This window comes from Mytilus edulis, chromosome 12 (assembly GCF_963676685.1).
Source record: "Mytilus edulis chromosome 12, xbMytEdul2.2, whole genome shotgun sequence".
Taxonomy (NCBI): domain Eukaryota; kingdom Metazoa; phylum Mollusca; class Bivalvia; order Mytilida; family Mytilidae; genus Mytilus; species Mytilus edulis.
The window spans coordinates 14,862,133-14,934,221 of NC_092355.1; the positions used below are offsets into that span (position 1 = coordinate 14,862,133).

General features: G+C 32.3%; 2 protein-coding genes across 2 annotated transcripts; both read right to left on the reverse strand.

The window, feature by feature from the left end:
- Positions 1-12,267: 12,267 nt before the first annotated feature.
- LOC139497278 (uncharacterized) lies at positions 12,268-38,768 on the reverse strand. Its single transcript, XM_071285460.1, has 11 exons — positions 38,649-38,768; positions 33,279-33,473; positions 32,604-32,701; positions 32,082-32,193; positions 28,218-28,349; positions 25,650-25,832; positions 24,268-24,390; positions 23,405-23,461; positions 15,386-15,442; positions 13,372-13,447; positions 12,268-12,866 (listed from the first exon to the last, which is right to left on the reverse strand). Exons 1-11 carry the CDS (start codon positions 38,707-38,709, stop codon positions 12,386-12,388), a joined length of 1,575 nt encoding a protein of 524 aa, XP_071141561.1. The 5' UTR covers positions 38,710-38,768; the 3' UTR covers positions 12,268-12,385.
- Positions 38,769-47,342: 8,574 nt separating this feature from the next.
- On the reverse strand, positions 47,343-54,910 carry LOC139497272 (uncharacterized). Its single transcript, XM_071285453.1, has 3 exons — positions 54,447-54,910; positions 49,542-49,966; positions 47,343-47,957 (listed from the first exon to the last, which is right to left on the reverse strand). The coding sequence occupies exons 2-3, from the start codon at positions 49,964-49,966 to the stop codon at positions 47,501-47,503; spliced, it is 882 nt and encodes a 293-aa protein (XP_071141554.1). The 5' UTR covers positions 54,447-54,910; the 3' UTR covers positions 47,343-47,500.
- Positions 54,911-72,089: the final 17,179 nt, after the last annotated feature.

Below are 72,089 nucleotides of genomic sequence, written 5' to 3' on the forward strand. Positions count from 1 at the left end.
CCATTTTCCTGTCCATGTACATCATAAATAGTTGCATCATCACCGCTTATATCAGGCAACGAGTCGTCCGGAAGAAGTATACTTTCTTCTATATGTTTGACCATATTGGAGAGAAATTACCAGACTGAACTGTCCGAAGTCAAACGTCGAATGCCATATATTTAGATATATATAGATATAACGTTTACAGTCTATCTGCCTGTTTTTGCTCGTGAAATACTCGGTAATTCATAACAAAAAACCATTATAACTAGTCTAGTACATGTTAGGTTCATAATAACAGTAATAAAGACATTAAATGTAATGTTACTAAGCGACTTCACCTAGAGGGTCTGTGATTTCATGTCGTTGTTCTCTTGTCAGTTTTGAGATCGGATCCTTTAAAAACTTTTTTCTATCTCTTTTGTTTAGAAATTGTAACATTTAGACCCTTAACGAAAAGCGTTTGTTGTTATTTACGTTGAAAAAATTTACTCCTAAATGTTCGCTTTTAGTATTGTGTCTTATTTTAATTTTCTCAAATCTGTTGTCTATGTAAACGGATGAAATTTTAAAGTTCTCGTCATGTCTATTCTAATGTTAATTCATGAATATGTGTCGGATAATTTTTTTTGTCGATCTCGTTAGTACAGGTGAGCAGCAAAATCAAATGTCAAATTATCTGTAGGTTTTTTAAAGACTTCGGCAAAACCACGAAATCAAATATCCACGAATATATTTTGTTTTCTAAATCCACGATAATTTGTTCCAACGAAAATAGATGAATCTAAATTATGTAGCTCTTACAATGTTTGTCCTTGTGGGTAAAATGAAATTTCTTTTAAAATTTGTACGTAAGAAGATATTCCGGGAAAATGTGTAATAATTGCTACGTCTTCTTAACCAACTTCAGTATATTTCTGTAAAGGTTCTCTGTGTGTAGTTAAGAGTAAGCGTCCGCTTTTTATTATGCTTTTAATCAATGATCTTGTTATTTTTTTTATATATTCCGAACATGGTATAACAAAATACTTCCAGGTAATACATCGTGAAGGTTTGCAGCACATTATAAACCTGTTCTGATGTTCCACCTGTTGACGTTTGTTCAGCCCGAGTCCTAAGTAGTGGGACAGATAATCGACATGCAGTTGTTGGTTGTGTGAAGCTTGGTGATGGAATAGAAACAGGCAGTTGTTGACAATTCTTACTGGCAGAAGAATAATCATAATTCAGGATTTGTTTAAAATCTGTATTGTATTCTTCATGTCTATCAGAACAAATACCCTGAACATAAGAATTTTTTTTTAGACGCTGCTTTTCTTCAATACGGTTTAATAAATTTGCTAATATACATGTTACAAAAGGTATATACTCGACGCTGAGGTTGACAAATTACACTTTAAATGCGGGTATCGTATCAAAACACAAACGTTATTTAAAGATTTAAATTATCTGTGTATCAAATAATGATGTCCGCGTATATATATTTATTTCTTAGAACAAATGTCCAGTCGAAATCTTAATCATGATAGATAATTTCATTATAAATATTCGTTGTTAAACCAATATTTCATAAAATTTATTTCGTGAAGAATAAAAAAGAATAGTACCCATAATATTTTGTCCTATTAATATTTTGGAACACTCATAGGGGGCGAGGGTATAACAGAAAAGATATGAAACCCATAGGGAAAGCCAAGAGAGCAAAAGGAGTAATAAGAGAAAAAAGCTCTCGTCAACCAACTACACATTAAAGCAACTTGTTTTTTTTTTGTGTTCTGTTCGAACTCAATAGTGAAGTACATATAATTATACCCCTGCTTGAAAAAGTGGGGTATACTGTTTAACCTCTGGCTGTCCACCCACCAGTCCGTCGGTCAGTTCGTCCGAATATTTTTCGCTTCATCTTTCTCATGAACTACCTTACAAGGATTTCTGAAATTTGGGTTCAGGGTTTATGTAAGTCAGTTTTACCGTGTGATGCGTTTTCAGAGTCATCACTCTGATTACAACTTCCTGATTACCATCAGGTATTTAGGTGGGGGCATCATCAGTGAGCAGTATCTCGCAGGTTCACTTGTTTAAGGTGTGTTTATTCGTGGTCAAAACTTAAGGCCCGGTTGAAATCAATGCAGAACCGACTGATCAAACAATAACAATACAAAATTCAGGTTGCGGGCATGAAGAAGAACAGGGTACCCATTTTGAGCTTAAAGGCAAGAAGGATAAGAGGGTATCAATTTTGAGTAATAAACTCTTTATTTTCGTGTCTCACTAGTCCTTACTAGACTTGGTAAATGATTTTATATATAATTATCTGATAATACCTTATCTTGGAAAGATATGTTTCCCTTATATTATTTTCATGTAAAAATGTGACTGGTTCGACCCAACGAAATAACTTAGAGGATCTTTGGGAAAAGACATCTAAAGGTGTAATACCACCAAATCATGGTACGTAACATCCGGTTGTATACGAAAATAGGTCGAAAAGAAATATTCCCTTGAATTTGACAGTTGTAGGTAATTAAGCCTACATTTTATTGCAGTAAAAGATTTCTGTGTCATAAACATATGTCTTGGGTATTTCAAAGCACCACTATTTTTTATTTTGGGATTTCTATAGAATATTATATAATCTTGAGGTTACATGGTGACTAAACCTTGTACATAGATAAAATAAGGGGAGACATTTGATTGGTTAACTTCCAGTGTTGGTTATTTTCTTATATGCAATGAAATGTGAAATTTTTTTTTATAGTACTGGACAGGATAAAACTTTACTCATGCCAAGTATTTCTTTATTTGAAACAAAGATAAATTCTATAGATTTTTTTTAAAAGTGCAAATTTAACAAAGACTAATAGGGGGAAATCAATGGTGGTATGACATCTAATATGGGAAGCTGTACATTCACCTTTGACCTTGTGAGTAATCTAATGTGTTAATTTTTTTTGTTTTTTAAATGAAATATTACAAAAAATGAAATATTCTGAGTGGATTGAGTCTCCAAAACACATTTTATGAGAATTTTTACTTGAAATAGGACATGTAGGACTATTCCATGAATATTAAGTTTTTTTGTTTTTTTTTTTTTGGGGGGGGGGCTTTTTCTCCTTATTTCTTATATTCTGCTATGATAGAACCTTTTCCTAGGAAATACACAAATAGATATATATTTATAAGTTAATGAAATTATTTTTAATGCTGTAACGACAAATTATTCACTAAAAGAGAAGCCTTTTGTGTCCCTCTCTGGAACGCGGCGTAAATTTAATTTTGACGTAAGGACTTATTGAAACTTCCTAGGAGACAGTAAACTTATATATGGATTGTTCATTCTGCTAAAATACTTCAATTACTCATTTCTGAAAACATTCTATCATAAATTAGTGAAAGTTACCCCGTTGTTTTTACTTATTGGCCTGAAAAGTTGAAATTTTGAGGAAATGAGAGGTACAAATTGACCAAAACAAAAGAGACCTTATAAAGAAGACAAAGAGGTTCATAAGTTGTTTTTATCTTTCTAAAATCATCTAGAGTATCATATTCAACTGTTGTGAGGCAGATAAGATAAATATTAGATCATTTATTGGTCCACACTATATTCTATCTTGATGCGGCTTGGTTTGGATTTGGCGAAGAAATTTTGCTCGAATCGCTGTAGATGTCGTCTTTCATTATACTAGATTTTTCTCAAACTTTTGAACTGATTATGACAAAACTTGACAGTAATGCTTGAAATAACCAGTATTACAAAGGAAAAAAGTCACAATCAGTTTATTAAACAATAATGTCTTCTCTAGGTGTAATACAACCAAATCATGGTACGTAACATCCGGTTGTATACGAAAATAGGTAGAAAAGAAATATTCCCTTGAATTTGACAGTTGTAGGTAACTAAGCCTACATTTTATTGCAGTAAAATATTTCTGTGTCATAAACATATGTCTTGGGTATTTCAAAGCACCACTATTTTTTTATTTGGGATTTCTATAGAATATTATATAATCTTGAGGTTACATGGTGACTAAACCTTGTACACAGATAAAATAAGGGGAGACATTTGATTTGTTAATTTCCAGTGATGGTTATTTTCTTATATGCAATGAAATGTTATGTGAATTTTTTTTATAGTACTGGACAGGATAAAACTTTACTCATACCAAGTATTTCTTTATTTGAAACAATGATAAATTCTACAGATTTTTTTGAAAAGTACAAATTTAACAAAGACTTATACGGGAAAATCAATGGTGATATGACACCTAAAACATATCCATGCTAATTTCCAAAACATGTCGCACTGAAATTTCTGAGGTCTTTAATCATTTTTTAATTGTCTTGCGTTGTACTCATTTAACTGCCTTTCAAACATTCCAAACAGTACTCGATGTGTACGTGTAGAACACATTTATAAAGATTTAATGTAAAAATAATCGTTCGGATATCAGATTTATATGGAACATGCTATAGGGCGCATAAAAAAAGTCAGTGGAAGCAAAAGTTTATGGAGACAACTAACAAACAAGAATGTGTTCATAGTACTTGGTAGCACCACTCACACTATCATTTTCTATGTTCAGTGGACCTTTGAATTGGGGTTGAAAACTCTAATATGGCATTCAAATCCTTAAGATCTTATCATAGGGAACCAACTAATTTAATTTAAAGTTGATTGTACTTCAACGTCATCAAATACTGACTTGACCAACATGTTTAACCTGATTCGGGACAGACAGACAGACTGACGAACGGACGCGCACACCGAAAAACATAATGCCCATCTAATATCGTAGGTGGGGTTTAAAAAACAACAAAACTGAAGAGCTGTGTGTGGATTTGTAGAGATTGACTGAATGTTGTTTGTTTTTCGTCCAGTGACAAATATTTAAGACATTTTCAAGACGAGGTTCAGTTATAGAGTGATAAGATTGATATCGTAATTAATAAAGTAAAAAATAAAACTGCTTATTAATTGATGTTGTACAAATCTAGAAGTTCATACTAAATAGAAGCATCGTCCCCTTCTTCTACAAACAAATATAACTTTCCCATCCGATGCATTGCTATCAGAAAATAGTTACTCCAAATTTGTGTATAGTTTTTAATGAACGAATTATTGTGTATGCTACCTGGTTAACATCACTCAAATTTAATTACCTTTTGCAATCGATAATTATTATTTTGACACAATCCCGACGTTTAAAGTATAATTTGCCAACCTCAGCGTCGAGTATATACCTTTTCGTAACATATCTATTGAACATAGACAATTTACAATAATCATTAATTTATCAATCTCTCTTGTTACAGTGTAAAAAAATGTACTTAGAATTAATGCCTCTGTAAACTCTCCTCAGTATTTTTGTTTAATTGTTAAATATATTGTGATTCAAGATGTGAAATTATTCTTTTTTAGCAAAATAGCATGTATCATTGCCGAGAAAAATGTTATTGTATGATCTTTACCATGGGATCGATGCCTCACTGGTCATTCATATCAAAATCAGACCTACAATAGTCATCTTTTATTTGTTTTGCCGGAAATGTACTTCACAATTATATTTTAAAGCACTGCAATTTCTGAGATTTATTTCAGCATCTTTGGCATCAATCCTCTTATGAAAAGGATAAAATCTTGTTAAATGTGGAATTGTAACCTCCGTGTGATTTTTTAAAAGACCTTAAATTTTGAGAGTGTTAGCAAGAGTCTACATCAATCATTGAACCATTCATTGACGAGCTGATATGTGTCCTGTCTCTCAATCATTGTAAATGAATGTTTTAATTCATTTTGTTGCCAAATGCGTGTATTTTAACTGCCATTACTTTTTTACTTTTCAGAATTTTCTTTAAATAAGAGTCACACAGTTGTCATATTATGTTCATTGTTTTCATCTGTAAAAAGAATATTACAGCTTACTGTTTTTATCTTCTCGAAAACGGTACACAAAAGGTTAGACAGCTTCAATTTTCTGACTAGAAGATAAACCTCAATTATTATTGTCGGTGTTAAAAGTCATGAATTAGGTTCTATGTATATCACACATAAGTGTTAATACAGTTTAATAGTTATTAAAAACAGGAAAATAATTTAAACGATCAGCAGCACGACAGTTAAAGGTATGTAAATATCATGAATATAGCTTGATTTAATTTCAGGTCATTTACAGAGAAACTTTAACGTGTTCATAAAACTTGTCTTAGATATTCTAAGTGGTTCAAAAATCAATATATATATACAACTCGTCTAAACATCAACCCAACAATGTTAGATCTGTTAATTTGCTTTCGCAAATTGTTGGTTCTTCCCTCGCCGGGATTCGAACCCATGCTACTGTGATATCCTGACACCAAATCGCCTGCACTGCAGTCGTCCCGCTAGACCACACGACCACCTGGGCTCTCAAAAAAAGAGCTTTCGCTGGCCGTGTGTTACCTTTCCACGTCAGTTTTAATCTAGCGGCGTACTGCAGTACATGATATATAAGGCATGAAGATGTTATTGTTACAGATCAGCTAAATTATCTATAGTAAAGGATCCTACAAATTAATTTAAGATACAGTCACAGAAAATAATTATATTCATAAGTACGTCTGAGTCAGTGACAACCCTACAACAGATGTATCCATCGGATCGCCATCAATGATGGTGATACATGGCTGTGTACATAATGTATATACAACTCGCCAAAACATCAACCCAACAATGTTAGATCTGTAAATTTGCTTTCGCAAATTTTTGGTTCTTCCCTCGCCGGGATTCGAACCCATGCTACTGTGATATCGTGACACCAAATCGCCTGCACTGCAGCTGTCCCGCTAGACCACACGACCACCTGGGCTCTCATAAAAAGAGCTTTCGCTGGTCGTGTGTTACCTTTCCACGTCAGTTTTAATCTAGCGGCGTACTGCAGTACATGATATATAAGGCATGAAGATGTTATTGTTACAGATCAGCTAAATTATCTATAGTAAAGGATCCTACAAACTAATTTAAGATACAGTCACAGAAAATAATTATATTCATAAGTACGTCTGAGTCAGTGACAACCCTACAACAGATGTATCCATCGGATCGCCATCAATGATGGTGATACATGGCTGTGTACATAATGTATATACAACTCGTCTAAACATCAACCCAACAATGTTAGATCTGTAAATTTGCTTTCGCAAATTTTTGGTTCTTCCCTCGCCGGGATTCGAACCCATGCTACTGTGATATCGTGACACCAAATCGCCTGCACTGCAGCTGTCCCGCTAGACCACACGACCACCTGGGCTCTCATAAAAAGAGCTTTCGCTGGTCGTGTGTTACCTTTCCACGTCAGTTTTAATCTAGCGGCGTACTGCAGTACATGATGTATAAGGCATGAAGATGTTATTGTTACAGATCAGCTAAATTATCTATAGTAAAGGATCCTACAAATTAATGTAAGATACAGTCACAGAAAATAATTATATTTATAAGTACGTCTGAGTCAGTGACAACCCTACAACAGATGTATCCATCGGATTGCCATCAATGATGGTGATACATGGCTGTGTATATAATGTATATACAACTCGTCTAAACATCAACCCAACAATGTTAGATCTGTAAATTTGCTTTCGCAAATGTTTGGTTCTTCCCTCGCCGGGATTCGAACCCATGCTATTGTGATATCGTGACACCAAATCTCCTGCACTGCAGCCGTCCCGCTAGACCACACGACCACCTGGGCTCTTATAGAAAGAGCTTTCGCTGGCCGTGTGTTACCTTTCCACGTCAGTTTTAATCTAGCGGCGTACTGCAGTACATGATATATAAGGCATGAAGATGTTATTGTTACAGATCAGCTAAATTATCTATAGTAAAGGATCCTACAAATTAATGTAAGATACAGTCACAGAAAATAATTATATTTATAAGTACGTCTGAGTCAGTATATATGTATATATAACTCGTCTAAACATCAACCAAACAATGTTAGATCTGTAAATTTGCTTTCGCAATTTTTTGGTTCTTCCCTCGCCGGGATTCGAACCAATGCTACTGAGATATCGTGACACCTAATCGCCTGCGCTATAGCCGTCCCGCTAGACCACCTGGGCTTCACTATATATATTTTTTTTCTTATCATTATTAGACTGCTATTCGTTTGGGAGGCTTAAATATGTTGTTTCTGTTGCAATTGCCCTACCGTTGTCAAATTTGAAATATTATACCAACTTGGATCGGTTAGGACATTTTTGATTTTAAGTTTTCGTTTAAGGACTGCCCTCAATGCAGTTATAACATCTAAACTGTTACAACCTTTGGAAATTTAGAGTTGTACCAGTTAACATCGATAATAACTATTTTCATTTGGCATATCTTTGTAATCTTTGCGCCGTGTTTGAAAATTTTAAAATTGTATCAGCGTCTGGTGTTCGCTTAAATTGTATAAATTCAAGATTTTGAAAAAGTTTCTCAGTTTGAATATATTGACATGAATCATTTATCATCGTGCTATTATTGAAGAAGGATATCTGTTATCCGAAATATCTAATATTTGTTCATTTTATAGTTATTTAATGATGATGTTGTACCCTTTTTGACTTGTTATATATTATATTTTGTAGTGTACAGAATCATATTACATGATCCATCGCCCAGTAAGATTGATCGTTGACTATTTATTCAGTTATTTTATATATATATATATATATACGAGACTAAATTGAAAACTACGTTCAAACCTATGATTGCGTTGGATACAAACCTTAATTTTTATACGTGTGCATGTAAAACAAATGTCGTTGTAGAAGGGTCTAAATACAGCACAAACAACATTTTCCAAAAGACCAAAAAAGTGAAAAAGTATATTTAAACAAAACGCATTTGACTAACAGGTAGAACAACTGATGTTCTTAAACCCTGCTGAATGCCGTTGGCGATTGCCAAATAAAATTGATCACGAGATGTTACAAAATGGATATTAATATAAATTTAATACTAAACAGAAAACGATAAACTTGTGGCCAAGATGTTATGCCACAAACACAAGGTGTCAATATTTTTTTTGTACACCAGATCTAGATTTCGACAATATATATCTCTTCAGTGATGTTAAGGATCGAAACGGTATTTGGAAGGCCATATAATTTACCCTCAATTTCAGATAGACTCTTGAATTTTAAGAGTCAATGTAGGATGAACGGATCATATAAACCGGAGGGAAAATATGATACAAGCCCAAGCGAAAAAATATAAACGAGTCCAAATTGCAAAATTACGTTCAAACCTAAGATTGCGTTGGATAAAAACCGCAATTTTTATACGTGTGCATGTAAAACAAATTTCGTTGTAGAAGGGTCTAAATACAGCACAAACAACATTTTCCAAAAGACCAAAAAAGTGAAAAAGTATATTTAAACAAAACGCATTGACTAACAGGTCGAACAACTGATGTTCTTAAACTCATGTTCGGTCTAACTGTTATCTTTCAATTTTATCTCTTCCGATAAATACAGTATTGATAAGAAAAATTAATTGCAACCAATTTAGATCTGTTAAGTTGACCTTTGGTGTCAGCCTTATATGTCTACCGGCATGAAAAAAGGTTAGTTAATTCGACGTTTAGACTGTCCTGTTGTTAATATTTACTTGACAGAAATATCAAAATACAAAATATTGAATGTATTAAAACTATGTGTAAGTAGCATAATGTCAGAAAAAAAATATCGGAAAAAAACTTTAAGCTTTAATAAGACGTGACGTGACGTTAAAGGTTCAGTATTTATAGATGTTCTTCAGACCAAAATGACGTTTACGGCTAAACACGATTATTATAAGTCATAAAGTTACAAAACACAGAATATGAGTTTATTATGTAACATGTGCATGGTGTGTGACTGCGTGGTAGCCTACACATTATTTCGGCAATCCTTATGGTTTAAAAGAGTGACGAAATAAATCAGAGGGAGAGCCAAACTCGTAGATCGAGCTTAAACTGACAACACCATGGATAACACAGAAATAGACAAACAGACACATACTAGCACATAAGACACAAAACTAAAGACTAAGCAGCACGAACCCCACCAAAAACTGGGATGATATTTCTTATGTGCTCCGCGAGGAGAAGCAGATCATGCTCCACATGTGGCGATATTCGTGTTGCTCATGTTATTACAAACCCGGTAACAGTGTACTTCAGTAGGTCAAATTCGTAAAAATTGAAGGGATTGAAGTTACGATATAACGAACATATCCGATATTATCGTGATGGCGTCCGTTAATGTAATCAATGTTGAAATATATTTCAACATTAACTTTTTCCTTCTAACACATATCAAAGAGGGACAAAAACACCAGTGGGACCGCCAAACTCATAAATCGAAAATAAAATGACAACGCCTGGCCAAAAATGAAAGAAGACAAACAGAAAACCAATAGAACACACGACACAACATAGAAAACTAAAGAATAAGCAACACGAACCCCACCAAAACTAGGGGTGATCTGAGATGTTCCGGATGTGAGGCAAATCCTGCTCCACATGTAGCACCAGTCGTGTTGCTTATGTTACATGTATACCAAATCCTATAAATAGTATTATATGGTAGGTCACATTCATAAAAGGGAAGAGGATTGTAGTTACGACGTAAGGAATATATCCGATATCATTTGTGAAACGGTTATTTCATAACTGTCAACCATCTCGTGATGGTTTCCATAAAATTCACCATTTGAGACATTTGGTTATTTAGCTTCCTTGTAAGCAGCAACTCTTTATCAAGAAAATGATAGGAAATGCAAGCACGGGAATATCGTATCATTTGGAAAATATACACCCCGTACGCGGGTGCTGATAGAATGTTGCTACTGAAAAATGGAAAGTCTCAATTGGAAAGCTGAAATCATTTCTTTTGTAATCATACATTGCTTTTATCAAGTCGCTATACTAGATACGCCTTTAAGTCACTTTAATTTACAAATTCGTGTGTTTCTACCAATGTCTGACGCTTATTGCCCTGCCCTATACCTTCACCCATAAGCATTACACATATACACACAAAAATAAATTAAGGTAGTGTACATGTATCAGACTGAAAGGTACATATAACAGTACCCGTTTAGACATGATTCATTACAAAGGAGACATTTTTTTAATTTATCAAGGATGCAGGAAATCAAAAATGTCTAAGACACTAGCTGCAATAGACTTTTAATTGCTTCTGTAACATCAAAACCACCTGTTCAATATTCTAAAAACACGTACATGTATGTGTTAATTAACGATAGTTCAAACTGTTGTCGGTTATTTTTGCGATTCCGACTTTATTTCTTTAGATTAAAAACAACTGTATGTGGTACTTTTAACACCTTGATAACTGACAACAGAATTTTAAAAAAAGTCCGATATGTAGAAGAAAGACAATCACAAACAGATCGAACGACAGGACACAACAGTAAACTAAAATCGACACAGAAGGCTTAGTCAGTTCAATTTCATCCTTTTTTCCCCGGAATGTAGCCTATGAAATTGGACTTATCATCCTGATTTGTACTTATACGCCTGTTATCTGATTAACATTCCGAGTGCCTCATATTGAACAGAATCTGCTAAAATTTTAAAGAATCTGATAAACCCCAGTTGCTGGTGTTGCTCAGTATTTAGTTTTCTATTTTGTTTTTATGTTACGTTGGTTTTTTTTGTGGTCTGTTCTTTTGAGCCATCGCAACTGCATTGAATACACTCTGCTTGCCTGGAATACATAATAAATAGCTGTCAGTTAATGTTCGACTGATGAGCCTTTGGATTATATATATATCTTAAATGTCTTCATATGAAAGGTTTTTCCATTCTTCTTTTCTGAAACGAACATTCGTTGTGAAGTCCTGTCAAAATACTCTAAAGGTGACTCTGAGACAAGACATCAAATAATGATATGATTACTCTGTTTGAGGTCATAGTTCTAACAAAATCACCAAACATGAAGAGTAATCTATTAACATAAAGTAGAAAAAAATGGGAGTTTGAAGTAAATTAAAAATAGGTTTCGAAAGAGAAAAAAACTATTGTGAACAAACCTAGACAAAACACACAACTATAAAGTATTAAGAAATTCAATTCTGAACTTAATACCACATAACTAAATTCGAAATATATATTTAGACTCAAGTAATCTAAAAGGGAAAACAGCTTGTATTCCACTTATTGGAAATATAACGTTTTGTTATTTACAAACACATAAATGTAGATAGGTAGCACTCAGTGAGGTAACAAGACGAAGAAAATTTCTTTATATTATAAATGGAAATTTACATTGTCATTTATTTATTTTATTGCGAATGTTTATGTACGTATTTATAGACATGAAACTAAAATAAGATTTTCATGGTTTCTGGTGAATATTACTGGTCCAAATCTTGTTAACAAGCCTGATCATATACGTCATGGTCTGTTCTATCGATGTGCAAACCTGAACCTGAAACGTCATATTCAGAGTATGTTTTCATATTTGGAAAGGAATGATCATACGTAGTATCCATATCTACTCCAGTAGAACTTGTAGCAGTATCATAGGTGGGATCATTAAGATTGCGAACTCTTTCATTGCTGTCGTAGGTATTTTCACCAGCTTTTGGTCTTCGTCCATCAATTGTATGTAAATGATCATACTCTCCATTTGAACTCGCTATATAAGTATCCTCTACACGTTTGACCTTCTGCACTTGTGCATATGCATTGTTTGTTTTGATACCGTTTTCTTTCCCTTGATATGCCAAACCATAACCTTGATTGTCGTGTTGTTGAGTATGTACTTCAAGACTGGTGTTTTCACCACTCGATTTCGTAAATGCTACATTTGTCGATGTCGTTGAATCAATATTCTTGAAAACTCCGACTCGCCTACAAAACAATATATAGTATCTCTGTATTTAAAACACAACAAAATTTAATTTTGAACTTAAATAAATTAACTAAGAGTCTGACAAATATTTGTAAAACCTGTGTTACTTATCCATAACGTAAATTTGTTTTTTGAAAGATTTTTATTTACAACAAAGAACAGTTTTTTCTTCTATTTCAGCATGTTGGGGAAATCACCAGGTTACTTTCACCCCTAGTTTTTGGTGGGGTTCGTGTTGCTTATTCTTTAGTTTTCTATGTGTTGTCATGTGTTCTAATATTTGTCTGTTTGTCTATTTTATTTTTATCCAGGCGTTGTTAGTTTATTTTCGATTTATGAGTTTGACTGTCCCTTTGGTATCGTTCGTCCCTCTTTTACTAGTGAGGACAACAACATTGATATGATATATCCGATTTAATTTATTCGAAATATTTGTAATAAAATAATTCTTCCGCATCGAGGGCTACATAATTTACATTAGTATCTATATCGTGTAGATTGTACCTGATTTTGCACAGAAAAACAGTGACACCGGTCATTAAAACAAGGACAACAACAATAAATCCACCTACTATAGCTCCTGGAACAAATAAGTAATAGTTATGCATATTTAAATGGAAAAAAATGTTGAATATACTAAACATAAATGATAATTAGACACAAACTGTCTTAAGCTTTCAGGAAAAGAAAAAAACATAAGTTTGTTAAATTGCCTTATGTGAAGTTTGACATTATAATCTGTGGAGCAAACAAGTTTCATCAAAAGTCGTTTGAATATATATCTATTGACACAATTAACAAAGAAATATTTTGATACGAGGCGTCTACAAACAAATTTCATCGGAACACATGCTGTGTATGCGCATCTCAAGTCAGGAGTCTGTTATTCAGCAGTGTTAGTTGCTGAATATCATACATGTACTTCAGTGGTTATCGTTGCTGTATATTATACTACAGTGGTATAGCATACTTGTTTCTTTCTTGTTGATTTGTACACAAATCAGGTCGTTTGTTTTTCCTGTTACATTTTTTTTTATTTCATCATGTCTGAGCCTTTTATAGACCGCTTTCAAACTTTGGTTTTATGTCGAGTGACCTGATATACAGCGACACTGATGAGTCTTTTGTAGACGAAACGCGCGTCTGGCATAAACATAACTTTTTTAATCCTGGTATCTATGATGACTTTATTTACAACCACTGGGTCGATGCCACTGCTGGTGGATATTTATTTCCCCGAGGGTATCACTAGCCCAGTAGTCGGCACTTCTGTGTTGATCTGAGTTATTATTGATATGTTCATAATAATAAATTAACTGTTAACAAAACTTTTGAAATACTAAGCCTTTTCTACCTCAGGAATAGATTACCTAAGCTTTATTTGGCAAAACTTTCAGGTTCAGGTCAATGCTCTTCAACTTCGTTCTTTATTTGGCCTTTTTAACATATTTTGATACGAGCGTCTCTGATGAGTATTTTGTAGACGAAACGCGCGTCTGACGTAAACATTTTTTTGTAATCCTGGTATCTATGATCAGTTTATCTACAGTTGTTATATTGTTTGTTTTTATACCAGGTTGTTAGTTTTCTAGTTTGAATGGTTTTACCTTTGTCATTTGGTACCTTTGACACCCTTATATGCCGTATTGCTTTTCTTATTGTTTAATGCAGGACGATAAACAAGGTGTATTTTCTTTTTAGCCACCTCTTTCGACATAACAATATATGACTTGCCACTTTCATTTTTTTATCGCTAACTAACATGAACATTATTTTTCGACAAAATTTGTCCTTTTTTCGAACAAAATAAAACAACAATTTGCTGCATTTTTTAATTCTTCGTATCAATTTTGAATCTAAGCTGTAGGAAATAAACACACAATAATAAAAAAAAATAATAATAGTTTTTAAAAGACACTGCGAATTGAATATTTATAAAAATAGCATCGTGTTTTACTTCTGGGAACGCAGGACTCATCTTAAATTAAATGTTTAGATACTACCTATTGATTCAAAGAACAAAACCTACAGTCAGAGGTTTTTCTCACTTTTGAATATATTCCTCTTAGTAACATTATACTTTCCTGAGCATCGTTTAAATGAAAGTGTAGAGACTTTAAACATGTACGTCACTAAAAAGTTTTTATAGTACCCATTTCAGAACAAAAACAAACATAACCTTCAAATTTAACGAATAAAGTTTAGTGTCGGAGATTTTCCACTTTAAATGTATTCGTCAATGCTGATTTTCAAGTCAAACGTTAGAAGAAAAAGTTGACACCTAAAACTATTCTGTAAAAATGCAAAAGGGGTGACCGCTAGTGTTTATAATATAAATCTGTTTGAGAAGAACTAAAAAAATAAAATTATAAAACGCGAATTTGGATACATAATGCGTAATTGATCTCTAATAGTTCTATTGCACGCATACTAACAAACGAATTTAAACTGGGCTTTATAATTTATAAAGATCCTTTAGATAATATAAAACTACGTTTACATAAAATAAAGTATTTACCATAATTTGAATGTTTTTCTGCATCTATGCGGTAATTGCTTTTAACTGAAGTCAAATCTGAAAGAAATAACGATATATATTCTATCACAAAGATATCTTAATTAAAAGAAAGAAATACTGGGTAATTGTTTCCGTTTTTTCAATTCAATAAGGTTAAATTGTATGAAAAATAAAGCTTTATTCCTGTAGAGATTGTTCTGGGCATTAAGCAAATTTGTACTGATTATGACTTAGCTGTGTTATCTTTTGTATAAAGAAAATTAAAGGCAATTAGAGTGTAGGAGAACATTACTTTTCAATTCTGTTTCAGTAGATGCGAAGATATACATAAGGTTCAATATGATTAATGTTCTAATAGTATTTACATATCCTTGTCTTTCAACTGTTGCATTTGCACGTTTCTTGTAAATTCATATCAAGAAAAGCACTTCGAACACAAGGAATGTTTAACACTATAATTTTATGTACTAGCACTAGGTCGGTATAACTGATACTCATTTGTAAGTCCCAATTTTAGTATCATGTTTGTTTTCGTCAGGTAATTGATGTTTGACTAACTATCTTGAGCATTGAATACTTTTAGAAGATAGCAGAACAGTTTTTGATTATTTTCGGGAAATGAACATAGTTCAACAAATGGTACAGTACCACGTGTTTGTATTTAATGCAAAATAAGAAATTTTACTGTAGGATATCACTTAAATGCGTTTAACAATTAAGAGAAAACTATATCTAATTAACGAACACGAGCTCGAGGTCAAATTTATTTAATGCCAAAAAGTGTTGTTCTTATTTAAGTTATATATGTAGTAATTTATAAAAGTATTAGCGATCATTTTAAAATAATACACCAGTTGAAATTTTGACATGGATGTTTTATGTATGTTCATACTCTTGAACTACATAAAGACCAAGTTTTATTAGTAACATCAACATTACATTTATCTGGAGCTAAAAAAAAGGAAATAACTCTTCAAGTAGCTTGATCACTTTGGTTCAAACTGAGTAAATTGTGCTGAGAAAGTGATAGTCCAGAGGATATCAGAATAATTGATCACTTTAGGGTAAAAGCATGAAACTTGGCATAGTGAAAGATTAAGGGGTATAGACAAAATTCAGATATGAAGCCACGAAAAAAAAATCCAATATGGCCGCCAAATTCAAGATGGCCGACATAAGTATAACATCATTCATTTGATGAAGACTTCCAATTTAATGAGTTCAGAAGATGTCACAAACTTAATGAAATACAAATAAGATATGTCTGTTAATTTTTTTGTAAACCTTATAATAAAGAAATCATCAAAATGGCGTCCAAATTCAAAACGGCGCGTCAAAATGTCTAAGTTTGACAGTATTCGTATGTGTACACCATCATTGTGTGATAGAAAGTTACCAAATCCGTGAAACTGATCATTTGATATAAATAAAGGCCTACAGTGTATCAACAATACATAGGTGCATAGATTATATTTCCATATTGGCGACAATATTCAAAATGGCGTCGCTTAACATGTCAACATATTACGTTTCTTTTTAAATATGGTTTAAAAATGATTAAAAAATAATGAATTATTTTTTTCAATACAAGCACGTATATATACAAACATATTATTATGTAATGTAACAAGTGACATTACATATGAAATAAAAATGGTCGATTCAACTCAAAATGGCGTCTTTGACGAGTTTTTTTTCCACAGTTACAGGTAATAACCTTAGAAAATTTAACAATTTTCCTGAAATGAAAAAAAATCAACATATGCAGTATTTAATTCTACAAAGAGAATTTATTTTTTTAGAAATGAGATAAGAAATAAAAAAAAACTCCCAAGTAGCTATTTGACATAAACATAGATTAAAATTATAATGACAATATGATCAAAATGCAGGAAAATCAAAATAAAGCACAGTGACTCAATCAGTTTCTCTTTCACAGTCCGTTGGGCAGTTGCATAATGCTGTGCATTTTAATGCTGCTTTCAAGCATTTACATGCTCCTCGACATCTTTTCTCAGCGGATGAGATCTTGGCATGACATTGAATCGTCAGCAAGCACAGACAAGAATGCTACCCAAGTACCATCAAGTTTTTGCCAACCAAATAAATCTGGTGATGGCATACTTGGATTTGCACCTAAACAATTGCCCAAATAACACTACCTTGGTAAGCTGTACGTTTCGTATGTTGAAGAAGTTCAGTGGACGTTTCGTCCCCGAGGGTATCACCAGCCCAGTAGCATGAATATCAATTATATGGTCATTTTTATAAATTTTCTGTTTACAAAACTTTGAATTCTCCGAAAAACAAAGGATTTTTTTACCCCAGGAGTAGATAACCTTCGCCGTATTTGGCACAATTTTTTGGAATTTTGGGTCCTCAATGCTCTTCAACTTTGTATTTGTTTGGCTTTTTAACTATTTTGATCTGAGCGTCACTGATGAGTCTTATGTAGTCGAAACGCGCGTCTGGCGTATGAAATTATAATCCTGGTACCTTTGATAACTATTTACATCACTGGGTCGATGCCACTGCTGGTGGACGTTTCGTCCCCGAGGGTATCACCAGCTCAGTAGTCAGTACTTCGGTGTTGACATGAATATCAATTATATGGTCATTTTTATAAATTTTCTGTTTACAAAACTTTGAATTCTTCGAAAAACTAAGGATTTTCTTACCCCAGGAGTAGATTACCTTAGCCGTATTTGGCACATTTTTTTGGAATTTTGGGTCCTCAATGCTCTTCAACTTTGTATTTGTTTGGCTTTTTAACTATTTGGATCTGAGCGTCACTGATGAGTGTTATGTAGACGAAACGCGCGTCTGGCGTATGAAATTATAATCCTGGTACCTTTGATAACTATCATCACGTGTTGGAGGGAAATTGTCGATTGTTCTTGTCTTCTGTGTGAATAACTATTTTCTTAACTCATTCATCGTATAATTTGTACTAGATCGATCATACAAAAGCACAACATACCGTTCTATTACTGTTAACACTTTTAAAATTTCCACTGCATTTGGATTCTCAATAACCTGCAGAAATGCTTCTGAAAACTCCTCATATACGGACCATGTGTCCCAATCTGATTTCTTACCTTTCCCAGAAAAAGCTGAGACTGCGTCACAACCGGTAAAGGCATGGCACAGTGGAAAGACTTTCGATTCAATGGTTCTAGGGCAAGGAACAATCCATGAACTGATATATCGGAAGTTCAGCCTAGTGCCAAAACCTATCTATAGCTATTCAATCTGCAGTCAGTTTGGAATGATTCTTGGAAGGATAATATTTGTTCAAGATGAGGTTTATTAGATTCGTTAGTGTATACAAAGCATTCAGTTACATTTTCAAATTCATTTACCAAACTAGCCATTTCAGGCCCAGCACCCATCCATCTATGAAGCGCTCCCGGATTTTCCGTCAATCTTACAGCACCACCATCTGCTTTAACATGCGCATTATTTTGTTCGTCGGCTTGATTAAAAGCCATACAGGACATTTTTTTCTCGGTCTTGGTGGCAAAAAGGGTTGCCGATAAGGATTGCTCTGTGGGTTTCTGGATTCTTTTTTGGCAACTGAAGCATATCACGCAGACGAATTGGCAGCCATCGTGACTAGTTAGTGTGATCCAAGGCAAAGAACCAAAGAATGATCTTTGAGAGAGCTTCGATATATAATAAAAAGTTAGCCTCACGTATAGACCTTATACATATTAATAATGTCAATTCCTAACACCACTCTTCAAATTCTAAGACAACCTCATCATACCTCAAACCATCTTTGTACTGGCAGTACGCGTTTGACAATAGACGGTAAAGTGTGCATGCTGTAACTTGGTGTGTTCTACGTGTTGTTGTAACAGGAGAACCCTCTAGGAATGAATCAGCTGTACCTGGTGATGTAACCTGTGCATTTACTAAAACACTTGTCCATTCACTATCTTCAAGCCAACTACCAAATGCTTTGAACGCAGCCATTTCTATGTGTAGGCCGCCGAACATCATTACAAAGTGATCCTCGCTATACATTTGAGGCCAGTTCCATTATATTTGTTTTGCTATTGTGAAAAGAGGTTGGTCAAAAGCAACAACTGGAGTTTGGCCTGGATTTAGCTTTCTTACAGCGTTACGAATAATGTTCAATGAGTGTCGTATCAATGCAACAGATTTTGCTTGCTCATGAAACAGAGGTAGAAGGGAAGACACTGCTGATAATTTATTCGCATCTGGCAGTACTACAGCATGATAGGCGGACCATCAAATATATTTACCCACTTTAGCCTTAACACTTGAATTTTCTGCAACATGTTTCAGCCATTTGAGTTTCCCTTTTAATGCAGCTTGAAATGAGGACATATCAATTGAAAGTTCTCCTTCAACTAATGGGATATCTGGTTCGTTGAATCTTAGTACAGCTGGTGGAAGATTTGAATGACTCTCTGGTAATGGTAAAAGAGAAACTCTCTTTGACTGGCATTTCAACATAGGTTCAGATTGGAGAAATTGTTGAACAACGCCTTGAACATCTTCTGAAATATGTTGAAATAAAGATATACATGTACCATCGAATGAATCGTATGACGATATACTGCTTGGATTGTGATCAATGTTTTCTACAGCAGATGAAGTAAATACATTTTGTAGTAGATTGGTAGGGGAAACTATACTGTCTTTTACATAACGATCATAAGCCATGGAAGTAGAACTTTTAACTCTCGGTGATAGGAGACAAATAGTCCAAATTTGAAGAAAGTATCTACTACATATAGATCACGTTTTCTAGTTTTACAGAGGATTATGATTCCCAAATAAGCACAAACTGTAGGTTAATGATCTTTTATGTGACGGTTTGATAGTTTCTTTGTACATCTATACATCAGAAGCGCTGTGCTATCGTTAATGTCGACTGAGAATATAACTGATCACTGAATGTTGGGTCCAAACTTAATCATACTGACCAAAGAAAGCAATGACTGGAGTACAGAATTTTCCTGACATCAGTTTGGGAAGGTTCCTTCAAATTCCTAATTTGATGCGAAAATATCTGTACGAAACAAACGTAGCTGCTTTTGATATGTTAAAAATTGATTATCAAAGTCTTCTAAGCAGACTCTCGTCAATGCAGGACCAATGTCATATTTGAAAGCAAGAATGTTTATGGTTTCTGATAATAAGACTTTTGACGGCCATTTTGAATTTGTCAGCCATTATGGAATTATTTTTTATTGTTCCATATCCATAAAAGATTACTTAGCATCATAACAAGCAATCTGCAAAGTGTTGTGCTTTTATTTCCAAATGATCTATTATACCATTTTTTTTGGACTCTGCATCATGACTGTTGGCGGCCATTTTGAATTTGTCGGCCATTATAGAATTATTTTTGATTGTTCCATATCCATAAAAGACTATTAAGCAATATAACTAGCAATATGCAAAGTGTTGTGCTTTTATTTTCAAATGATAAATTAATCCATATTTTTTGACTCTGCCTCATGACTGTTGGCCACCATTTTGAAATTGACGGCCATTATGGAATTATTTTTGATTGTTCCATATTCAGAAAAGATTAATTATCATCATAACTAGCAATATGCAAATGTTTGTGTCTTTATTTTCAAATGATAAATTATACTATATTTTTAGACTCTGCTTCATGACTGCTGGCGGCCATTTTGAAATTGGCGGCCATTGTGGAATTTTTTTTTATGGCTCCATATCCAAAAATATTTATAAGCATCATAACTAACACTGTGCAAAGTTTTATGCTTTTACCACAAAGTGATCAATTGTCCCAAAATATTGGACTTAGCTGCTGGACTATGACGATTATGTTGGGGATATCGATATCGTGTACAAACGCTGAAGAGTTATGATAAATAAAAAAAGTATAGGGGAAATAAATCGCATGTGGAAATAAAATTATCATAGATACCAGGATTGAAATTTTTTTTTACACGAGACGCGTGTTTTTTGTGTACAACAGAATTTGGTTAAAACGAGTGAGCATTGATTTTATTACTACTAATCAGATCGTCGATGCGACAAATGATTAACAGAGATCAAAACGACGTTGAAGTGAGCACCTATAATGTTTTGAATTAGTCTGAAACGTTTACTTATAATTAAAATTCTTCTCTCATTTAAAAAAAATTATTATTATGAAGGTAGCTAGACTTGTATCTATAGTTTATATGGACTTTGAGAAATAGCAAATAACAATCAGTCTGGATCTTTAATGGAATATGCATAATTCGGGAGTAACTTTTTCAATTCATGTGTAAGACTTTTCATATTACTATAGAAAGTTATATGTTCTATTATGACGTGCTTTTTACGCTTAGTAAACAACACCATATTTAAACTCGCGATATATCTATACAAAGCGTAACATCAGATGTACATAAACAAAAGTTTTTATAATATCCCTCCCATGTAAATATTTATGTGAAAAACGGTATGCAGGTTTTTTTTGGTTAAAAGTCGCAGTTTAAAAAAAATCCTACTGATGCATAACGAAAGAAATCAATGCAAAAGACATGTAAGAGCCCAGAAATATGAACAAATTAAATGAAAATAAAATTCCGCGAAATTCCATTATCGCTTTTGACGCATTTAAGTCATTTCATACCATGATGTCATACGAGTAAAAACGCTGAAGCCGAATGTTTTTCCGGTACAGGAATCATCCAAATTCGGGTTTTTTTTGTTTTATATTTTATTCTTTTCTTTTGCATTATTCGCACTATTACTGATTTTGGTAAGTAAATATAGCGGCTCCTTAGTAACGAAATGACAATATTAACTGTGGTTTTAACGGTGGCTTAAGAGAAAAAAATGTAAATCAAGAAGTGGTTACTCTCAGGATAAATTCGAATCAAGGCTCATGCCATGTGAAAATTATATAAGGGGAGATAACTCAGTTACAAATAGAGATATCACAAATAAGTTACTTTACAAATACATGTGTTGTCAATTTACCTGTCTTATTATGTTACAAGAAAATGAGTCAGGTGAACCTTTGTTTTTCTTTTTCGTACCTGAAAGCATATTAATAATGCTATCTTCGCATGTATTATCTTAAACTGTTTAGGTGCAGTTGTTTTTTATCGCACAAAATAGGGTTTCCCATGCACAACCTACATGTATACAAAACCTGACAATTTTGCATACTCAGTAGAGTGAAAAAAAGCTCGGTGACCAACAGTTTTTAATATCATTAACCGTGAAATAAACTTTTTTAAATAATTTGTTTTGATAAATGATATAACATCTATGGATTTCAATTTTAAAATTCCTTCTAATTTAAAGAATCGTTGTTGCAATTTATAATTTTTGTCCGTCGTAACTTGTTTTGAACATCAACCTGGTCTTTTTTGTCATGCATGTATATTTTTTTTTAAACCGGTTTTTAAAGGTTGCTTTTGCGGTAATGCTTTGTCAATTGTTGGATACCATGCTGTGATTTATAGTAGATATTTATAACGACATTTGGTCTCTGATGGTGAGTTGTCTCTCTGGTAATCATCTCACCTTCTTGTATGTCTACATTGATTGTGTGTGATTTGACGTGACGTTGAAGCGCGACATGTGAAATATTTTCAGGCGGCCAGTTTTTATTGGTGCCCGACGAAAACCACTTCCTTCATTGGAAAAACTGACAATCGGAGTCAATAAAGATCGCAGTCGAATACACCCTCACGAACGGGCTTTGAACTCACAACCAAAGTATGTACTGCCCAGTGCACATGATTACTGAAGAAAAACTACTCAGACCACTTGGCCACAGAGGCCCCTTGATAACTATATATAAATAGTTATTCATCTAAACAACATATGCATAAACGTAAATATGGTAATTTTTGAAGGATGTTAAAAAAAATGAATTGGGGAACACACTACGCGATTAATCTCTGATAAGCTCCACGCATTCATACTTGGACATACTTCTATTCTGATCTGTAAAGCTTATCAGTCTTTTTGAACCCTAAAAAACGATATCAAAATAAATTATTTTACCATAATTTGAATCTGTTGCAACATCTGTGTGGTATGTATTTCCACTTTTAATTGAATCTGAAGGAAATAACGAATATATAAACTAATTTAACAGTATACTTACTAAAGTCTATATGTGAGTTATCTCTCCTTTACAGTGGATAGCTAGACAAAACCAACAATTTCTTGAAATAGTCTGAAGCTTTAACAAACAAATACAATTCCTCTTTCAAATGTTCAATGGTTTTATCAAGTGTTTAGACCGATGGCGTTCTGTTATTGCACTACCCAAAATTAGGGAACATACACAATCTACCATACTTACGAATATACATTTCTGTTCATACTACCCTTTTATGTATATTAATATAATTAAAAAAAATCAAAATGAAATTGTAGCGATTTTTCATTCAACATGGTTTAGTTATATACTAAATCTCACAGTACCATTTCAATTCGAGATGACCTTTAATTATTCTTTATAATTTATCCTGGACATTGTTAAAGTTGTACTGCTTACAACGTTTTGATGAAACCGTATATACAATGACGAGTGTTCCTTCAAATACCAGGAATGTATTAACTTTCGGTCGATGCAGCTGGTATTAACTTGTTAGTCCTCCGAGATAATCATCAGCTCTGTAATCGGTGTTTGCGTACCGATTACATTTAAAGAACCCCGTTGAAATATAAAGAATGTATGATAAAAAAGTATGAACTAATGAAAAATATTTAAAACAAGCAACAACGTCAAGTGCCTGTCAAATGCGAATTATTAAATAATAACATTTATTAATGCATACCCGAAAAATAGACTTTGACATACAAAAAAAGAAATTACCAAATAAATTGATAAACATTAATTCATTGTAAAACATATTTACCGTTTTTGCAAACAAACCATTCTAGTTTTTTCATACAATTTCGCCGATGTATATTTAGGATATGTTCCCCTTTATCAGAAATGTTTGCAGAGAGGCAAAATGTGGGTGCAGCAGTTCTGTCACCTGAAACATGATTTGATTTCTGTATAAATATATATTTATGATTAAAGACGAATGCTGATCAATAGTACTAAGGACAATTGTACATAAACATACATGTTACAAGAAATATAGACACCCAGAAACACAGATCCAGTCTTGTTGTTTACCAGCATAATGTCGTTAAATGTCTAAAAACTACTATATACTTTTGTATTTGACACATAAACAGACGGTTCTTGTTGACTTATCATTTGCTACTTAGGAAGATAACTATCCAAATGAACATATAGTATCATCCTAACAGGAGTCATAAAGTTGACCCTTAGGCAACCAGTGACTTAAAAGTCTTACTTCTAAATGACATGTAAATGAGAAACACCAAAAATCAATGTTTAAGTCAGTATATGACTTACACTGTTGGCAATTAAAACCCACGCAAATAGATTAATGTAACTGTATGGTTGAAATGATTAGATAAGAGGATTAGGAAATTTGTCAACTCCAGCCTGCAGCGATGTAAATGTTATATAATACACCAGCGTAGTCATGTGTAAAATGTTACTATCGGCCTAATGTTAAAAATTCTTCTAAATCTAGCGCTCCCTCTGGCAGCTGTAATGACCTTCTATCACGTCTCCATCAACTGGTAGGGTTGCAATATATAAGATCTATTCTTTTTTCACTGTTTTTTCTTATTTGTTTTTAAATGTTCAAGATATAATGCACTTGACAAAAGATGCATAAATAAATTTTCCAAATATGAAGCTGTAAAATATCTATTATCTCTCTACGATAAGTATGTTGTTCACGCGGATAAAGCTTCAAATAATATTGTCCTTGGATGTTAATCGTACTACATGTACTACGTGTGTCTTATACAACAGTTAGAAATACATCAAGATTCAAGAAGCCAGATTATGTAATTCACATTCAGATATAATAATGAGGTTCTGTCTATTATAAATCCAACTTTTTTTCTGATTTGGTTCCATTAACATATCCACAAGTGAAAGGTTTAGCCTCCTATGAAATCAGGGTAAATTCTACGTTTTCACAATACTAAGAAAATGCCTGTCTAGTAGAAATATGACAGTTTTTACCTTTTCGTTTGATTTGTTTGATCTTTTGATTTGCCGATTGATTAGGGACTTTCTGTTTTAAATTTTTCTCGGAGTTTGGTATTTTTGTTACTTTACTTTTTTCGTATATAAATGTGAAACATTAATCTTGTTACAATCAAATGAATACTTTTATTAAGGTCAAGGCTTGACCTTGATTACCTAATGGTTTTTCCACTTCTATTTGTTCTCTGAAAATATTTGTCCAAGCACGTGCTGTAAGACTTGTTGCCAAATTATCACAGGCATTTGAATGCAATAATAATTTGTCCTTATTCCTACAGTTTTCCCGTGTTTGATTCTGTGAAAGACTCCACAATTGTGACGTTGACTGTGTTCCATCTTCTGTTTGAAAATAATTTCAAAAACATTATGTAATATAAAAACCAATATTCAAGTTCACAAACAGAAATATTCAAATTAAGTTCAGAATGTAAGTCTTATAAAACAAAATACATTTAGAAAAGGGTATTTCTTTTTCTCAAAATGTTTTAAATCCATACAGAAGTATTGATTATAGTCAACTATTCAAACCAGGTTAAAATTCATTAACAGTTGATTCTATAAAAATAAATAAAATAAAGGCAACAGTAGTAAATCGCTGTTCGAAATTCATAAATCGATAGAGAAAAAAAATCCGGGTTACAAACTAAAACTTACGAAAAAGCCATATTGAGTAATTTTCCATATCTATCTTAACAATGTTATCTTATAAAATTAATAAAAACATCTTATCAAAGATACAATGATTAATTTTGATGTCAAACGCTCGTAACACTTAATTAATCATACGTCTAAAATGTGTTAGAAAATTACCGTAATTATTCATGGCCAACAAAATCAAAAGTCATGATGTCTATACATGTAACTTGGTTTGAACTCTGTCTTGCGCATAGCTTTTTCCATTTTAAGCTTTTGACTTTAAGGTTTCTGACGTTTTGCAGAATGACTCTTGGAGAAGTTTAATTTTATCGGAATAGTTCATATGTATATATAAAACACCTGTACGCTATTAGGAGCGTGTCATTTTCAAAAAGACGTCTAGTTAATGACTTTAATGCACCCACCTAACATACGGCTATATTGTATATCATTCGAAAGCTTATTATCTGTTCTTTCTGTTTTGCCCGATCGTCAATAATTCGTTGAGTGAAATAATCGTTAATTCAAGGTTAAAGTCAAAAATTTTCCAAAATTTTGCTATAGTTACAAAATGCCCTTTTCTGGTAGCTGTAAGATATATTTTTTATCGACAATTTGTATGAACTCTTATTCAACAAAAAACCATAATTCCAAATCAAATGCAAACTAGAATGTTAATTACATTATATTTACAAAAAAAAAATGCATTGCTTAAAAAAACTTCCAAAAACGATAAAACTGCACAAAAAGCTGAATTTTTCATGAGGTATCAGTATCTATATGTCAAAAATAAATTTCTCGCTATAGGCCGAGGGAATTTTTGCATCATTGTTAACTATGATTAATAAGATAAAGGTCAAGATGCAGCCTTCTAATAAAACTTTTGCAGTTGCCCTATAAAAACACCACCTACAAATATGTATATTTTTTGCATTTCTTTTGCTAGATAATACAGTAAGTATCGGGTAAAAATGAATAACTAGACTTGAATAGGGGTAACGAAAGTGCTATAATGGATAAACAATGTATATAAAGTAAAATTGTGTTTCCGATGACAAAAACGAAGTTTAATCTCATTCAATAATCGAATTAATATTGTTTGCACAATGCACTTTTTAAAAAACAAATCCGACTGATACTTGATAAGGTTAGCTCATTAATACATATTTTATTAGTTGTTTTATTTAACATGACTGAAAATTAATGTTGTGGAAGATTGAATATCAATACTGAGCAATTTCCACTGGTTTTGAATATAACAAGTGCTACATTTCGTTGTAGTTTTGTAAGGAGTGTAGTTCGTTTGTCCGACTTTTTCGCTTTGTTCATGGTGTTATCTGTTTTTTCTTCAACTTTGATTTGAAACTGTATCATTGTTTTTTTATTTTATTTAAGACGAGGCAAATATGTAAGATATAAGTCATGTTTCCCTAAGTCCATTTGTTTTTAAGGAAACATATGGTAAATGTACCTGAAGGGATATTTGTCAGGGTAAACAAGTTGAGTTAAATTGTAAGCAATGCGAGGGAACATAACATCTCTGTTTGAAAGCTATATCATAATCTCAAAACAATCTAACTTTTATCATTGATTGTTTTATTATCAAATCAGGCGTTCGTTTTCTCGTTGATTTTGTGTTACACTTTTTATTTGGGGCCCGTTTGGTTAACAATACGGATGAATTTTGCCTCCGCTGGAATGTTGTCCAATTGGAACTCATACATGTACAACTTCTTACGATTCTTACTTTTTAAATAATTAAAATTTAACTGACAAAAGTGGACAAATATTGTAATACACGAGTTATAGTGTTGGAATCTGTTTCTTTGATGATTTTGTTCCTTCTTTTTCAAAGATTTTCAGAAACTTGTGTTTTTTATATGCGCCGTCATCAGGCATGGTCGCTTTTTTCATGACGTCACAATACAAAAATTCAAAAGAAAACCAAATTTTTAGACGTCATCATCAAATTTTGACTGATTATTTGCCTAGAACAGACATTTTACTAGTGAGTAGAAATATTTTTCTCACACTAATCAAGAAATATAAAAATAACACAAACATAAGAGAAAGTATCGTTAAACTTACCACATAAACCTTTAATAGTGCTAACTCCTTTACAGGGGGCTGCTTTCAGATATACGGCATGTGGAGCAGTGCATGGCAATGTCGTACAAAGTCCATATGGGGCCTCAGATGTTATTATTGCATCGGTATAAACTAAAATATTATAGGTGAAATAAAATGATTTACGGAATAATCATACATAATTTACTGTGGATTCATTTATTTTTGTTGGTATCAATTTTCGTAGAATGAGGATAACATATATTTTCGTGGATATTTAAACTCGTGCTTTTGCCAATCTTTTCATACAAACCTATCAAAAATGTATTATTCTTTGAACATTTGAATTCGTTGTTCACTTGTACATACGAAACCATGCAACGAAAGCTGGTATCCAACCAAAACAAATGAATCAACAGTATGTGGATTGATACACCACATGTTGAGTTAAATCATCGCTATCCACTGTTATCATGGTCATCAAATGATATGAACAAATATGTTCCAATACAATTAAAGCATCATGTGCAATACAGATGGTGTTGTCCTGTCGATCTAAATCTTGAGTAAATGTTGCTTTTCGGAGAAGACCAATAAGGGAGCTTATCCGAAAGTATGGCCTTATACAAGACGTCCACTTCCTATTTCAATTTTATAACGCCTGAAATAATTTTGGACTCAAACGTTATGCATAAAATGAATTTTATAATTTGAATGCGTATTTTTGAACTTAGTATAAAAAAAAACAGTTTAAAATATATTGGGTGTTTTGTAACCGTCTTGAAACGGAAATATTTTTAAACCATTTCGAGGACGATCTTTTTTTACCGTTTCATTTCCGTTGATTAATCATCAGAACGCAGACGATTCTAGAACAAAAAAGGTTTAACTATCTGATTCATTCGTCCCACCTTCTTTATATTTGCTAAAGCAAATTAAATGTATTAGCATAAGATTAAGCACGTGGACGAGAAATCAGAAATTACATCTGACAATGAATGTTGACAAAAGATCGACATCGTGCATTCGAAAAGACAAGTTTAGAAATAAATTTCTGTATCTTCTGCACGGTAAATTTGTTGGTTGAAACGCATATTTAGAATCATTGAATAAAACTGTTATGAAATGGCTGTTTCTGTATGATCCTTTTATTGATTCTCGATCTTCAGTAATCAATATGTGATATTAATTGCAACGGTTAAACATTTTTGAAACGTGTATTGAGTTCAGATCAAATATAAGACATATGGGATACTGTATAATAGAAGGGAAAATTGTAAGATGGTTAATCTAGATAAGTTACATATGTATCTTTAGTCTGTAAAGTTCTTAAACCATTGTTAACACAGTTTTCATCGATGGTACAAAGCAAAATCATTTTATCATTTCTGACAAACTCTGAATGATCCAACTGTGATGTCTAAATGTATTCATTGTATATTATTATACCTGGAGAATATTATAAACCATATTGTTGGTTAATACCAGGCTAATACATTATAGAAGAGGGACGAAAGATACCAAAAGGACTGTCATGACTTAGAATAATAAATTTAATTTTCATTTAGATTGAAGGAACCCTATTATTCACTGTTATAAAACCCGCGTCAAGTTGTTAGCACGACGTATCTACCCAAAACACCTTATGTGTTTGGCACCTGTAAACAAAATGGTGACGGCAAGGTAAAAAGCCCATCAAGTAACGAGGTAACAAGATTAAGCAAGGCGTTGAAATTCGTCTAGGGCAATCAAAATTATACAGAAATAGTTTTCTAGTATATGTATTTGTTTAGGGGCCAGCTGAGGGACGCCTCCGGGTGCGGGAATTTCTCGCTGCATTGAAGACCTATTGGTTGCCTTCTGCTATTGTTTGTTCTATCGTCGGGTTGTGGTCTCTTTTACACATTCCCCATTTCCATTCTCAATTTTATTCTGGAGTTGTACAAACTAGAAATTCCTAGACACAAAATAGTTTCTTACATTAGACGCTGTTTTGACAATATTTGACCATCATGTTTGTTTTTCCCCAATGGTTCAAAAGAACTTTCTACTGCTAGTTCGGTATAATAAAACCCCTATGGACTAATAGAAGTAATGGGTTTAAAATATTGTCAACCTGAAAGGTTTTTAAATCAGGCTGTGTCATTGATGGTTGACAATTACGGATATCACCTTTTCCAACCGACCATATATTGTTTACTGTATTCTGTATATTGAAAGTTCCATGTAATACTTTGATTTACATTGCCGTTTGTTATCTTCTTCTCAAGGAACAAATCCCTCATGTTATAGATTGGAGCCTAAATATTTAATATTTTTGTATCTTGAAGATGTATATTATAATGTCCATCGAGTGCATTCCCAGAGACATTAAATATTGATCTGGTAAAGACACTAAACTTGGCATATAAGATAACCAAATTATTATATACGAGAGGCTGTGTCGTTGGTGGTATAAACATACCGTATGACATTTTCAACGCTTTGGTACTCACTAAGAACGCGTTGGTGTTTACTTTCAACGCGTTGGCTCGTAACTTATACAGTATGAATGACCAACATGTTTATTTTAAATTCTATACCTCTAGTTACTTTAAAAATCGGAGACAAATTTGTTTCACCCATATTTAACAATACGGTTTTTTTTAAGAATTTGATCCTGTCATTGTCGATGTTGATCAGATCATTGACAACGTTGAAAAGGTCACATTTTCGCAATATTTTGTTGTCATTCATTTACACTGTTTATGTTTTAAATGATGTAATCAATCATGTTCAAAATCTGTGATAAATTCTTTGAGAAATAATAAAAAAAGTTATCGGAATCTCATATCTGGTCCTGTACTAGTCCTATTATCGGTCCAGACATTGATTTAACCGTTGTTTAGATAATACTTTGTAAGAAGGTTTTTAATTGGTTGACAAAAGTGCAAAACTAACGGTATGTTATGAAAACTTAGGGTCAAGAATTACGAATCATCGCGTTAGTTTTAACATTTTACGTGTTAAATGTTATAACCATCGCCTGGAAAAAACCTAACGCATAATGGAAAAAAAAACAAGTTGAAAATTTCATATGGTTTGTTTATACCGCCGATGTCATCAAACGGCCACTCATAGTAATACTCTTATCATAATGAGTCTGATTCACCATTTCCAAGCAGGTGTTGTTGAATCAATTGTGTTGTACTAAAAACGTATGCAAACAAATTCATATGTCAGCTGAACTTTTATTCCATTGGTTTATAATTTGAAAGATAAATATAAAAGGGATTACATTAACCTTACTAATTTAAATATAGTGTTTAGAGTCAATATTTATGAAAGTCTTTATCATATAGTCGGTTTCATTGAATAATGTGTTTGCAGTGCAATCTATTGTTTGAATTGGTTAACAGAGACAACACATTTTTGAAGTGCTATTATGGTATTTTTATCAAAGAAAAAATATAGGCATACTTATTCTGAAAACTATTACAGTCCTATATAAAAAGAAACGAGTAAACCTTCAACTAACAGTCTTAAATGTATTCACAATTAGCATTTATCTGGCTAGCTATAAAACTGTGCTTTGTCAATCTCTTTCTACATAGAAAAAATGCATTTACCAAGTGAGTTTTAATTTTTGATTGCCAAATAATAAGGGACTTTCCGTTTTGAAATTTCCTTTGAAATTCGACGATTTTAGTTTTTTTTCTAATTGAAAGGGCAGTCAAGATATTATAACTTTGTGAAATTATCAGTAAAATATCCAATTTTAAAGAAATACTACCTATTTAAGAAATTAGGGATCCATATGTTGGTTAAAATATTTCTCACTAGATGTCAATACTGGTTTTGTATAACTTACTTTTTAGAAGTAAGCTAGATAAAAATCATACTTACTTTTATATATTAATACTGTTTTAGTAGAAGCTATAAGGCACGAAGAAAGGTTTGTACCATTGGTCAATTGTTTGTCGGTGATGTTTAAACAGGAACAGGCACTGTCAACTTTCTAAGAGGCAAAACAAATATGAATACTATTAGGCGGAATGAATAACATTTTTAAACATGCATGAGTGATTATTGTATGTCTTATACATGATATACCTAGCACTAGACAGCCTGTGTATCATTCCATAGCCTTCAGACCGTTGGAAACACCAGCACCTTAACTCTTCTGTATTCTGTTTGGCTTTGTAACTGATTCGACTTTCGAACTGTTTTAAGTAAAATGTCATTATTTAAGGCAAAATTTAAGCTTGAAATGTGTACTTATCAATTGTCTTGTATTTCTGTTGACTGTTTGTGTCAGCACTGTAGAACACCATACATAAACAACACCTTGTTATGCAACAATGATTTTACCTGATGCTATTGTTTACAATGTAATGTTTTACAAATATAATGAGATATAATATTTACAATATAAGTAAAATGTCCCTTTAAACATTCGTGCTGACATAATCCGACTGAAGGAACGACACTTGCAGTACTTAATGGCATTCTCAGCAGAAAACAACCTAAAATATAAATGATATCAGTTACTAATATTACTTTAATATGTTTTGTTATCATCGTCAGAGATACCCAGTTATTTAATTTTAATGATCAAATTCATAATCATAGATACATGTATGTTTTGTTGTATCATTTGACAATAATTCATGTTGAGTGATAAGTTAACACAATACGTTTGTTTCATATATCGATTTGTACTTAGAACATTAGACACAGACCACCAATGAATACTCATTGTGCCCCTCTACTGACCAAAATCAATGAAATTAGACAGTTATCTTTGAATTGTTTCTTGAAATGGAAGACTTCCAACTGCAGTGTATGGTATACACGATAATATCAGCAATTGTCAACTTTGATGCTGAACACTAGTGCTCTTTAAAGGATATCTTGTTCTGATATTGTCCTTTTTGTTAAAGAATAAAAAGTTGTCATATTATGCATCAACACAATTTCATTGTCTTGTCATTTTGTATAATCACAAGTTTAACCACGAATATACATATAAAAGTCATTCAGCTAATACAAAAATGCTTACAATGTCTAGACATATAGTAACGGTTCAATAAGATAGCTTACCAACAGTTTCTATCCAAGGTGTTAACGGTGTATATATACCCAATCCTGTCAAAAATTCTTTACCATTTAATTCTGGTATTTGATTCAAAACTAAAGGATCATTTTCGAGACCAGCTGTTCCACACTGATCACTTGCATCTATCGCTGTTACTCCATCTGAATATCTCTTCAGTTTTAGTGCATGACAAACTTTATCTTTAAAAAATAAATGCTACCATCAAATCAAAGTATTTGAAATTCACTGATGAATTAATTTAATACTATGCATTTGTTTATACAAATGAACACATATAAAACGATGCCCAAATGAATAAAGGCAATATATCAATTACAATGATTTTTTTCGTGTAAAAGTAGCTAAGATAAACCATCCATATGAACACTTACTTTTTCTATATATCACATCGCCTCACATTCTCATTAAGAAAAAAATCGCACACCTTATAAAATGGGCATTTAAAAAGTCAGAATGTGAATATATATGTTCAAACTCGTTTAGGTCATTTTTGAGTAGCAATAATAAAAAAAACTATGTCAATTGGACATGCTTTGATACTATATCTGCCCTTGATTTTTTATTAGATAACATTTTTGTTCGCTTTGGAGATTCCGTATATCGTCAGGTTATCGGAATTCCAATGGGGAATAACTGTGCACCACTTATTGCGGACCTGTTTTTGTATTGCTATAAGTTACAATGTATGACAAAAATCAGCAAATACCCATCAAAACAACATCTGACACACAAAGTTAATGCTACTTTTAGATATTTGGATGATATGTTGGCTCTCAATAATGACAACTTCAGTATGTATACTAAAGACATTTATTCTGTTAAACTGACTTTGAATAAAGCTAATACTAACAACGACCACTGCCCTTTCCTCGATCTTGATATCTATATCATTAACGGAAAGCTTAATACTAAAATTTATGATTTCATTTCCTATCGTCAATTATCCATTTTTAGATGGTGGCGTTCCCTTGTCACCATCTCATGGTGTTTGTAAATCTCAACTTGTACGATTCGCTCGTGTATGTAACAATGTTTTAGATTTTAACGGGAGAAATTTATGTATTACTGCAAAATTATTACACCATGGTTTTCGATATCACAAACTAGTAAAAAAAAAAAGTACTAATTTTATCATCGGTATAAGGACATCATTCGTTAATATAGCTCAACATGCAGACTTCTTATACTTTCAGGTATTTCACATCCAATATTTTATGGAAATATTCTTTATAAAGCACAAAAATGTCAGTATTCACCTCAGAAGCTAACAAAACCTTTAAGTAGATTTATTAAGAAGGGATATAGTTATAATACTGTTGTCAGGTCATTAAAGATTGCATATTTTGGCGTTAATATTGATTCACTTATATGGTCTTTGCATCGGAACTAAACACATTTATTTGAAAACCAGTTGTTGGCATGACCCGGGTTATGTTCTTCTCATATACGTTATGATGGTATGATACTAAACTCCTAACGGGAAGGATTGTGCCTGATATGCATATGATGAAGACATAATCTTTCAATCAGTTTAATTGAAGTCTTGAGCTGGCATGTCAGTTAATTGCTAGTAGTCTGTTGTTATTTATGTAATATTGTCATTTTGATTATTTTCTTTGGTTACATCTTCTGACGTCAGACTCTTGAACTAAATTTTAATGTGCGTATTCTTATTTGTTATGCGTTTACTTTTCTGCATTGGCTAGAGGAATAGGGCGAGGTTTGAGATCTAATAAACATGTTTAAGCCCGCCGCATGTTTGTGCTTGTTCCAAAGTTATTGTGAAACTGCCTATTCTAGAGGTGGTGTGAATCAGATGTGGGTACTTAAAAGTTCCAAAGATCTTTTAAAGTACATACAATCTAACTCTCTTTCATCTTGTAACAGTATTAAAACATTTGACTTTCTACTCTTTACACAAGTATTCCACATTCCAAACTAAAAGACAAATTGAAACAGTTGGTATTACTTTTCTTCATAAAAAAGAATGGCCAAAGTAGATACAAGTATCTTGTCTTATGGAGGGATAAATCATACTTTGTAAAGAATCACTCTGATTCAAACAAAAAATTCTCTGAAACCGATATAATCAAGATGCTTGATTTCTTGATTGACAACATAGTTGTAACGTTTGGAGGACGTGTTTTTCAACAGACTGTCGGCATCCCAATGGGAACAAACTGTGCCCCTCTACTTGCTGACTTGTTTCTTTATTATTATGAGGCTGACTTCATGCAGGAACTTCTTAGGAAGAAAGATAAGAAGTTAGCAATATCCTTTAACTCTACTTTCCGCTATATAGATGACGTTCTTTCACTAAACAATTCAAAATTTGGTGACTATGTGGAACGCATCTATCCCATCGAATTGGAGATAAAGGATACTACAGATACAGTTAAGTCGGCTTCATATCTTAACTTACATCTAGAAATTGACAATGAGGGTCGGTTGAAAACAAAACTTTACGACAAAAGAGATGATTTCAGCTTTCCAATTGTGAACTTTCCATTTCTAAGTAGCAACATTTCAGCAGCTACTGCATACGGGGTATATATCTCGCAATTGATACGATATTCCCGTGCTTGCATTTCCTATCATGATTTTCTTGATAGAGGGTTACTGCTCACAAGGAAGCTATTAAACCAAGAGTTCCAAATAGTGAAGTTGAAATCATCCCTTCGTAAATTTTACGGATGCCATCACGAGTTGGTTGACCGTTATGGAATAACCGTTTCACAAATGATATCGGATATGTTCCTTACGTCGTAACTACAATCCCCTTCCCTTTCATGAATGTGACCTACCGAATTAGACTATTTACCGGATTTGTAATCACATAAGCAACACGACGGGTGCCACATGTGGAGCAGGATCTGCTTACCCTTCCGGAGCACCTGAGATCACCCCTAGTTTTTGGTGGGGTTCGTGTTGTTTATTCTTTAGTTTCCTATGTTGAGTCATGTGTACTATTGTTTTTCTGTTTGTCTTTTTTCATTTTTAGTTTGTCAGTTTGTTTTAGATTTATGAGTTTGACTGTCCCTTTGGTATATTTCGTCCCTCTTTCCAAGTCAGGAGCCTCTGGTCTTTGTTGGTCTTGTATTATTTTTAATTTTAGTTTCTTGTGTACAATTTGGAGTCTAGTATGGCGTTCATTATCACTGAACTAGAATATATATATTTGTTTAGTGGCCAGCTGAAGGACGCCTCTGGGTGCTGTAATTTCTCGCTGCATTAAAGACCTGATGGTGACCTTCTGCTGATGTCTGCTCTATGGTCGAGTTGTTGTCTGTTTGACACATTCCCCATTTCCATTCTCAATTTTATGAATTGGTTCAATAATGTCAATTACATTACAATTTCAACAAAATGAAAGTGCACAATCATTCTGTCAAAAAATACAAATGTAACATGTCTGTTATTAAATGATTATGTATCTGCATAGCATCCTTGATTTAAAAAATAAAACATATTCGATTTTTTTTATTAATATATATTTATATATATATACTTTGAAAGATAAAAAGTCAAGAAAATATAGTTTAAAAGTAAAAAACACAAAAAAATCACATCATAAATCGAACGTTGTTTCTGTTAGCGCTTTCACCGAATCTTCTGCGGTTCATCAGACATAATTGTTATCGTTAATAGTAACGTCATGCGGTAATTGTATACATCTTACGGAATCTTATTAACGGACCGAATTTAACTTCCTATTTAATGTCGGCTTATACAGTTCAATAAAATAGTGTTCCTTGGCTTCACGCGGACTTTTATCTTCGTTACACATCTTTAAAAAGGAATATATTTTGAATTTTCCCTTTCCACATTGGTCAAAGTGTTCAGAACAGGGAAAATTTCGAATTGACGGGTCCTTTATCTGCTGTTTATGAACTTTCACTTTATCAATTAGTCTATTGGTTTGACCTATGTAGTTTTGTGGGACAGGTTGCACAATTGATGATATTTTCCGATTCACAGTTCATGCTTTTGTTCGGTTTGATTACTGTGCCGGAATTCAGAGTTTTACCCTGTCCCACTTCTAGCATTTCGCACGTTCCACATCTGGGATCCCCGCATTAATATTTCTGATACCTAAGGTGTACTTAATTTTGCTAGTGTAAGAAGAGACAGTTACATTTTCTGATTTAAAACGCGAAGCTCGCGGAGCAGTTTGAATATTTAAAATTTAACTGTCGAGATTGGATAAATATCGTCATTAGGCATGGTTGTCTTTTGTCATGCTGTCGCAATAGGAAATTTAGAGAAAAGCAAGAAAATTTGACGTCATAATCGGATTTTAACTGAGATCAAATTAACAACACAGTGATTACATGTTTTAATACAATGGGTGCAGAAAAGGATAAATTGACGAAGAACTAGAGAAATATGTAATTTTCTTATATAAATATATATAGAATGATCCGATGGATAAATCTGTTGTAGAGTTGTCACTGGTTCAGACGTACTTATAAATATGATTATTTCTGTGACTGTATCTTACATTAATTTGTAGGATATACTATAGAAATTTCAGCTTATCTGTAACTATGCTCCATGCCTTATTTATCATGTACTGTATTCCGACGCTAGATTAAAACTGACGAGGAAAGGTAACACCCGGCAACCGGAAGCTTTATTTTATAAAGCCAAGGTGGTCGAGTGGTCTAGCGAGCCGGATACAGTGTAGTCGATTTGGTGTCACGATATCTCAGTAGCATGAGTTTGAATTCCGGCGAGGGAAGAACAAAACATTTGTGAAAGCAAATTTACAGATCTAACATTGTTGGGTTGATGTTTAGACTTGTTGTTTAGACAGTAAACAGATAAAAAAAATTAAGTCATAAAAACATTTTATCTCCCAATGTCACCTCAATTCGTCCTACTTGTAATGGATAAGTATCCTTGTTTCAGTTCCTTCCTGGATGTGAAACAACGCAATGAGGTTATTATTAGGTTCATATTTTGAACTTGATAAAAGGGCTGTCTACTAACTGATTTTTCATTACATTGTAGAAGATTTTATTTATTTCTGCTTTAGAAGAAATATCATATAAGCCTTAATAACTAATTTTTGAATAACATTATATACAAGTTAAAGCTTATTTGACAAATTGTTTACAACTATGGAATGAAACTTGTTTTGTCAAAGCTTTACACATAAGTTTACAAATGGTTTATGTATTTGCTCATATTTACAAAATAACAGGCTTAAACTACATTACCTTTTAAATACTTCCTTATATATATCCTGAACAATGTTAACAATTTACATTTTTCTACGATGGTGGATTATCTATATTTTAAAAGGACAAAGAAATACATTTTTTCAGTTAATATATTCAATAAAAGCTTACCTTTTATCAGCAATAGCCTAATAATAAAAAGTAGGTCGAAACATGTAAATTTCAATGTCATTTTTGATTGTCACTTTATGTGAAAGTTTCAACAATCAGGAAGTTACGATAGTTATCTATAACGTGTTTTTGTTATTACGTGTGTATTTATACCGTTTAATCCCCATGCAAACACTTCCCGGTATACATCAACCAAGAAAAAAGATTAATTTTCCTTAATTAGATTGTTTTTTCCTTAAATATTTCTTCGTTTAAGATGTTGTCGTACAGGATAATTATATCTGATTAACCTGCCTGTCTTTCACAACCATCAATTCACTTGGGCTTTTTATTAAATCTATAAAATAGAAAGACACCTCTACACAGGGTCAATCAGTACGAAGTATAATATATAGACATCGGTGAACTACAATTCTGTCTTTCGTTATTTATTTATTTTTATATAAGGCTAAATGTTATTTTTGTGCATATTTCATTCAAACTTATAAAAACAGACTAGCAAACATTGACGAGCGTTACGTGATTAGGCATTACCATTAAAATCCAGATGAGTGTCAAATTAGTCGACAAATTGCTAGTGAATGAATCAAGCGCTTTTGCATATGTGTAGATTGTAATGACAGTTATGAAATGTAAGTGTTAAAGCAGGACATGGATATCTACGGTATTTATTAACACCACGTTAGAAGTGTCTTACTTGAACAGCGGTATACTACTGTTGCCTTTATTTATGACTCATATGGTAAATTGAGGTCGATTTAACTGTTGAATTACCATGTTATGCTAGCGGTCGAAATTTGTAAGGGTAATATCTATATCATTTAAAAGTGTATATAACTTAAGTAATTGTTGGGTTTGATATTTAATTGCTGGTATTTTTATACTTGGTTTTGGTGTGCGTTACGCATGTTGCAAAGAGCAAATCAGTGTTCAGTTGTTCCGTTGATTACCTTTTAAAGTTAATGCGTTTCCTTCGGTCTTGGATTGTTATCCGGATTTGTTTTCTCTCTATCAATAAATGACTTTTGAACAGAGGTATACTACTGTTGCCTTTATTTACCCTGTATAACTATTCTTTCTGTGTTTAATTTTTTTGGGCGATACGATGCAATAACAATGCTAGATAAAGGCAACAGTTGTATACCGCTGTCAGGCGCGGATCCAGGGGGGGGGGGGGTTCCGGGGGTTGGAACCCCCCTTTTATTTGGACGATTAATGCATTTGAATGGGGACATGTAATTGGAACCCCCCCCCCCCCCCCCCCCCCTTTGTCCTGGGTTAGGAACCCCCCTTTTTAAAATGGCTGGATCCGCCCCTGGCTGTTCAAAATTCATAAATCGATAGAGAAAAAACAAATCCGGATTACAAACTAGAACTGAGGGAAACGTATCAAATATAAGAGAACTACGACACATCAGAGACAGAACACCAAAATTTAACACACACAGAAATGAACTATAATGTAACAATGGCCATTTTACTGACTTGGTACAGTGCATTTTATGAAAAAATGGTGGGTTGAACCTGGTTTTGTGGCATTGATATTAGTGCATTCAATATTAACGCGTTTTTTTCGGAACATTGATAAGATAAGTATTGCAAATTCGCAAGTATGTTTTGTACACATGCATGTGCGAATGTGAAAAACAAAAATGTAGTGTTTCATGTACTAAATGAACAAAATCCATACTAAAAATGATAAATACAATGCTAAACGAAGTTTCTGAGATAATTCTTGATTTGTTGAACCAGGTGGTTGGAATTTTGAAAATATCAGTAACAACCCTCTTTTAGCAAAGGTCAATAATGATATAACTTCTCCTTTCAGAAGGGCCGAGAACACAGTTATTTCGTAGTTTATTGCTTTTAAATTAAAAAAATCAAATCTGCTCAATCCCAAACAAATTTTTACATTGTGGTGTACTACTAATGGGACAAATAATATAAAAATTATAGAAAATTCTACTAGCTCTAACTCAAACTTTTGACAATTCTGTGTTAAGTTAGTCTAACATTCAGTTTGACAGCTTCAGACGTCATCAAATTTGACCTTCTTGAAATGGACCAAATCACTACTTAACATAAAGATTCAGTACCCAAATTTTTTAAACATGTAATTTCATCCCTATACATATATTTCATGCATTAAATATCAAGAAATAAATTGGGAAAGTGTGACAAATTGAAAATCCAAGTTATACAATGTTCACACTAGGGACTATATTCGTAGACAACGAAAACCATATCACGATAACTGTGTCCTTTAACCAGATGCGAATTTTGGTGCAAAGGGTATTTTTTTTAATTTATATTAGCTGAAATGGAATGCTCTCTGATTGGTCAAAACTTGTTTAATTTTTAATGCTTTATTCTGAAGTATCCCAATGGTGCATGTTGAATTATCATGTGTTTGATTAGGTACAAGTAGGGAAATACTTATGTATTCAAATATGACACTTACATTTTTGTTATACAAATGTAGTTTTAAATGATATTAGCTCCTATATTGGTATCTCTGTATGACTACTTAGAGCATAAATATATTGTCTCAGATTTAAAAAAATAACAAAAGGGCAGATAAACTCAATTAATGTAAGTAGTTTCTTATGAATTGAGATTAGAAACCTCATTGCAAGTGAATGAGAGAATGAAATAAAAAATATAAAACTCGTAGAAACAGTTATGGAGGTCTAACTGTGTTGCACATGCAAATATCAAACATTCTGTAATGCTATGAATAACAAAGAAGAAAATTGTATTCAGGTGTGTATATCACAACTTAGCAACTTATTAGATCATATTCAATTATGTAATAATGAAACTAACACCATTTAAAAGAATAATCTTTCTTCGTACTTTGGTGACTCATTTATAAATTCTTAAACTGGATTAAAGTAATCTCATCATTTTAACAATGGATGATTTGGTTTCAAGCAATCATTGAATTGTGATATCTTACGGCGATACGATACCGTTGCAAAGACAGATATTAGAGCATCCTTTCATAAATTTGATATGATAATTATTAAAAATTTGCTGAAAAATCCCTAAAATCATCGATTGAAGATTTGAATTTGCAAAGGAAAACGAATATAAAATATTTCGGGTATACAATTTGAGGCACAAAAACTGTTTTTATTGTATATGACAGTTATTCGTATACTGTTCCAATCTACAACGTTACTCTCATACGAAAACAGTGTTGCATTAATAATTTGCATGTTAAGCAAACCAATTAATAACCGAGAAAGGAACATGGGATTGCCAGTTATAAAGATATTTTATTTCTAACTACAATAACATTAACGGTACCAATTTTCCTGCATATGCGCATTCCGACAATCCATACAAAATAGAGCATATGAATACTCTTTTCCCCTTTGTTTTTATTTACTGTTGCTTGCAATCGACTATAAACTGCGCTAAGAATGCTATATCGAAATTACAAGTAAATAATCGTTGTAGGATAATATAAGTCTCCCTTTGTATTAGCACGCAATGTGCGTTTTTACTTATTTCCAACAAATGAAATAAATGAAGATTACCAAATCATCTAGACTATACAAAACTCATGTTTACTCACACCATATCCTTTCCTGTGAAATATGTTTTTCAGTTGCCAGCACTGTGAGAATTGTAAGGTGCAGGACATATTTTTACTCTTAAATCATTCTGTTTGTTTATCAAATTATGTTTAGAGTGTTTAAACAAATTTTATTTTACTGATTAATTGAGAATTGTATCCCTTAAACAAAATAAAATGCATCTTGATTGCTTATTTAGGAAATAAACAAACAATGTACACACACACACACACACTCTAATAATTCGACATATTATAGGAATATAGAAAAAAAATGATGGCTCTTCTGTCTTGTATATCTATATCCTGTTGTATGCTTTCTCATGTTAAGTTTAACGTGTACTCTCCGCTATTTGAAGACATTATAGAATACATATCTATATCACTATTATGGTTATTTGTCTTCCTTTCACTAAAGTTTGCACTATTATAAGTTGGATGATTTTCATTTCGTGTTCCTTCATTGATATCGTATAAATTCTTAGTCGCTAGAATTTTTCGCTTCTGAACTTCATTTTTAGATTTTTACATTGAAAAATTATGCTTTAAATACTCTTTGCATGCAAATTGGCTATACATGGACATGCATTTAGTTTGTCACATAATAATTTGTATAAGTAGATACTGATGTATTTAATGAGTAATGACAAGATAAATCTTCTGTAACAATAATTGTCACATACAACGTTACAAATCTTAATCAGGCAATTTTAAATTAAAAATATTCTCCTTGGTATCATTGATAAGGTTTAGACCTAACATACATCATAAAACCAATAAGGAATACTAGGAACATCATATTGACTTAATATTTATGAAAGTTACCAGGCTGATAGTTTGTTACACAGGACGCGCGTTTCGTCTACATAAGACAAAAGTTAAAAAGCCAAACAAGTATATAGAAGAGCATTGATTACCATAAAATTACCAAAATGTTTTGCCAAGGTAATATATGCCTGAGTTAAGAAAAATCTTAGTATTTCGAATAATTTACACTTTTGCAAACAAACAGTGAATAAATAAAAATTACCATATAATTGATACTAATAGTACGACGGCTTAATGAATAATTGTGCAAATCCAAAGCTTTATCTAGTATTTCTCTTTGATTTCCGATAGGGAGGCAATCTAATAAAAGTATCACTCCAGGAAAAATTCAATATGACGGACATGATACTTGGATTAGCCAAATATTTAAGGCCAGTATGTAAAAAGGTGTTAAAATCATGCTACTATCATTATTTTCGGCACAATCCGTTGAAATGTTCTACTTTGGGATACATTTCATAGAATATATGACTTTAAAAACCCTACTTCCGGTTAATTCCAACATGGCGGACATTGTATTAAAACAAGCGTATTTTTTATGGTGGGTAATTGAAATGTGTTTTAACGTATTGCAACTATCATCATATTGTGCAGGATATTTTCTGTGATGCTTCTCATTGATAAAATATAAAGGACATATGTCTTTAAAATCCCTTCTTTCGGTAATATTCAAAATGGCGGACATAGAAATATCAACTTTTAATTTTAGAATTAAACGTTTCTCAAAATGTAAAAAAGAGCTTTTTTTGTGACGGTTACTAACCTTTTGGATTGACGGAACTTCAAACTACTAAATTACTATAATTATGATTTAAATGTTTTAATATAAAGCAACACTTCCGAGATGTCGTAAATTTCAGAGATTAGTCCTCATCCTGTATCCTCAATATAGATTTGTGGATAGATTATCTAAAACAAAATAAAGTCACATAATACTTAAACGTGTTTTCCTACTATTTGGCTACAAATACATGTGTATATCACCATCACAAGCACATAAAGCAGTGCAAAGGAGACCTCATTTTCCACATTTACAAAGACCGTGACATCCTTTCTTACATCCATAATGTACAAGCTCCTGACAAGATTATGAGGCATCACAAAGAGTTGTTCAAATGGGTTTCCATGGATCATATTTGTTCCTTTGCCATTCATAAGAGTCTGGGCTTTTTCGCATAGAAACCAATTCAAAGCGTGTTACTCCTTTAAAATCGCCATGGTATATTTCATGTTTTACATGCTGGAAAAGACTAGACCGAGTCTATACTCACTGCATCAGATAATTGCTCCATGATTCTAGTGTTAACTTCCTAATTTGAACATGGAGCTAAACTTTAAACATCGTTTTAGAGAGGGAAAATTTTAAGATATCCATATATCCATGACCTTTCAAATGCACTAGGCATTGAGAAGTTTAACAACACAAAGGTGTCATTTCATAAAAAATTAGTAAGTTGCTTTATATACCGTTTTATATATACTTTGATGGACAAAAAAAGTTCACTGCATTATAAACTGTACTCATAAAAACATACTAGGTTTAAACAATGATGAAAATGGTCAAATTACCATAAAATACATCTGAAACATTTTAAAAATGTAGCTGTAGCTTCTTAAATTGATAAATTACACTAGATAGATACAAAAATAGGTCTAGGTTGGTTAAGACTTGGTCGAGGAAGGTTCAGACTAGGTCGAGCATACTTCAGACTAGGTCGAGCATACTTCAGACTAGATTGAGCATGGTTCAAATGCGTCGAAAATCGTTAAGTTCTGGTCGAGTAAAGGTCGAGTACAACTACAGACTGTTAAGTATGGTTCAGACTACAGTCGAGTACTATCAAGTAAATTTCATACCAATTCAGAATGGTCGAGTAAAAATCTGTACAGTCGAGTACAGATATAGGCCATTTCAGACTTGTACTGGTTTGTAGTGAAAGAAACATTCAAACATCTCACCACAATTCCAAAAGAGGAACACGTTTGAAGGACTATTCATTAAGGACCAAAAAGGCAACATGAACAACATCGCATGCATGTAACATTATTTCGTAACAGGAACTAAAAGGGCAAAACTGTTTAAGGTATTCAAATGGTTTAACCCGAGGATTCCGAAAATCTGACAAAAAGTTCAAATGAACTTGATAACGACAATTGACAACAGTAGTAGCAATATTTTGTCTATTTGCGCTTTGAAAAGATTTATATTATGTTAATAGTGTTCATTACACAAAATCAATTTTCACATGAAAAAAGCAATACCATGAGAACATTTTTTCATTCTCTTCAATTCAAACTCATAAGTGTGGCTAAAAACATGAACCAGTATCTCTCAGCTCATTGCTGATTGAAGACAAACCTTTCCACCAGTGTAAGAGATTTTATTTGATAGATATATCACACAGCAAATAAGAATAGTATATATATTAAACATATAGTTTTGTGCGTACTTTCCTAACGATATATATTTTATTAATTCAAAGCATTATTTACAAAAAGCCAATTGATATATACACGGAATAGTATTATATTGAAGAAAACATTTTATTTGTATTAAATTATCAAATACGTTATAAAACCAGAAATGATTACCTCCATTCGTTAACATTATACAATTTACTATAGTCTTGATTGAAGTACAAGGCGACATGTTCCTTGATTCCATGATGTAAGTCCAATGGTATGTCTAATACTTTCCAATAAGTTTCCATTTTTCGTAAAACCTTCGACATTTTCGTGTACTATGTCAGTCTATGCATATTGCTTGATCCTTCCCCACGGACGTAGATGGGTCCTTAGATTTATCATCGGTTTATATTTCATCAGATAGAATATTTCTATATGCTTTGCAAAAATGTTAATTGTACAATAATGATAAAAACAAATTATCAAAAATAGTCTTTCTCATTAACTACAAAACTGTCTCCAAAATTACAGATTTATGCAAAGAACTAGATCGATCGATTGTAAACTGCCTTTTTAATAATCTGAGAAAGCTGTATACAGCTAGTAAATCTAGTTAATGACAAACGTGTGTTGGCTTTGAATTGGTTTTCAGTAACTGCAGTACTCCTTGATGGACAGTGTATGTGCTTTATGTTTTATACTTTGTAAGGGATATTTTGTTGTTTCATGCCGATCTGATAGACGAGTTAAGCCCTTTCCAAATGATTTTTCGAGTACCTAATAATTTGCTGATACACCACTGTCCTGTGTTTCGAAGAAAAAGAAGGGAGTGAATGATCACTAACATAACTAACTCCGCAAAATTATTTAAGTGCATGTCTTAAGTCAGGAACCTACAATTTAAGTGATTTCTATTGGTTGATTAACATCATTGTCTCATTTTCAAACACTACTAATTATTTCTATATAAATCAAATCCTGAAAAATTGAAAAAATCAAACTATAACGGTGATTAAGATAGTAACTTAACAATGTTTAGTCATCTTTACAATTACATGAAAACTATTTACTATCCATGAATTACAGTTGTTTTAGGCAGAATTCTAACAATAACTGATATTATTGTTATGCAGATTTAAAAAAAAGAGTAAATGAATCCATATTTAACATGCTTAAATAGAAAGGCTATCGCTCCAGATTATATGGTTTCTTTTTGTAAAGTGAAAAATCTCTAAATAAAGTGCACAACATGAAACATAAATCAAATACACGGTTCTTATTGCGGTTAATGAGAGAAAAAAAATACAAAAATTAGAAATGGAAGTGCCGAAGAAGAACACATACTATATGATCCGATAAATTTTAAACTAAAATACAACATAATCAACACCACATTTCATCCAGTCCTAATATCAACCTGCGCTTTGTGAATATGTATATATTTTGTGAAAAGAAAAACCAATGCGTATCATAATAAAATGACGTAAAAATCAGAACACACGTGTCAAAAACAGATGCACAGAATCAAAGATCTGTCTTTGCTCTTTATTTCAAACTTGCAGTAAGGCATTGAACATGATTTCAAACTTCGCACCTGACGGCAACTGTAAGACGTTCATTTCCACAAAAGAGAGTGGGATAATTTTATGCCATATGTCCATCACACTGTATAACATATATAATTTTGCTTAGATATACATAAGAATTCAACAATTTAAAGAACATTTAACATATAAGCTGCGTCGGATAAATATCAACTTTATGCAAATAAATGTCAATACATCTATTCATTTAGTTTGGTGTAAACAAATCTCTCTAAAAAAATGTGTAACCACTTGATCATTTGGCTGTTAAAAGGAAATCTACAACACTGTTCAAACTGATCTTTCTTTTATTTCGTTTTTTGTATATTCCGAAACAGATAAAAACCTTATAGAGATACGTGTATACGTGCATTTGAATAACTTCAAATTCCATCCGACGCCGCTCGTCAATAGTTAAATGTGCGCAAACCTATTGTATTCACATTCAATAGTCAGATAACATCAAAAACCAGCACTGATTTCCCCCATTCGTTGACAATATAGAGTTTACTGAAGTCTTTGTTGAAGCAAACAGCGACTGGTTCCTTGATTCCATGTTGTGAATCCAATGGTATGTCTAGTACTTTCCAATCCTTTTCTGTTTTATAATTAGCCCTATCACGACTTGTCTTCTTCGACTCTACATCTTCTAGTCTGTGAATGTTATTCGATCCCTGTCCACTGACATAGATGTGGTCATAGTTGTCGGAACATATGTCAGTGGGTGTATCCATTGTTGCAATAATTGGAATGTTTCCATGTTCATGCACTGACTTGTAATACTTTATATAATTCTGACCTCCTATGCAAGATAAGTAAATGTTGTTAGCTGTATAGAACTTTACAACAGGTGATCCAACATGTCCAATTTCACGTCCACTATTAGATATGAGATTGATGCTGCTGGAACTTAAAATAAAACCAATCAAATCATTAAATATTAATTAAGTATTCGTTCTGGTTTTTCCCAAAACAAAAAATTAACAAATTCTCTCAAGAAAACAAATAAATAAATTCGACTCTTCTTTGGAAGCCTTTAGCAAAAGGGACATAACATATTTATGTTTATAGAGATGTTAAATATGATAAACTATTACTGATTGCTGGTTTGTGATTCATGCACACTATTAAGCTATTTTTTTATGTTCGTACACAAGTATTTAATGCATTTTTTGGAACTGAAAAGAAAAATCGTAAGGACAATAACTCCAATAAGATGTCAACAGAATATTCCACCCGTTTACTTTTTTATCTATCTAATTAAAAATCAATGCATTCGCATGAAAAGCTTAAAAAATTATTCCACAAAATCATTCTTTATTTGTAAATTTGTTATACATGATTTGCATATTTCCATAAATTAAACAGTACAATTCAGATTGGTCTGCGATATGCATTTTCTTGTTTAATTTCTTAATTAAATGTGATACTGTTTAAGTGTTCTGTTATTTTACTTTGTTTTGTCAGTTTTCGGTAAGTATATAACAATAAACTCTCAAGAGCCTGCTGCATCGATCACCTTTACTGTTTTGCTTCAATCTTTTATCAATGCTTATTTTTGCCTTTTAATAAACACTATTGAGTGACCTTAAAACTTCATTTAAATATTCTTTGTACATGTATCTGTCATATTTTCATCAAAAGCCAAACCAAATTGCATTTTATCCCTAAATTCCATTTTAGCCATAGTGGCTATGTTTTTAGACGTTCAAGAAAATTAAATAAAACAATGTAAACTAGATACTCTGAAACTCATCCAGCATAAGTTTTACTAAAATTGATTCAGCAGCTTCAAAGGAGAAGATTTTTAAAAGAAAGCAAACTAGAGGAACAAATTGTGACAAATTTCTTTCAAGGGCAACTACTCCTTAAGAGGTCAATTGACATTTTGGTCATATAAACTTATTTGTTTATCTTACTTCGATGAACATTTTTTTCAGTTAACATTTTATCTTTATCATTGATAATATTCGATATAATAACCAAATACCGCAACATTTCCTTAACATTACTAATGTAGTGGCAACAACCCAATAATTGGTTATTAGATTCATCAGAAAATATCATGGCTGATAAAACTTTACATAATGAATATTTTTATGTTTGAGATATGAGCCAAGAACAGCATTTTACCCCTATGTTCTATTTTTAGTTATGGCAGATATGTTTTTTGACGAAACAGAAAATAAAACACAAACTTAGTCCTAGATTCCCTAAGGATCAATCAGATACAGTTTGGTTGGAGTGAGTTCAGTCTTTAGCTAAAAAGACACCAAAATGACAAATCCAAAACAGTTCAAACGAGAAAACTAACTGCCAAATATATGTACAAAAAAGAACGAAAAACAAATAAGTAACACAACAACAAACGACCACTGATTAACATTAGACGTGGCTTGAATCTCGTCAATGGGTTAATGTGATATGATGGTTTTTTTATATTGTATGGTTTGCATGGTCTGCATGCAGATTTGAAAAAAAAATCAAACTTACATTTTCTTGTAATTTACACCACCTGCATACACACATCCATCGTTGATCACGCCAAAATAAAGACAATTGTGAGGTGCTGAAACACACAACACAGAAGTGTTTAGATCAATGCAAGTTGATTTGAAAAGTAAAACCATTCTGTCAGGGTCAATTTGTAGAACAGTTCTGGAGTTCGGTTGTGTAATAAAGCCTATATTTTGACTGGTGATAGCCACATCATATGGTTCACTGTCTACATCAAGCTTCTTTAAATAATTTCCAAGAGGATCAACTAAGATCAGGTTCTTTTTATCATAGTCACATAACAAAATGTTTCCCCTTATTGTAGCTGCTATCCCAGTAATTCGACCGAAGTCGTGGTTGAATTGGCCTATATAGGAAAATCCATGTCTAACATCACCTGGTACTGCCAAAACCTGTGCCATCTATAATATTTGGAAAGAAACATTACTTTTGTAACTGTGTTATCATTATCTCGAACGATACGTACACAAGATAATGGTATGACTGGATTAAATATAACCACACATATTTCCTGCTAGAGATTACCACATTGCAAGATAAACAAAAAGTCAATTATAATAAGTTACACCCAGCCAAGTTCTTTTTAAGGGCATACGATACAGTTTTGATCCCGTATTTACAAGTTGATGAAAATTTGCATAGAGGCTATTTTTTACCCGATTAAATCAAATATGTAATAAAAAATATACCTTCATGTGCCACTTTTTGAGTTAAATGAGGTCGAAATTTTGTATATTTGCTCAAAATTCGGATTTGTGGCCGTATTTTCCCTTTCGAAAGAAAGACATAACTTTTTTGTTTTAAAAGTTAAACACGATCTGTTTTTTGATAAATTATTTGTAATTTATGTGTTGTATAAATATTGCATAAATTTGTACATTTTATGTTCAGAAATAACTCATATTTATCAAATAGTTAAGAATTGAGAAAAAAAACGTCATTTTTTGCTGTATATTTTTCAAAATTAAAAAAAATGCACTATATACAGTTTTATCAAATTTGATCCACATAATCTCCCTGCAAAATGAAACAAAATGTCGTTTTAAAAAATGGGGGTCCATGTACTCGTTTTCAAATTAAAACAGTTTGAATGATAAAAATCCGTCGACAAATGGATCTTTTTCCGATATGTCACAGTTTAACGTCGCGAAAATAACATTTTACGTTAGCAACGTCATTACCTCCCCTGTAACTGTATCGTATGCCCTTAAGATTGAAAGATAAGTTAATATACGAGGTAATTTTTCAACCTCCGGCAGTCAGATTTGAACACGTTATATGTCCGCTATCATTTAGATCAGCATACAACTACACCACCGGCATCCTAAGTAATATGTTGAAACTTGGGTACGAAAATCGACTGTTCAAGGCTTAAGATTTATTTTTTTAAGAAGCTAACCTGTTTAATTTTAGAAAAACTTTATGTGCAAAGGTGATATTTTTTGTTGTCAATGCATTGATCTACGTAAATATCATGAATATAGAAAGAATCATGTCCTTAGTATGGCATTTTTATTTTGCCATAATAATGTTCCATCATCTAAATTATCATACCCCAGCACTTACAATTCCTTTTTTTTTATACATGCTTCATGGATTTCAACTTCCGTTAAAAAAGTTCAGGTTAGTTTAGTGGTTTTTGTCTCTTTTTGAATAAATTTATTAAGAATTGACTTAGAATTTTTTGGCGCATTTCAAGCTTTCGATTTTGCTAGTGAAATATATGTTCAACTAGTTAGAACTATTATTTCAGTATTATTCTTCAACAACTCACGGCATCTCTATTAAAAAAATCATGAGTTCCTCTAAAACAACAGTTGTCTATGCACAAATTTGTAAAAATATTTCTGTTAAAAAAAGATGGTGTTTACAAAAAAAGAATACATGTCAGTAAGAGGAAAATACCAATTATCAGATAATGATAGAAGCTTTATGCTCATTAACTGACATTATTGGTTTTCTGAGGATTAATTTGAGCTAATAACCACATCTCTACATCAGCGAATGACGATAACACAGGACTAAATGTCATTTGTTCGCTACTTTTTTACTGTCATACTTGTTTTCATTTGATACAATCTTTCCAGGTTTTGTATGATTTGCATGAATAAGGCTTGAATATGAACACAGTGATATCGCCATGGTATCCAACATCAACATAAAAATACCTTTAACCGTACCTATCTAATACTATAACGTTGCTTTGTTCAGGTAAATCGATGCATGAATAAAGTATCATACATAAAATTCATTTTTTGTCAATTATGCAGTTACTGTTTAATTTTAAAAAAAAATTTTTGACGAATTTTAAACTTAACCTTTGTTTAAGATCAAAAAGTGAACCAACAGTGTTCCACCTCTGTTTTAAATGAGGAGAACTTTTAATAGGAGCTTCTCAGATAGAAAAAAAGACTTGTCTGATGAATTTGTTGAGTATGTAAAATTAATAACATGGATCTCTATATGCTCCCTTATTATTGTAATGGCTGTAAAGTTTTGGATGGTGTTTGCATAAAGATTATAAAGAAGAAAAAAAGTGGATCGGTTTTTGCAAGGCAAGGCATCTTGCACTGTTTTCGATGAGAAACTTTGAAAAAAAAACCCACAAAAAACCGTAGGTAGAATTCATTAAATTTAAAGAATTGCCTTAGCCTTGTGATATGACTTCTGTTATCAACTATTTCGGGGTTTTATCAACTGCTTCCGGTGATTATTGCATGCCTTTCTGTCATGTTATCGCATGGTATTTTGACGTCATTCGGCAATTCCGAGGAATACTAACCAATAGTTCGTTTTAAGTGAATAACATAACAAAGTGGGATATACAAAATTATTAGCAATCTTGAAAATATATAATTAAAAAATGCAATACAAGTAATACAACAAAAGTATTTTTTCAAAGTTTAAAAATAGTTATTGTCTTCTGCTGACGTATACGATAAAAAGAACATAACATGTCATTTTTCACATCAGACCCCTTATCAGCCTGTCGGCTCTCGAGCTGATATTTTGACCTAGGTAAGAGGTCTGATATGAAAAATGCCATGTTATAATCTATATTTATGGCATCACTTCCACAAACTATGAAGAGGTTATACAGAATAAACACGATATTAACATTTGAATGTTTCCATGTACACATACAGCAGAGTGGACAACCAAAAACCTGACGAACAGCTTTAACAATAAGAAGTGTGTTGTCAAACATAATAAAAACTAACGACTTTTTATAATATAAATATTCAAAGAAAAAAAATACTATAACATTTAAAAAAGAATTGAAGTCCAAACTGAGAAAAGGACCATACCATAACACCATATATGTTTTTTAATATTCTTATCTGAACCAAACTTTTGATAATTTAAAGTTAAAAGAGGGGATGAGCTTTACTTCTTGTATTTCCATTTTGCAATATGAAGGGTTGGGGATTATTGTCTTTAAGAGACAAAATATATGTTCTTTTTCGTGACAATTGATAATATATTGTATACCTTGTTTTTGGGATTATCAAAATGATTAAATCTATAAATATATATATTTCACAATAAATGACAAGAAAGAGCTAGGAATACGCCTGGGGAATGTTACCTTATGGATAAAGACTATGATAAAGTACACACGGCATATGATTTATTGTTAGAATATGGGGTTTGATCCCCAACACCTAACTCTTAGTTGTATAACTTTGAACTGAGGTTTGCATTACTACAATTTTGAGGTTTAAAATGTAACAATCTATTCTGATAACCCCCTCCCCCAATCAAACAAAAAAAAAATTAAGAAAAAAAAAAAAAAAAACAGAAACCAACAACTTGCAAAACATGATGTAAAAAATTGAACCAGAATATTACTTCAATTATACAGAAAAATAGGATATTAAAGCTTTTGACCCTTATAAGCTAGAAACTTGCTTATCATGGTGCAGTGTGAAAACATGGCGGTACAGTTTTATATGGCGTGACTGTTAATAAAGCAAAAAAAAAAAAAAAAGAGAATCGGTTCTTTAAAAACACAGCATTCAGATTATAATTCTTTTTTCTCAGCTGTGCATCTGGCATGCGCACTATTTTTGAAAAGAAACTTTAAATTCAAAAGAAAAACCTATAAACAGCTATTATTGGAGATGGGAACAATATTTGCAAACCGATATGAAATGTTTTCAAAATTAAATAATGAGTAGGATAAACCCAACATAACACGATATTTTTTTTCACACAATGATTTATTTGCCGAAAAAGGAGACAAGGCACATACTGTTTGCAGGGAAGTTTCATGCAATTTATGTGATAAAATTGAGAATGAAATGTTGAGTATGTCAAAGAGGCAACAACCCGGTCAAACAGCTTGCAACAGCCGAAGGCCACTAATGGGTCTTCAATGCAGCGAGCAAATCCTACACATGAAGGCTGTCATCAGCTGGCCCCTTAATGAAATTGTGTACTAATTAAGTGGAAATGGAAGTCACACTTAATCATTTCTAAACTCCAAGACAGATGCGTACTTAGAAAGATACAATAAATGCCTACTAGGAGTGTTTTCATAAACTGCATTATTATGAAAAGGAGTTAATCCTGAAAAAAAAGATGAAGTGGTTAGAGTAAGACGTTTATATATTTGAACCTGTTCAAAAGGGGATTGATGCTTCATATACTGAAATAAATATCGTTAAATAGATAACAGATTTTAAAAATTGAATTTAACAGAACAGCTGATGTGAAACTACTTATAAAAGATGCCGAATCTCGACCTGGAAAAGAACATACGGAAATGTCCCTGCCTCATATACAAATTTCCATTACATTCAGTACTGTTGCTACTCTCTACAGTAAATGACATGCATTTATATCCCAAAATATTAATTTTAAGTTATATAAACATACCTTTATTGTCGTGCTACGGATCGCGTGACTTCCTTGATTACTGTAACTACTAGTATCAATGTTTATCGAGGCCTCGTTTTGAAATAGATAAAACTATGTATATAAACAAAGGTCATAGTAATCGTCGTACTGTCATCAAATCGTTAACGGAAACACCCATTATTTATTGTTCGATTTATCTATTTAGGCAATTCTACTAACAGGATGGATGCAGCTTATGTATCAGAGTTGGAAAAACAGTATGACTGTTGACACTTGTCGACGTCAGTGTTTTATTTGCAGTAGGACATATCTGTTTTCTTACTAACCGTGCTAAATGAAAGCTAAATTTGTGACAGTAAACAAGTTGCAAACATTACGTTAAATTTTATCATATAATAACACTCAGCAAACTTCAGTTATATGTAGAGTAATAGGTTTGTCATAGCTTTATCTGAAATGAAACGTGTGTACACATATCTACGCTAATTTGGAAGATGGATTCACTTACTTAAATGTTTCGATAAGGTCTCTTTTTGTCCTTAAAGTCAAAATAAATAATTGTGTTGTTAATAGCTAGCACGAGAACAAGAGTGAACATTTATACTTACCAAAGCTGGTATACTTTAAAAAAATAGAGAGATGACATAAAACACTAAGTAAGTTCACATTAAGTATCAAAAAAGCATTAGAATAAGTGCCATAATTTAATACACTGTTCATACAAATTAAATGTTGAATATAGAAGATTCATAAAAAGAGCAAGAAATGAAAGATTATGCATGTTATGTAATCATGGTGATATTTCAGATGAGTTACGTTTCATTTTAAAAGGTCCAAAATAAGACAATATAAGAAATTGTTTATTAAAAGTAATATTATACAAACGCATCTGTTTTAAATAAGTTCAGTTATGGTCAACAAACAATGTATTGGAATTGTGTAATTTCACAAAATATTTGAGATACGCCACATATATAAAAATTTCATGATAACCCTTTTAATGATTATACTATGTAGTCATGCCTCTGATTGAATTAAAATGTTCTGTTATGACTTAATTGTGTATATCCATGATATGCATATAGGCTGTATTGTTTCTGGTTTAAAATTAACAATTATACAATATTAAAAAAATAGTTAACTTTAAGTTCTATTGAATGAAACTTAAGTTAGAGGGACAAAAAAAAACACAGGCATTCAGTTTCATATTTTATTGTTTCTGACAATTATAAATCAACGTAATTTCGTTCACAACAGAGCTGATATTTCTTGATAAACATATCAAAATTTTAAAATTCTCATCGACATTTTCTAAAACAGTGTTATCTTAATTTTGTTGATATGTCATTTTCTTACAAACTATAACATCAGGAATGACGTTACACATGTATTTTGTTTATTTACTGTGTTTCTTTAAATATGTAACGCTTACTTTGAGATAAAAAAACCAGTTACTTTAAGAGTACAGGGCGCAAGTTCAGCCAAATATGTTTCTGGTAATGTAGTGTTTTAAATTTTTCATTGGAGAACATTTTTTTTATTTTAATACATTATTTTTCAAAGGAGACAGATAAATCTGTGGTAGGGCGGGTTTGTCATATATTACATATGATCTATTTTCGACCGTAACATATATACATGTATCAATAATCTTAAAAATGTTTTGGAGTCTGTTATACCTGATATTAATAGTATTCTTCGAGGAATTTGTTGTAAAATCAGTCTCTATGAATAAGTTATAATTTCCAATAAATTAACAAACTGTATCCATGATAACAAATGTTTAAAATGAAGTGACAAAGTCAGGACTCACACGATTGATACTGTTTACAAAAAGCCAAATGTAACTTAACAAACTGTGATCTTCAAGACTGTAATTCAAACCAGTACACCTAGACAAGGTTTTTCCGAATTGGTCACGTGGTTTTACCTCATCAAGTAATGTGATAACCACATTAAAGAATGATAGGACTTCATCAAAGAATGACCAGACCAAATCATATAATGAAACAAACACATTAAGTAGTGTAAAATCGTCAAATTTTGAAACATCATTACGTAATGTTAAAACAATATAAAGAATAGACAAATCATTACAAAATAACAAAACCACATTATGTAATTAAACAACTACAATACGTTAAGTCACATACACATGAAGTAATGTTAAAACCACATTGACTAATAACACAACCATATTACATAATGGTGAAACCACATGGAGTAATGACAAAACCATATTGAGTAATGACAAAACTATATCAAGTCAATACGAAACCATATCGTGTAATATCGAAATATCATTAAGTAATGACTATTCAATATTAAGTTATATCAAAACATCACTACGTAATGTCAAAACCCTATTAAGAAAAGACAAATATCTTTAAGTAATAATAAAACAACATAAAGTAATATCAGAGTTCCACATAAGACAGCAGCTGTGTCGTTCCATAATAAAAGGCCCCGATATGACAATGTTAAACAATTCAAAGAGAAAACTAAATGCCTTATTTCTATAAAAAAATTAACGAAAAACAAATATGTAACACATAAACAAACGACAACCACTGAATTACAGGCTCCTGACTTTGGACAGGCACATTAATGAATAATGTGGCGGGGTTAAACATATTAGCGGGATCCAAACCCTCCCCCTTACCTTGGACAATGGTATAAAAGTACAAAATAAGAACGAACTATAAAAATCAGTTGAAAAAGGCTTAACTCATCATATAGACAAACGAACAAGTGGACGTGGCCGGGTACTTGTACATCCCGAAAACAAAAAGACACTAGTAACATATCTGAGATTACTCGCACGCAGTTATCTGACAGCTTGTTCAAAGCCACTAACAACTAATAAAAAACATGCATCTAAGACTAAACTATTAATCCGTACACATCCAACATCCAATGGCTTTAGTGTAACGACGTGATAAACAGTCAGAGAAAAACATGACCTTGTGCAATGCCAAATTACAGGTATCAACTGATTGTAGATCAATGAATGTGTATATGTTTATAACATACTAGTAATATTTAATTTGCTTTTAATTTACTGATAACGAAATCGTTATTTATACCAATAAAACAATATCCAATGATCTTATTACAGTGTTGAATTGGTAACCTTTTAGAATAATTTTATTTTTTAAGAAGCGATAAAGTTCAAAACCAAATCTTTATATCTATGGAACAATTTAGTAAAGGTTTTCCGTAATAACATTAACGGTACCAATTTTTCTGCACCAGATGCGCGTTTCGACAAAACATGTCATGTCAGTGAAGGCCAAATTATTTGAAATCCAAAGTTTGTATAAAAGATGAAGAGCTATAATCCAAAAGCCAAATCCGTGAAAGGAATCAGAGCTTTGCATGAGGTAGATACATTCTTGAATTTATAATAATTTCTAACAATTTGTAACAGCAAATACTTATCATATGGTTACCATAAATCCTGATATCCCGGTTCTAATAACATTTTGTTTATTTTTCTTCATCTCAAGCTTAAAACTTAGGACTTAAACATGAATCAAATAATTCATGGTAACGATATCCCTGTTCTAATAATTTACCAGTAATACATAGATTGCGTTCGTTAAAACAAAACTACACAACAACAACGGGCATAGCGAATATATATACTTGGTAAAGACAATAGCTTCATGCATAATTAACGAAAATTTGTTTATCTGGGTCATCGGTCTTGTTTTGTTTGAAGAGATACTCTTTAATTTATCCAAATAAACACCATACACTTAGGGTTATAGTATAATTAACTGGTGAGAATTGAGAGTTTTGTCAAACTAAAATGTATATGGCGTTTGATTCAAATTTTGAATTTTTCATTATATTTAAACGTCAAAATTATTCAATCGTGTAGTGGAATGAACTATTTGTGGATTCTTATAAATTCTATATAACTTTTTGGACTATTCTCGGTCTATTTCTGATATTAATTCTTACATATTTTGATTTTTAACCCTGTATGCTAAATTGCCCATGTGGAATTTTTGCAAATTTTTAAATTGTTTTATATACATTGAACGACAAATTTATGTGACGTATAACATTTTCTGACGTCAGACACGCGAATCAATGAATGTGTTTGTATATATATGTTTTTTGTGTTCTGTTAAAGTGTTCCTTTTAAAATTGTTACAAGATGATGACTGTTGTACCCATAATTTGACTATTTTATCTAGTATGTATGTTTAGTTCACGCATCATTGTAAATATAACGGAATTTGATGAGACTGTCATCAAAGTGACAGGTTTAGCGCTTTAAAACCAGGTTAAATCCACCATTTTCTACATTTGAAAATGCCTGTACTAAGTCAGGAATATGACAGTTCTTGTCCATTCGTTTTTTATGTTTTTGTTATTTGATTTTGCCATGTATGGACTTTCCGATTGGATTTCCTCTGGGTTCAGTATTTTTGTGATTTTACTTTTTTCGTTTCATCCTCGACCTTTTTTCAAATGTTTGTAAGACGTTGAACGACCGCTTCTTAAATCTACACGAAAAAGCTTTTAAACCATTTTGAGTCCTTGAGTCATCGTTTTCATTTTTCAAGTTCATATTTTTTTCTGAACATTCTATTCACGTCATTTAAATTTTTTATGGAACTCTTTAAACAAATTGAGGTCGTTGTATAGTTATTTGATTGGAAATCGTTATATATATACTTTTTGCGAAGGATGACGTCTTCATGTAGAATACTGAATGAAGATAACAACTTACATTTGATCATGATGGACAGCAAATGCAGAAGACAAACCACGCATCTTAACACCAAGAAAACATGAAACTTGCCCAGAAAAATCACGCCCAGTTCTTGGGATTGCTGCAACACAAAACACGGTTGTGCTTAGGTCGTTACATGTTGATTGGAAGAATTCCGCCACTCTGTCAGGGTCAACTTGTATAAGAGTTTTAGGTTGTGTAATATAGCCTATAATTTGACCGTTATAGCCACATCGTATGGTTCACTGTCTACGTTAAGCTTCTTTAAATAATTTCCAAGAGGATCAACTAATATTAGATTCTTTTTATCACAGTCACAAAACAAAATGTTCCCCTTTATTGTAGCTGCTATCCCAGTAATTCGGCCGAAGTCGTGGTTGAATTGGCCTACATAGGAAAATCCATCTCTCACATGTCCCGGTACTACCAACACCTGTGCCATATCTATAATGTTATGAAATTTCAGAACTAAATTCGTTATTTTTGCACCACAAATAATCAAAAAATAATCAACGAAGCTTTTTAACCCTTTTCAAGATTTATTTGTATTAAGCATTTGCAAATTTTGATTGAATAATGATACTATATATTCCCCCAAAACACTGAACAATAAACGTATTATTTTACACTTTTGGCATTTAACTGAATTTTGTCTCCGAATGACATAAGTTCTGCTCCGAAAAACCTTTTGACGTCAATAACGCCATTTTTATTTAAATTGTGAGTTCAAAGTTTACGGAAACTTGTGTAATTTTTCGTAATGGCGGACAACTGTAAAATTGAGAATGGAAATGGGGAATGTGTCAAAGAGACAACAACCCGCCCAAATAAAAAACAACAGCAGAGGGTCACCAACAGGTCTTCAATGTAGCGAGAAATTCCCTCACCCGGAGGCGTCCTTCAGCTGGCCCCTAAACAAATCTATACTAGTCCAGTAATAATGAACGCCATACTAATTTCCAAATTGTAAACAAGAAACTAAAATTAAAATAACTTGTGCATACAAGTGTAAATACGTCTATTTAAAACTATGTTGAGGACCACCCTTTTTCAGTTATATTTTATTCCATTATCATAAATGCAACATAAACCACTACCGTTTGTGCTATCAGTGCATGGGATACGTACATCAGTAACTTAATAACACGCACTAAAATTTACCTAACTAGAAACAAAAGAACATTCTGAATCAAGTTATCCATTCCTACCTTATTTGTTGTGCTACCGATCGTGTGAATTACTTCCTTGTTAGTAATCCATACTTATGGGTATTGAGGCTGAACTTATTCGTGATATAAATAGAACTTAATTTATGACAACCGATAAAGAACATAATAATCGTGCATGGAATGCATTGTACGGATCTAAAATGTCACATTAAGTGTCCTGTTTGATATTTTAAAGTTTTTGTGTCGAAACTCCACAAATGATGTGTCCAATTTGATATTTTGCAGTTTTTGTGTCGAAACTCTACAGAATGATTGATGGTCATATGTTTTAGCTTAAAAATATCTTGTAAATCGAAATATTGAGTTTGTTGTTCAAGACATCAAATTGAAGCTGTCTCTCATTGTTATTGTGTGTACCGTATTCGAGGAGAAAAAACAAATCAATAAGCTATGATAAATCTTTTGCGGAGGACAACAATGAACATACTATGACTTCAGAATTGCTTTTATTTAAATACAAATGCTCCAACAGTAAAATGATGGCAGTTAAAATATAACATAGTGGAAAACAATATGAATTTTATAATCATAACAGAATGATACCAGTTTGCCAATATTGGGGTAAAACGTGAGAAAATATACATAATGGAACCTATTCAAGGGAGGGACGAACGATACAAGAGGGACAGTCAAACTCATAATTCGAAAATAAACTGAATACGCCATGGCTAAAAATGAAAAGAACAAACAGACAAACAATAGTAGACATAACACAACAAGAAAAACTATAGAATAAACACAAGAACAGCACCAAAAACTAGGTGTGATCTCAGGTGCTCCGGAAGGGTAAGCAGATCCTGCTCCTGCACCCGTCGTGTTGCTTATGAAATAATAAATCCGGTAAATATTCCTAATTCGGTAGGTCACATTTATGAAAGGTAAGGGGATTGTAGTTACGACGCAAGGAACATATTCGATATCATTTGTGAAACGGTTATTCCATAACGGTCAACCAACTGGTGATGGCGTCCGTAAAATGTACGAAGAGATGATTTCAACTTCCCCGATTGAAACTCTTGATTTAACACCTTCCTTGTGAGCAACAACCCTCTATCACTAAAAACCTTATAGGAATTCCAAGCATGGAGATATCGTATCAATTGGAAAAGATATACACCGTATGCAGGTGCTGCTGGAATGTTGCTACTTACAAATGGAAAGTTCACAATTGAAAAGCTGTAATCATCTCTTTTGTCGTAAAGTTTTGTTTTCAATCGACCTTCATTGTCCATTTCTAGATTTAAGTCAAGATATGATGCCGACTTAACTGTATCTGTTGTATCCTTTATCTCTAGTTCAATGGGATAGATGCGTTTGACAAAGTCACAACATTTTGAATTATTTAGTGAAAGAAGAAAAGAGGAATGATGCAAAAGATGCTAATATAAATCTGGGATGTTTGAAAGAAATCAATGTTAGATGTCAGATGTCAGATGTAAGAAAATACGATCGTTATGTAAAATTTCTGGAACAACACGAAAAAGAATGACTTCTGTCAGTTTGATATTCACATGGCAGACCCATCAGTTAGGCATCAATCCCATGGTCATAATTCTTGGTTATTATACACAATTATTTTGTTCTCTAGAGTGACACATGCTATTTTGCAATTACGTGTTATTTATAATCTGCGTAATAGACACATGTTATTATAACATTCAAAAGAATAACACATTGAGGAGAGTTTACAAATGCAATAGATATATAAAAATTATTCAAATAAAGTTCATTTAATTACACTGATGAGGGAGAGATGGATAAACTAATGCTTTCAAGTTTAGATAGGTTCAATGGCAATACTATTCAAACGTATTGAACAAATGCAGCCAATCAAAAGAGATGAATCTGTTCCAATTTTTAGTTCTGAAGGAAAACAAGTATAGAATACATATTTAAACAAATACTGAAATAGGTTACTTCTTCTGCCAACAACAATCGTAAACAACTTGCATGTTTTTCTGTCACCAATTATCACGTACGAACTCTTTCAAGTATATCAATTAGCTGACCCTTGTTTGAGAACGCAGACATATCAATCGATGCAATATTCATACACATCTTGAATGTACTACAACTTGATGTTGATTGTGCTGCTAACCCTCAACGACATTACACCTGGAGTCTTTGGATTAGACCATGTTTTTGGAAAATTCTGTAAATATCCATTCCAGAAACCAACGAATTGGCTAATGGCGTAATAAAAAACAGACGCTCAATTTTAATCAGACACAGAGCATCTTTACAGAAATATACTGAAGTCGGCAAAGAATAGGTAGCAACTATTACAACCACTTTTCCGGAACTTCTTTATATGCGCTTTTAAAAGTAATATGATTTATTCTCTCACCTGTACAAACTGTGTAGATGCTTCATACATTGGATTCTTTTATTTTCGTTGGAATCAATTTTCGAGAATTCAGGAAACCAACTATATTCGTTTATATTTGATTTCGGGGTTTTGCGGGAGTCTTGATAAAAGCCTATAGAACATTCGTCATTTATTGAACATCTAAATTTGTGGTTCAGCGATACAAACGAAATCATCAAAAATAAGTATCCGACGAATTATAACATGTATAATGAATCTACATTAGAATAAACAGGCGAGGAACTTTTTGAACTCGTCCGTAAACATAAACAGCAGATTTAGTTAACTAAAAACAAGACACAATACTTATGGCGATCATTTAGAAGTATATTAACAAAGTAACTAACAGATACCTTTTTTAAGTGTTTAAATGACACAGACTTCAAAACAAAAGAAATACAAAAATGTTTTAAAATGCTCACATATGAAAACTGATAAGAAAACAAGGACATGACATCACATACGTGTTTGGTGACGTCACCTAGTGCAAAGCAAAATCACAAAAACACTGAACTTCGAGGAAAATTCAAAACTGAAAGTCCTTAATCAAATGGCAAAATTAACAGCTCAAACAGATCAAACTAAAGGATCACAACTGTCATAATCCTGACTTGGTACAGACATTTTCTTATATAGGAAATGGTGGCTTGAACCTGCTTTTATAGGTAGCTAAATCTTTCACTTGTATGACAGTCGCATCAAAGTCCATTATATTGACAACAATGCGTGAAAAACACAAACAGACATACTAGGTGAAAATGTCAACTGCAGTTAACATTGTTTCATAATCCTAATCTCAAAAAACAACTAAAAAAACAGATATGTAACAAAGAAGCGGGATGGACAGAGTCCCGTCATTTAATTGATCATGTTGATACATCAGTCATGTAAAGATTGCAAGCGCTGGAAATAAGAATGTTTTTTTTCTGATAGTTTCATTTAAACAATAGACTAAATAAGGATACCAAAGTGACTTTTAAACTCACACGTCCAAAAATAAACTGACAACCCCATGGCTACATACAGGGAAACAAAAATAAACCAACTGTACACCAATGTTATAGTGTGTTCTTCTGATTTGTTGTAACATTTTCTCTCAAGGGATTGTTAGAATTTTTATCTGTTATACTTTCAAATGATGTAACTAGTTGTATCAATAAATGCCAAATGATACAAATGTGAATACTATGGGGTCATCGTATCACATTCACAATGATTAAAACTATACTGTAAAGGACATTATATAAAGCTTTTTGCTAAATAAAGATACAAAAATAATATGTTGGATTTTGTAATGTTTGTGAATGATCATACCTCTATATTAATTGTGTAACAGTATAACATAACCCGACACGAAAATAATCTTTTTAAAATGAACTGAAAAATTCATGACTCGATTGTTACTCATTACAAAAAAAAAATGTAACCTAACAAATAAAATGGGTTCTTTAAGACTGCAATTCAACTGTGTTCACTTAGACAGCTTGTTGGTAAAAAATACAATAAAAAACGTGGTCTTTTTCAAAAAACAAGTATTGTGACGAACTTAGATGACAACTGCTTATCATAAGCACACGTCAAACTATACTTTTTTTTATTTAATGTCAACACAAAAAAAAAATATTTTAACATCTCACAACAGTTTTAAAAGAGTAATCATTTGGAAGAGGCATTACTTAAGTACCAGAAAAGGCATAACCTTAATGTTGCGTAACAAAAGTGATGTAAAGATGAGAAACCGTGCACTCATTGTTACAGTAACCGGTTAATGAGATTTTGATATCGGTAAACTACTGTCGTCTTAATTTTTACTTTTAAAGAACTGATTTGAACTTCAATTGAATGTCTTTCACTGTTGGAGGTGTTATTTAAAAGACTATTATACGACCCTTAACTCTGTAAAATAGTAATATTTGTCAATCCTTAACGAATATAATACATATAAACAAATCTAACATGTCTAACATACTTGACCTGTATACTTATTCCGAACTAAATGTCATGTTAATTAAAATTAATGTAAAGAAATGCTAATAATGAACATATTATAGATATGCCGAACCATTTTAGTTTATAATACTGCATAATCAACACTACATTTATATCATCCAGTCCTGATTTAGTGCAATTTGTCAATAAAAAATAACGATTTCTGTGTAATTACGATAATTTGCGGCAATTAAGAGCAATGGTTTGTCTATTTGTGTTTTGTAGAAAATGAAGTATTATGATAGGGTTCTTGACACAAAATCACTTTTCACATGAAAAAAAGTAAAACCATGATAAGGCTTATAAGTTGGGCCTAAAAAATATGAATTCATATAGCTCATTTTACTGCAAGTTCAAAACTTACCTTATCACAGATTTGAAAGATTTTATTTGATCGATATCAATTTTATTTCAATCATCAAATAACATCAAAACCCAAAACTATTTGTCCCCAATCGTTGACAATATACAGTTTACTGTAATCATAGTTGAAGCACAAAGCGCCTTGATTCCATGACGTGAAGCTAATGGTATGTCTAATACTTTTACATTCTGGTCAAATCTAGGTGTAATCATCTTATCTGGCAACTCCTTTACTAGTCGTTGTAATCAGAGCATATTTCAGTGGGTGTATCTATGGTGCACGTGGCAATGTGAACATTTTTACTTGAATTTCCATATTTTTCATCATATTTGATATAGTTTTGACCACCAATAATAGATAAGTAAGAATCCTCATCAAATGCATGGAACTTAACAACACGTGAACCGATGCCACCATAACTTCCTGGAACTTCTGTTAGGCTAGTAAAAAAAAATTGAAACATTTAACATTTAAGTACTGATTTGTATAACTTTTATTTTATTCACTCAGAGACTGTGTTTCAAGAAAATGCTCAAACAATAACTTAAAGGTTAAAACTTTGATGAAAGATTTTCTAGAAACAGTAGACCGCATCATTCTTATGTCGTAACTACAATCATCCCCTTCCCTTTCATGAATGTGACCAACGACTTACACTATTTACTGGATTTGTAATAACATGAGCAACACGACGGGTGCCCCATGTGCAGCAGAGTTTGCTTACTCTTCCGGATCACATGAGATCACCTCTAGATTGTGATGGGGTTCGTGTTACTTAATCTTTAGTTTTCTATGTTGTCTCGAGCGTACTATTATTTGTCTATTTGTCTTTATATTATTAGCCATGGCGTTGTCAGTTTATTTTTGATTTATGAGTTTGACTGTTCCTTTGGTATCTTTCGCCCTTCTATAAAGGCGGCTTTAAATTTTCATTAAATCTATTTTGCGATATTTAGTTTGTGTGCTCCTAATATATGACAAATCAAGTCTTTTATTAAACTGATTCTTAATAGTTTTTTTGTATTGTGTTGATATACAACACATGAGTATTGAGCGTTTACCAAACTGATAAACCCGTCATATTAAATATGTGCCTTACCCATAGATGAAGCATATTAATACTTTGCAGTCGTTGATTGTTGTTTGGTATATTTTTCTCCGTTCACTGGTTTAACGCGAATACAACTGTTTTTTGTTGTTGCAAAATATAACATGCTGTGGTTTTCTGCTAATTCATGAAACGGCATAGGTTTACTGATCGTTCACGGTGTTACTCGGACTTATAACTTGGTAAATTTAAAAGGTTACGGTAAATGTTTTAGATTATTGATAATAGACCGTACATGCAATCTAAATACATAGATCAACATGGCTTTATGCAAAGGATTACCTTTCAAAATCTAAATACATAGATCAACATGGCTTTATGCAAAGGTATGTTTAAATGGCAATACTGTTTAAAAAATAATGAGAAATCCATTGTCATATCTTGTCTTTAGTTTAGTATTTAACATTCTACTCAATCGTAGTAAAATTAAGATCCCGGACATTTGTGTTTCTTCTTATTCTCAACGAAACGTAGCATTACTTGTTCATAGCTTGACATCGAAATTAAAATAAACTCGAGTCTTTGATTGCTTGATGTTTACTTATCAAAGTTCTATGTATCTTATTCATGTTTTTCTTTTAATTGAAGCACATTGTATACTTATCCTTCTGTATCTTCATTAAACCCTAAACAAATATCATGTGTTGTTTAAGAAATAATTCATGGAAGCCATAGATTATTGGAAATTTACACATGGCCTGGGCCGTGATATTCGAATTTTATCCTGAGCGTTAGCGAGGGATAAAATTAACGAATATCACGGCCCAGGCCATGTGTAAATTTCCAATAATCTATGGCTTCCATGAATTATTTCGATTCTAATAGGACAAATACGATCATTAAAAAAACTGAAGCGAGGGTGGGTATGCTGTGTGTGCGGCTGTTCTTTTTTACTCCGTGTTAGATAAAGCTCGAACATTCTAATAAATCCGTAGCTTGCATGGATTATTTCGTGAACAACCGCCGAAAAAAAAAATCTGTTTCATTCTCAAAACCAACAATTGCCATTTTGATTTACATGTTTTTCTCGTAAGCTACCGTAAAATCCAAAGTTGACATTTCGTAACTAAGGAGCCGCCATGTTGACTTGCTGAAATCAGTAAATATGCGAATAATGCAATAGAATAGAAAATCAAACAAAACCTACCTTGAGAATTAATTTTAATACAATAGTAAACGAAATTTAAATGGTTCACGTAACAGAAAACTTTCAACTCTACCGTTTTCATTTGTATGACGTCATGTTTTGAAATGACTTTGATAGTGCCAAATACATGAATAAACTTTCGCGGAATTTTATTTTATTTTTATTTTGTTAGTATCTCCGAGCTGTTTTGCATTACTTCTTTTTATAATGCATCCGAATAAGAATAAAAGTGATTTTGTCTTTTTTAATTGCAATTTTTAAAACAATAAAATCGGCAAAGGGTTTGCAAATAGGTTTCAATACATGTGGATTTACGTGGGAAGTATATTGTAACAGCCATTATTATGTACATCTCGGAGTCTGCGCTAAGTATAGATATATCGAGAATTTTATCACAGTGTTGTTTACAAAGCGAAAGAAGCACGTCATGTTAGAATTCGTAATATGATTGGAAATTTAAAAAAAAAACCTGGCATACTTATATATGTAATATTGTTTGTTGAAGAATGAGGTATATACGTTAAGCAGATAAATACTTACGTGCTGTTGAAATATCCTGCAGCTCTAAGCAACATTCCATTTTTGTTAACGCCAAGAAAACATGGAATCTTTCCAGAATAATCCCTTTCTGTATTTGGGACTGTTGATATTCACGTAAACACCTCGTCCAAAAAATATATGACAAACCTTACACATAAACATCGTCAGAACTTTGAATTCATGATCACTCTTACGAAATTGTTATGCCCCGCATCATGATTTGATGAAAAGAAAGATTTATTATTGAGTAGACCATTTTAGGTTCCCAATTGTGAACTTTCCATTTCTATAAAGCAACATTCCAGTAGCGCCTGAATACAAAACATATATTTTCCAATTGATACGATATGCCAGGGCTAGAATTCACGTTCCGAATGGTGCAGTTGAAATCGTGAATTTTACGGGCGACATTTCAAGATGGTTGACCGCTATGGAATATACTTATCACAAATGATAGCAGATATGTTCGTAATTTCAAAACTGCAATCCTGTTCCCCGTTCACGAATATGATCTACCAAATCAATAGTTTTTACCGAGTTTGAACTAACACGAGTTACAAGAAGATTGACACATGTGATGCATAATCTTATAATTCTTCCAGAGCACAAAAGATCAATACCAGAATTTGGTTTGGTATGTGTTGCTCAGTCTATTGTTTTCTTTATTTGCTGTCTTACGTACCGTCTCCATTTCCCCGGTTATAAAACTTGAAACTAGAAGTTGACAATGAAGGGCGGTTGAAAACAAACTTTATCGAGATGACTTCATTTTCACAATTGAAACTTTCTTGCAACGCCTGTATCCAGAGGATTTATTTCACAATTGATACGATTTTCCAGGACAACTTACATATCATGATTTCCTTGATTGGGAGTTGCCGCTAAAAAGAAAGCTTTAAAATCAAGAGTTCTATTTAGTGAAGTTGAAAGCATTCCTTTTCATGTTTTACTGACGACATCACAAATTGGTAGAGAATATCGGATATGTTCTAAACGATAGTGCCGTCACCCTTTTTCCGAATGTGACCTACTGAATTATAATTATTTTCGAGTTTGTTCAAAAATGAGCAAGATTTTTATGGTGTTCATGTCTTTAGTTTTCGATGTTATATTCTGTGTTCTGTTTATTTCTTTCTTAGCCGTGGCATTGTAAGTTTTTAATCCACTGTTCATCTTCTATCTTTCGCTTCTCTTTTGTGACATTTCGAAATGAGATTCATTATATAATATGTGCCAACTCTGAGCAATAAACGAGTTCCGTTGTTTAAGATAGCTATATTTGTTGTTGACACGAAACACAATTGAATTAAACTATATTTATATATGTACAGCAAAGAGACTAACTGATCTTTTAATAACTGACACCTTGTTTTGAATGCACATATATTGTTCATGTTGTTATACCAATTCATGCATTAAACAATAAAAATACAAAAACTATAAGAACTTAAAAGAAAGGCGTAAAAAATACCAGATGCACAGTCAAATTCATAGATCGAAAATAAACTGACAGTGCGATGGCTAACAAAGAAAAAGACAACTGCCAAATTTAAGTCCATTAGACACAACAACGAAAATATTTTAATTAATAGTTAATGATATATAACGTCTCAGACTCTTATCTTACATATAATATATCCTGGCCTTAATTCATTTGTTGTTTGTAGAATTACTAAGGAAAGTGAAATGTATGTTCGAGATGACGTTTATAAAATCATATATCTTATTCAATACAAAAAAAATTAAGAATAAATATTAAACTATTATCATAAGTGCCATTACAGAAACAGAAAAATATTAAATGAACTTAAACTTATATCTTGCCTATAAACAAAAGGAAATATTCCTTACTTGTCGTGTTACGGTTCGTGTAACCTACTTCCTTGTTGGTAATAACAATCAAAATTTATGGGGGCCCCGTATAACTTGAACTGTATTATAATCTGAAAGGTATGTTGTTTTACAAAGGCCAAAATAATTCACATTTGAAGTCACATTGAATTATGCATATCGTGGTTTCTGAAACGAAAACGTCACATTGAATCCCACCATAGGGGTTTGTATATTTAAACGTATCGTTCACAAGGCCGATTTTATAGGACTAGGAAAACTGTTATTAGTTTTGAACTTGCCAACGTCCATGTGTTACTAGTATTTATAATGCCGCAATTATTCGACTCCTAAATAAAAACAAATCCGTAGCAAAGGAACACAAAATTGAAGTCAATAATTATATAGCACAAACTACTGATGGATACTTCTTTATTGTTGTTATTACTTCGACATTTAACATTTTAAAAGCATCACATTCTTTTATAAAATAGCCCTATGTTTTAGAATCTACCATGCTGTAGAAAAAAACCCATATTAAATTCTGAATTGTGTTTTTGTCGAAACATGGTTTATTCGTTGAATGTCTGTTCAAAGTCAAGAACCAGTAGTTCATATGTCGTCATTGTTTGCTGTCTATTACATTTGCTTTTCGTTTGTTAATTTATTGTAATTCAGGCCATTGGATTTGCCGTTGCGTTTTTCATATTGTGTTGTGTTAATGCTATTTATTGTTTACTGTAAAGTATAGACAAAGACATTTTACTCATATTTTATTATATGTCTCTGGTATGGATAAAAGTTATTGTTGAAGTCATTTAGTCTATGATTCATTCTTGTTCAAAAGTTAGTTTTAATTCGTCTCCTTATATTCATTTATATCGCAAATTGTCAGGATGAGAAGACATATGTATAATCATTCGATGTTTCAATTATTGATTTGATTATAGCCAAAACATAATTCTGTATATTAATATACTATTTCATGCTGACTTATTATATTTTAATGGTACATGTACATCAACTATTGATTACATTTTATCCGTGCTATCAATGTGTATGACCTGTTTAGTTATAAAATTAAGCGGATCATTAAGAAAAAAATATGTATACTAATATTTTATGTTCATGTAGTAAACAAAGCATGTGGAAATAAATGTTCAATTCCTTTTGCCGGTTTAAACGATTGTATTTGCTTGATTTTGATCAAACTGCATACATACATTGTTTTATATCACACCTATAGTTTTTCTGGGATTGTTATAACAAAAATTTAAAAACAATCGAAGTGTAATTATCATAAAGCCGAATTAAGAGTATACAACACTTAAACTAAACTATACTAGCATTAGGCTCTTCAAATTTTCTTAAATTTTGACAAAATATTAACATTGAACTATTTACAAATATATAAAAGAAACTTGAACCACACAATGTACAGGCATATTTTCATTGGATTTATAGCAGTTGGACAAACGCCAATTTTGATCAAATAACATCAAAGATCAAAACTGATTTCCCCCATTCGTTTACAATATACAGTTTACTATATTCTTGGTTGAAGCACAGGGCGACAGGTTCCTTGATTCCATGACGTGAATCCAATGGTATGTCTAGTACTTTATAATCCTTTTCCTTTGTATACCATGTACTTCCCCCTAAACCTTCCATCGTCGTTTTTGATTCCAACACCAATCTATGTATGTTGTTCGATCCCTGTCCACTGACGTACACGTGACCCTGGCCGTCGGAGCATATGTCAGTTGGTGTATCTATGGTGGCAAAATTATAAATCTTATTTGAACCTCTCAAACTTTCTTTATACGTGATATAATTTTGACCACCTGTACAAAATAAGCAAGAGTCTTCATCAACTGTACGGAACTTTACCACACGTGTACCAATACTGCATCCATTTTTAGATAGGTCTGTGAGGTTACTGTAATTAAGAAAACGCTGATACATGTATACATATATAACTATTAAAAAGTTCAGTGTAGGATATCGTGACAAAAACGTTGCTTAAAAACGATTACTTAATTCAATGATAGATTAACATACTGTGGTGGGCAATGTCTGCTGTGTCTCTAGAAACTGAATTTTACGGCGTGTATAGATACCATTAACGTGGATTCACTCTAATGAAATCTTATTTAACATTGGAATAAGCTTATTCTTAACGGTTGTCAATTTAACACTGTAGTATATTTTTTAAAAACTTTTTTTAAATAACAAATGAATAAGTTATCTTATTTAAGAGATAATAGAAAAAAAGAACCGGAACTGGTATTAATATTCAGATTTGAACAAACTCTGTCATTCTTATAGTTATAAGC

Excerpts from the sequence above, each read along its gene's own strand:
- LOC139497278 (XM_071285460.1), bottom strand. The coding sequence starts at position 38,709 with ATGACATTGAAATTTACATGTTTCGACCTACTTTTTATTATTAGGCTA. Across the intron at positions 33,474-38,648 it reads TAGGCTATTGCTGATAAAAG|ATAAAGTTTGTCATGCACTA; the intron begins GTAAGCTTTTAT and ends TATTTTTTAAAG. Across the intron at positions 13,448-15,385 it reads AGAAAAACATTCAAATTATG|GAGCTATAGTAGGTGGATTT; the intron begins GTAAATACTTTA and ends TATTTGTTCCAG.
- LOC139497272 (XM_071285453.1), bottom strand. The coding sequence starts at position 49,966 with ATGGCACAGGTTTTGGCAGTACCAGGTGATGTTAGACATGGATTTTCC. Across the intron at positions 47,958-49,541 it reads GGTGTAAATTACAAGAAAAT|TTCCAGCAGCATCAATCTCA; the intron begins GTAAGTTTGATT and ends TTTTATTTTAAG.